The 72,089-nt window shown below is 37.2% G+C and overlaps 1 protein-coding gene and 2 pseudogenes across 1 annotated transcript; all 3 read right to left on the reverse strand.

Moving 5' to 3' along the window:
• Positions 1-1,877: 1,877 nt before the first annotated feature.
• On the reverse strand, positions 1,878-2,794 carry LOC109678303 (olfactory receptor 5I1-like; annotated as a pseudogene).
• Positions 2,795-27,182: 24,388 nt separating this feature from the next.
• Positions 27,183-28,340, reverse strand: LOC141417208 (early estrogen-induced gene 1 protein pseudogene; annotated as a pseudogene).
• A 16,689-nt stretch (positions 28,341-45,029) lies between these two features.
• Positions 45,030-45,956, reverse strand: LOC109680500 (olfactory receptor 2T8-like). The gene has a single exon (XM_020155319.2). It carries the CDS (start codon positions 45,954-45,956, stop codon positions 45,030-45,032), a length of 927 nt encoding a protein of 308 aa, XP_020010908.1.
• Positions 45,957-72,089: the final 26,133 nt, after the last annotated feature.

The following is a 72,089-nucleotide window of genomic DNA, read 5'->3' on the forward strand; positions in this document are numbered from 1 at the left end:
TCATGCTTGCCAGGCAAGATGCTCTACTGCCTTGTGAAACTGTATTTCATGATTGCCTGGAAAGTCTTATTGGCAGGCGTCAATAGATATTTAATGAATGCAGACAAAAGGAAGATATTTGAGATAGAAAGAGCAAAAATAAAAACATGTTAGTGAGGTAGCTTAGCTTGATTGTCAATATAGTTTTCAAAATAAAAAATGGCTTCTGAAAGCAGAATAAAATAATATGGCTGCAATTTGACTAAGTTATGGAAAACCTAGAAATATAGGCAAAGGTGTTAAGTATTTAGACAACAGAAAATACAGAACCACTTAAATATTAGCAGTGGTGTAGCAGGTATTTGCAGCCAACTGATTTTTGACACAGGCCTTAGACATACATTGGGAATAAGACAGTCATTTCAACAAATGGTTTTGGGAAAACTAGATCCCACATGTAAATGAATTAAACTAGGCCCCTATCCTTAATTATGGTTAAAAACTTATCAAAATAGATGAAATACTTAAATATAAGACATGAAATTATGAATAAGGATTCTGATCTTCCAATGTTTTGCAGTCTTTTGAAGCACAGATATGTATTCAACATGAAATATAAAAGAATATTTCAGGACGTGGAGAAAAAATAAGTAAATCAGAGAAGGGATCTGCCAATTGTTGTAGATTTGAATTTGTTAAGCACAGAAGTGAAATTTGAACTCTGTGGACAGTAATGATGAGTGTTCCCAGTGATACTTGTTACAGAACTTAAAAATGAAGAAATAGTCTGGGATACTTTAAGTGTAGAATGTGTTCAGAGAATATGTGCAGGTGAGAATAAATTTGTTTCATCTGACTAATGGTAAAGGCATAATTCAGAAAACTTGATTCTTATTATAGAAGTGGCAGAAGTCATAAAGGGATCTTTTTATTCAAAGAGAATGTAATCATCCATTCATTAAAAATATGAAACTGCTAATTTCTTGGCAATGGTTGGAAGAGGGACATAGCAGGAAGAGGCACTATAAATTTTCAAAATGTGCACCAGGTATTCTGAAGACTTTTATCAAGGACTGCCATGCAATATTTGTAGTAAGGAAGAAAAAGAGAATTGTGATTCAGCACTGAGACACCCCTCCCCAACCTTGCATCAACCTACACTTGGACTGTATCTGGAGGGCCATCTTTACTAAATGTATGAACGAATACCTTTTTCTTCAAAACAAACTTGGAAAACAATAGAATAATTATAGATTTCAGAAAGAAGATAATGAAATCTCGGATTAAAAAGAGATGGCAAGTAAGGGATTAGTGAAATATTTCTGAAAAATATGAAAACTTCAGATTAATGACACTTACATAAATTTCACAGGTGAAATGACAATTTTTTTCAAAAAAAGGGGTACTAAGTGAAAATAATCAAATTAACCAAAATAGGGATAATAAAACAGTTTGACATTGAAAGGAAGGAACAGTTAGATATTAGAAATATTTTAAAATGCAGTGCTTATGGTATATTCAGGAAGGTGAGGGCAAGAGAAAGTTGGAAATTCAAACCAGGAGCCCTTATATGAGAATCATGGTAAAGATTTGAGAGTACTTCAATCACTAAAGCTAGTAAAAAGAACATGAATTCTAAAAGATATACTGGGGAAAACAGAATTTTTAAAAGAAAACTTTTTTGATATTTCTGAAGGAGTAGAAAAAATTGTGTTCTTCTGTTAGAGGAGTGTAGCAAATGGCTGATATAAAAGATTAATGAGAAGGGGAGCAGCACTGTAGGAACAATAGTTTTAAGTGTCAGAGAAAGAAAAAGGAGGAAGAGGAATGAAGTGATATTTGGCTCCAGCAAGAGTCACTGTACTTCAAAAGTATCCACAAATTGTATTTTCTAGAACTTAGTGCTTTTGTTGACAATAAAGGTTCCATACAGCAACCTTCATATCTTTGTTCCTCAAAGAGTATATTACAGGATTCAAAGCAGGTATGAGAATAGAGTAGAAAATAGATGCCAGGCAACCATGGGCTGGGGAGTATTGAGAGGCAGGCCTAAAGTACATGAAGATTCCTGTTCCATAAAACAAAATGACTATGGTCAGATGAGAGAAGAAGGTAAAAAAGGCTTTCCACCTACCACCACAGAGAGGATCTGAACAATCATAGAAATTATGCAGATCTAAGTGAAGACTGTGAGAGCAAAGGACCTATGACAATGCAACTGCTGACAACAGAGCCAGTCTTCTCATTGCAGTGGTAATCAGTGAAAGAAAGTCTCATGACAGGAGGGATGTCACAGAAGAAATGCCCAATAACATTGGGTCCACAGAAAGGAAGGGATAGGTGTTGAGGGTGTGGAGGGCTGAGAAGATGACCCTGCTTACCCAGGCCATGACAACTAGTTCAGAGCAGGGTTTCTGGCTCATTGTGGTCCCACAGAGTAGGGGTTTTAGAGTGGACAAGCACTGGTCATAAGCTATGACTGTGAGCAGAAACCTGTGAGTGGAAGAAATTGTAATAAATATGTAAAGCTGAGCTGCACACTCGAGATAGGAGATGACACCAGAGTCTTTGAAGGAGGTAATCACTCCTTTGGGGATGGTGATTGAGGTATAGCACATAACTACAAGAGATAAATTCTTCAGGAAGAAGGGCATGGAGGAGTGATTTCTCTAATCACAGCTATGATAATGGAGATGTTTCCCAGGAGGCAAAACATATAAAGAAACAAGAAAAATAAAATGATGACAAATCTCAATTCTGAGGCATCTGAAAAGCCTATGAGGATGAATTGAGTTACTCGAGCTTGACTGGACATTTTTCCTCTTTGGAGCATTTTCAGATGCATTGCCCATATGCAGATAAGCAAAGAAACAGAAACAGCAGACCAAATTGAAACATCCACTTTGTCCGCAGGGGTATATTTCCATCAATGTAAAAATCAGTCTCATAAAGTAGTTTATATAAACGATCCCTTTTCAATGAATAGTGTATTCTGATACATTAATTTACAGCATTTGCTCCAAGTCGACTGGTCGAATTACCTTCCTACACTTGTGTAACAGTGCTTTAGAGAGGAAGTTCTTTATCAGAGAGAGAAATCTCGGGCAGATGGGAGGAAGAGGGGAGGAGGAAACATGTGCCAAAATTTTCTTCCTGTATCTTAGATAATTTCACTTAAGCAACAGTCTTGTGTATTTGCTCTTCTATGTATTGAAGCAGCTCAATTCATGTAGACATTTCAACATTAATTCAATTGAATGTGTTTTAAAGAATAGGATTTGTTTTGTTTTGTTTTTACCAAATACCTTCCTAATTTCTTATAGTTTGCATGAAACCGCTGATTTTATTTCTACTGCTGATTACTTTCTTTCTCATTTCCCTTCACTGGTGTTAATTTCTCTGTCCTTACCTAATGTATTTATTTTCTTCAAGGCTCTTTCTTTTTTTTTTAACTAACTTAAAAATGACTCTACTAATACCCATAGAAAAATTTCTTTTGTAAATTAATACATTTAGTGTAGAATTCATCAGTCCTAGATTTGCATATCAAATTAATTTTAATGTCTTTTCCTACATATGTTTTCCTATGCAGATTTATTCTTTATGAATGGTGCTTTGCACCTTCTTTATCTGGGTATGTACCTTAGACAATGAATGAACAAAACCTAAAGCACACCATCATGAAAATGTTTCCTCAACCATAAAACATTAGGAATGTAGACATAATTATGTGAGAGAGAGAGGGAGAGAGATACAGCTTCTGGAATGCTCAAACACCTGCATATGCACAGACACAAATACTTCAAATACTAATTAATATTATGATATGTAATAGACTGTTGATGTTTATTACAATATTATTATAGCCACAGAAGTTCATATGTTGCTCTGAGTCCTTCTTCTCCACTTTATCCATAGCTCCAGGAAAGACATTTCCTACATATGCCAGAACTGGATAGCCAAAGCTCACATTCTTTTTTTTTTTCATTTTTCTTTTATTATTCATATGTGCATACAAGGCTTGGTTCATTTCTCCCCCCTGCCCCCACCCCTCCCTTACCACCCACTCCGCCCCTCCCTCTCCCCCCCTCAATACCCAGCAGAAACTATTTTGCCCTTATTTCTAATTTTGTTGTAGAGAGAGTATAAGCAATAATAGGAAGGAACAAGGGTTTTTGCTGGTTGAGATAAGGATAGCTATACAGGGCATTGACTCACATTGATTTCCTGTGCGTGGGTGTTACCTTCTAGGTTAATTCTTTTTGATCTAACCTTTTCTCTAGTACCTGTTCCCCTTTTCCTATTGGCCTCAGTTGCATTTTGTATTCCCAAATCCTTTGACTGCATTAACTGTTAGTAAAAAAAAGTAGAAATAATGTATTTTAACTGAGACGCTCCTCCTACAGACACCATGTCAGTCACTTGAAAGGTAGAAGTGCAAGTTGAGAGATAATAAGAACACTGAGTGTCAGGGCACATAATTTCATAAAACAAAAACTACTTGACATGAAAGAACTGATAGACTCCAGAACAATAATAGTGGGTTACTTCAACACTCCACTCTAATAAATCGGTCATCCAGATTAAAAAAAAAAGTCAACAAAGAAACTTCAGAATTAAATGGCACTATAGATCAAATGAAGTTAAGAGATGTCTGCAAAATATTCTATGCAGCAGATGCAGAACACACATTCTTCTCAGCAGCAAAAAAAAATTCTCCAAAATAGATAATATTTAAGACATAAAAGCAAATCAAAAGACATAAAAAATTGAAGTAACCATCTATATTTTATGAGACCACAATGGACTAAAACTAGAAATCAATAGAAAAATATGAAGAATATATGGAATACTTTCATCACATGAATACTGATCATGCCAAATGATCAGTGGGTCATTGAAGAAATAAAAGGGAAAATTAAAAATTCCTAGAATCAAAGGAAAATGAAAAATTTTGCAGAACCTTTGGGACACACCAAAGGCAGTGCTAAGAGGAAAATTTACAGCTGTGAGTGCCAACATTAAGATAAGTGTGATCTTAAATCAATAACCCTATGATATACCTCAAGCTCTAAGAAAAACAAGAACAAGCCAAACCCAAAATTTATAGGTGCAAAGAAATAATAAACATAATAGAAACTAATGAAGACAAAAAACTCAAGAATCAATGAAATAAAGTTCTTTCTTGAAAAGATGAACATGATCGATACCTTTATCCAAACTAACAAAGAAAAAATAAACCCTGTCCAAACTAACAAAATTAGTGATGAAAAGGATGATACAACAATAACAATTGCCAGTGAGATTCATAAGATCATTACAGAATACTTTCTAAACCTATATTCTAACAAACTGGAAAATTGAGAAGTGAATAAATTTTGAGATGCATAATGCTTATGAAATTGACTTAAAAGAATACCAACCACTTAAACAGATCTATAATGGACAATTATTTTGAGGCAGTAGTAAACAGTCTCTCAACAAGAGTCTATGACTGGATAGATTCACTGCTGACTTCTACCAGATCTTTAAAGAACTGACACAATTATCCTCAAACTATTCCATAGGTATTCTTCATAAGGGAAGGAATACCTCCAAACACATTCCATGAAGCCAATGTTACCCTGAATCCAAGAGCAGATAAGGACACAACAAAAAAGAAATTTATAGACCAATTTCTTTGATAAGCAGAGATGCAAAAATCCTCAATAAAATACTCACAAATTAAGTCCAACTACACATTTAAAATGTCATATGCCATGATTGTGTTAGTTTCATTTCAGGGATACAAAGATGGCTCATCATATGCAAATCAATAAGTATAATAAAGCACATAAACAGAATCAAGAACAAAAATCACTTGATCATCTCAATAGATGCAGAACATGTCTTGACAAAAATCAATAGCCCTTCTTGATAAAATCCCTGAAGAATTTAGAAGAACTGTATCTCAATATAATAAATTCTATTTATAACAAGCCTATAGCAAAACTCATACTAAGAAGAGAAAAACCTGACACCATTTTCTCTAAAGTCATGAATGAGACAATGGTTTCTACTCTTTCCATTTTTATTCAACATAGTACTTGAATTTTCATCCAAAGCAATAAACCAAAAGAAAGAAATAAGAGATATGGATAGAAAAGGAAGAAGTCATATTATCCCTATTTGCAGACGATATGATCCTATACTTAAAAGACCCTGAAGATCCCACCAAAAATCTTTTAGATCTGATAAACACTTTCAGCAAGCTAGCAGAAAATGATATCAACATACAAAAATCAGTAGCTTTCTATATACCAAAAACAAACAGGCTAAGAAAGAAATCAGGAAAACATTCCCATTCACAATACCCTCAGAAAAATGTACCCAAGAATAAACTTAATAAATGAGATGAAAGACCTGTGCAATGAAAACTGTAAATCACCTAAGAAAGTAATAGAAAATGGAAAGAACTCCATGTTCATGAATGTAAAATGTGGCACATATACACAATTGAGTATTAATCAGCAATAAAAAATGAAAGTAAGTCATTTGAAGGTAAATGGATAGAAATTGATATCATCATATTGAAAGATAAGCCAAACTCAGACAGACACATACCACATGTTTTTACTCATGCATGGAATCTAGACCTAAAATTCCTATAATGACAATAAAAGGGGGACTGTTTTAGGGGGTGACAATAGAAACCAGTAGGAGGGGAGATGGGGAAAGGAGACAGTCATGATGAGTGAATATGATTGAAGTACATTATATATGTGTATGAAAATAGCATAATGAAACACACTAAAAACTGTTATAAAGGGGAGAAAGGGGACTACAGAAAGCAATAGAGATGGAGAGTTTGATCAAAGTACATTATATGTATTTATTTAAATATCACAGTGAAACCCTTTATACAATTAATTCATGCTAATAAAATAAATTTAAAATTAACAATCTGGGTTGAAGATGTGGCCTGAGTGGTAAACCATCTTCCTAGCAAGCTCGTTCAAACACTAGTACTGCCAAAAAATTACAAACTCTTGAAAGTAATAGAGATGTTCAAATATTTGGTGTTATAATATATAAGAAATAATAGTAAAAGCACAAACATATATTTGAATCATTTGATGAGAAAAGTACATGGAAAATGCACACCTTTACTTGGAAATTTTGTATTATTTCTTAACATGGTATGATGATTACATATGTTAAGATTATAAGATGTCTCCAAATGGAGATGCCTACCATTAGCACCTGAAGTGTAATGTCATTATGGAAAAGAGTTTGTGGACTGGGGACAAGACTCAAGTGGCAGAACACCTGCTTAGAAAGTACAAGGCCCTGAGTTAAAACCCAAAACTTGCACAAAAAATTCCTCCAAAACACAAAACCTAAAAAGTTTTAGGTTTGTTTTCTTTCAGTCAGGGTTTTTAAATATTTTGATCCAGGTTATCTGACTGCATCTCCAGGTTGGTTGAGGACTCTTTTACCCATACTCTGTAATCCCAGCAGTATCACAAAGACAGGAAGGAAAATTCTGTGTCAGAAAACTGGACTAAATTCTTTAGATAGGAGAACTGAGATACTGCTGTCCTCAGGGGTAAATTATATTGTTCACAATAGAAAAAAACCTTCTGCATTATTTTCTGCTTTGGTCTGCATTGTTGGTTCACTTGTGCATAAATTTCCAGAGTAAACTTCATTTACTCTGATCTCTGGTGGATAAGTTTGTTAGTGTTTTTTCAAATTGACTTATTATTTTAATTCCTGGAGGACACATTTTTAAAGACAGATTTTGTTCTTTTGTCCTTTCATTTTATGACTTTTACATTTACTCACATGTGTAAACAGTGTTAGTGCCACCTCCCCACCCCCCAACACCCTGCTTCTGGCAGAATCTATTCTGTCTTCTTTTTCTCTGATTTTGTTGAAGAGAAAAGATAAGAAGCAATAAGAAAGACATGTCATTTTCACTAGTTTGAGATAAAGGTAACTATACAGAGATGTTCCTAGTGTTGCTTCCATGCACTTGTGTATTGCAACCCACATTGGTTCATCTCTACCATACCTCTTAGCTACTTCCTGGTCCCCTTCCCATAGTGGCCTCTGCAAGTTTAATGGTACTTTATTCACTCTTCAACAGGGTGCACATCAACCACATTCAACTTTTATGTTTCTTTTCCTTTCCCTATTTCCCCCAGGTGTGATCTCCCCTTAGTGTGTGACCGATGTCCAATAATATTACTGCATTTGTTTTGGGTCTATAATCCACGTATGAGGAGAACATGCAATTTTTGGCCTTCTGAGCCTGGCTAACTTAGCTTAAGATGATGTTCTCTAGTTTCATCCATTTATTTGTGAATGACAAAATTTCATTCTTCTTCGTGGCTGAAAAAAATTCCATTGTGTATAAATAACACATTTTCTTGATCCATTCGTTACTTGTGGGGCATCTTGGCTGTTTCCATAGCTTGGCTATTGTAGATAATGCTGAAATAAACATGAGTGTGCAGTTGCTTTTGTAATAACTTGAGTCACATTCCTTCGGGTACATCCCTAGGAGTGGTATTGCTGGATCACATGGCAGATCTATGTTTAGTTTTTTCAGGAGCCTCCATAATGTTTTCCAATGTGGTTGTACTAGCTTATATTCCCACCAGCACTGTATGAGGGTTCTTTCCCCCCATATCCTCACCAGCATTTGTTGTTGGTAGTGTTCTTGATGATAGCCATTCTAACAGGGGTGAGGTGGAACCTTATATGGTTTTGATTTGCATTTCCTTTATCCCCAAAGTGCTTACAGCAGATTTATTTGCATTTGTACTTGGGTGTGCACATAATTTCAGGAGAGAATGTCCTGCTTCCATAATAAAAAAAATCAAGAAAAGCACATATCACATAAAACTTAGATTTCAGAATTTAGGGGTCAATCCAAAAGTGTAGAACTCAAGTTCTTGCATCACCTAGTATCTCTGTGCTTCTTCTTTCAGGATATTATTTTTTAATGAAGAGGTCAAGTAGGTCAAGAAGAACTACAGTAGCCTTGTATGGTCTGAGGGGAGATGTATTCTTCTCACAGAGATGCTGTTTGAAGTTGTTTTTGGATTTCTAATTACCACTAACTTGCCTGAACTCTTTCTTATTGTCTATTTCCTTTGAAAAAAAGAAATTCTTGTTTCTTTTTCTTCAAACTACTCAGACTATGTTCCAATCTCTGTTCTCACCTCAGTCTTACAAGAAGAGATACACTCAGTTTTATGTTTTGTTTCTTTTCAAATATTCCCACAAAGATAATATCCTGACCACAGACTTCACAATAAATTAATCTCTGGATGACACACAGCCAGTTATTTATTCACTCCAGTTCTGAGGTGTTTAATGTCTAACATGTCTGTAAAACTTCCTAGTTAAACAGAATTCTGTGAGAGTTGAATGGGAAATTCTCTAAAAGCAGCTTGTGTATTATGTATCCTCAATGAATTTGCACAGATGTTTTCTTTACCTCTATCCTTTTTTTCCCTGAAGACAGGTTCACATCATGATTCCACAGCTACTTCCTTGCCCTACTAAATCTCAATCAGAGATCTACGTGAAGAAAGGTGTGTCCCTACTTCTGAGATACATTTGTCAAGGAAGTATCCATGAACTCATAATTCAGGCAAACTCAGAAAGCTAGAATATCATTTGTGAATACAGCCAAGGAGAACATGACAATGAAAAACTCCTGATTTTCCACTCTCATCCTTACTAGGGAATAGAAAGATGAATCATTTCAGTTGAATGAACCATTTAATGCTGTAAATATTCTGAGTTAGACATTGAAGATATTTAAACAGCTTTACAAGCAGGAATTAGCAGTGATACCTATTCCTCTCTACCAATAAGCCTGCTAAGAAATATGAATTTTGTTCTTGTATATAGTTGATGATACAAGGAAACAATGGTGAAATTAAGCTCAGAGTAGTTGTGATATTCTAGGCATGGTGATGCATGCCTGTAACTGCAGTGCTCAGAGGTTGAAGTGAGAGGATTATGAGCTCAAGGCCAGTCTGGGCTACACTGCAAGACCCTGTTTCAAAACCAACCAAGAGTAACTTTCCACCTGACCACAAAGTCCATAGTTACCAGTGTATCCTCATTTGATATTTGCATTTGGCTTCTTTGACTTACATTTTGCATGTAAGCTTTATCCAGGACATTGCATTTATTTCTTTTCTGTTGGTGTTACTAGAGTTCGAACACCGGACCTCAAGCTTGCTAGGAAGGTCCTCTCCCACTTAATCCACACCCCAGCCCTTTTTTGCTGTAGTTATTTTTCAGGTACAGTCTCCTGTTTTTGGCCAGGGTGGCCTCAGACAGTGATCCTTCTATTTATAGCTTCCCATGAAGCTTGTATCACAGACACATGCCACCATGCTTGGCCTTGTTGGCAGAAATGTGGTCTTGCTAACTTTTTGCCTGTGCTAGTCTGAAAATGTGACTTTCCCAATCTCTTCCTTCCAAGCAGCTTGGAATACAGGAGTGAGATACTGTACTCTGCCTATTTTATATATATCTAATGTGTCTTTATTTCCAATGTAGAGTCTTTGTTATTGTTGCGTATTCCAGTATGACACACGTTCATTCATAACTCTTTTTAAAGTTTTAAATTTATAGCTAAAATTTTATTGAATTTATTGGACACATCTTGATGTTTTGAAGTATGTTATATATTGAAAAATGACAAAGCTAGACAATAAACCAGTAAGTTATATCACATTGTGTTTATTTTGTACTGACACACTACATCTACTCCAGTAGCAGTTTTAAGAATATAAAATACTGTTAATTTTAGGCATCATGTAGTACAATTACATTTCTTCAGTTTATTCCTCCTATCTAAATGAAAGCTTGTATCTTTTGACCAAGAACTAACCAGACCCCCAACAAACTCAGATCATGGTAACCATTGTTCTACTCTTTACTTCTAGAAGATCAACTTAAACATATATATCATAGATGAGTGAGATAATGTGATATTTCCGTGTCTGGTTTAGTTTGCTTATCATAATATCACTCAAAGTTAACTGTTTCTGAAAAGACAGGATTTCCTATTTTTGTGGCTGAATAAAATTTCATTCATTTAGTACATTTACTTATCCTTTCATCCATTCATGTGTACTTAGAATGATTCTGCATCTTGGCTACCATGGCAGAAAACATGGTTGTGAAAACATGTTGATTTCATTTTTGGGGGATACTCAAAATAGGATTACTTGCTCTCTGGTAGTTATTATTTTTAACATTTTGTGGAATCCTCATCATGTGTTCCATAATAACTATACTGATTTATATTCCCATGAACAGTGTGCATCTTCCCCTTTCTTCCAAATCCTCAACACAATTTGTTATCTGTTTTTATGCATATATTTATATCTAACCTTTCATATGGACATATAATCTATGAGATACAGTATTTTTGATTATGGTTTATTTTAACCTAGTAATACAGTTTTGGAGTAATTTCATACATTAAACTATAAAAGCAAAAGTGAAAAATAATAATAAAACACAGAGATCTTTCTTATTTTTATAGATATATATATTATGTTTCTTTGTGGCTATAGTGTAATTTGTATTATCAGTTTTTTTCCATTGGATATAAATTTCAGTTTTTTCCAATTTCCAGTTTCTCACCAAGAATATTGAATTGGGTTCACTGTACATAGGTTATTTTCTAATATTCAAGTGTATCTATAAGATAAACATCCAGATTTGGAGTTGTGAAGTAAAGAAACACATACATTAGTACTTTTGATCTGTATTACAAATTTTCCCTCCTTAGCGGTCATATAATTTTACTTTTGCTATGGCAGTGCATAAACCCAGAACACAGTCAAAAGAGGTAGTGATTGTATACATGTATTCTTGTCATTTTGATTAGTGAGAAATGGTGCGTAAGTTGAGTTTTATTTTAATTTCTACTGTAAATGATGATGGAAAAAAACAGTGGGTAGTGAGGAGAATTCTTTAATGATATTTTGGGGGGAGGACTCAAGTAAGAGGGATATTGTGACACATGATTTGAGTAGAGGAAGTTGGTACATTGAAGCAACAGAATTATCCAATGTGGTTTAAAGAATAAGGTCCAAAAGAACAGAGCAAGAAGCTGGTGTCAGTGATAAAGGAAGTGGATATTATTTGAAGTTCATTACAGAACCCTGAAATGTTTCACAGGAGGAGGGATGAGTATAAGCAGTATATTTTAGAGGTTACAGGGAGGTTTGGAAAATAAGCTCTAGAAAATGATTGTGATAAATTACAAAGATATTATCCTAACTCTTCTATTTCTCTGAGTGTTAGACTATCTATTAAAATATTCACCAGGATTATTTATTTCCAACATTCCAAGTAGTAAACATATGCACACACACACCAGACTTCAGAACTACGCTTTTTACCATGATATTTCATTTTCTACTTCTAGATCTCAGAAGAGTTACATAATTTGTGAAGAAGGCCCAAAATGTTATCAATAAAAATGTCACTTTTCATCCTATTTGTAGTAACTCCAAGTTTATTTTCAAAGTCAGGGGCTGAGGATAGTACTTTTTTAAGACTATTTAATTGACAAATGAAGATGACATATATGGAAGGTACACAAACTGATATTTTGATAAATAATTATAGTGTGTGATGACCACCACAGTCACATTAATTGATGCATTCAACATCATCTGCTGTGATTTGGGTGTGTTTTGTACCCCAAAGGTTCACATGTGGGAAACCTGGCCTCCTGAGCAATGGTGATAGGAAGTGATGTTGAAATTTTTCAAAGATGGGGCATAGAGAAGATTAGTTAAGTCATTGGGGACCATATCTTGAAAGAGAATAAGGTTATTCTCAAGGGATCCTGAGTTAGTTGTCATGAGGATGTTATAAAAGAGTGAGCCTGGCCTTTCCCCACACTCTGACTTCCTGACTCATCAGGTGATCTTACCTTCTCTCATGTCCACCTGCCACTGTAATACTATCTACCTAGAGACCCTTATCAGAAATGATTTAATGTTATCCCCATGCCTTTTAACCTCTATAACTCTTATCTAAATAAATCTTTCTCCATTATAAAACACCATGCCCCAGTTGCTTTGTAAGATAAGAAATACACCAACCATACCAGTAGAAATTTTCCATCTTTCTTAAATGACCCATTTCCCCCATCTTCTCCATATCCCCTGGTAAATACTGTTCTTTTTTCAAATTCTGTGATTTTGACTTCTTTTTTGTTTTTCACACTACTTGAGATTAAACTCAGGATATTGAGCTTGTTAATTTCTCTTCCACTTAAGTCACACCTCCAGAAATTTGTTTTAGTTTTTTATTTTCAGATTGTGTATCTTGGTCTTTGCCTGGTCTGGCCTCAGCTTGTGATCCTTCTAACTATGTGGCATGTTCCACCATGCCCAGTTGTTTTTTGAGATAGGGTTTTATTAACTTGTGCTTGTATTGGCCTTGAGCCATAATCTTCCCATCCCTGTCTCCCAAGTGGCTAGGATTATAGGCATTTATGACTTTTTAAATGATTCTACACAGAACTATTATTAAATGTATTATTACATTTCTGTAATGTAGCAAACACTCTCTCCTGCTATATTTTAAGAATGATTTCTGTTTCCTCCTTAGAATCTATTAACATTAAATATCTATGATTGTTACCAGCCACTCATGATAAGTACAGAAGATCAACAAAAAGAAAAGTACTAGCATTAAGAAAAGAGAAAAAGAAGATAAGAGCAATTATAAGGGTGTGAGACAGTTTGCTATACTGGAAAGTCACCTAGCTGTCCACATTAGACTCCTCATTTTCTCATTTCATTTCCTTAAAATCAACTTCAGCCTGGTGTGGCTAGCTTAAAGATATTTAAGTTATTATGACTAACATTTTAATTACCATTTTTAATATACAAACTCACTTGTCCATAATGAAAATGGAAATATATGGCTTGACTACTCTCTCTGGTAGTAGACTGAAGGACATTCTGTCTGTTTTGTTAAGCATTTTGCATACAACTTATGTGTGATAATTTGGAAATGGATCTTGTGCTTGATGAATTTGTAACTATTTGAGAAGAAAACACAGGCAAACTATTTCAGGAAAGAATTTGTTATTTTGCAATCAGAAGAGAAGGAGAATAGAAATAAGACTAGAAATTTCATCACATCATATGGGAAATTAAATTTTTTTTAAACTCCAAGTCAAAGAAATAAGAAATATTTTTCAGTTAAAATTTAACTTAGTTAATTTTTTAGCTTTTATAAATAAACTCAGAAAACAGATTAGAATAAGGGTATGGACTCCCATTCTATTCTGATTGTTTGAGAGCAACACACATGTGGGAGAACATTTAAGTGAAAAAAAAAGTCAATTTGAGTTTTAGGGCACAGTTTTAGATTTACTGCATTGCACAGTAAATTCTCTTACAGTAAATATATCAGAAGTCTATGAAAGCTCAGCAGAACATGCATTGCCAATGTAGGAGCATTTTGAGTGCTTGAGCTGTGATATAACCCTCAGGTATACAAACTTCCATTAGCAGAATGCAGCATTTTATGGTGGCTCAGTACCCATGGAGGACAGCTTCCCAACACCCAGGATAGATGTGAGTAATAAAGAAGTCCATTCAAGCAAGAAGTGTGATCTAATCAAGGAATATGTCACAACACATAGGATAAGAGACTTCCAAATTATCTACCAGGTGATATAGTATAGCTGCTATGAAATAAGGGATGCTGTGTGTCTTCCATCTTTTGCTGAGTAAAACTGGATTTTTTCTCTAGTAATCTCTCATCATGTGATACCTGAAAGCACATCTTCCCCAATATTTGTCAATCACAGTAGTTCCAGTTTTTCCATTATGGAATGTGTAATGTGGTTGTGTGTGTATTCACAGCAAGTGTCCGTTTCTGTACAGGTACCACCTTGTGTTTTATTTGGCATTTTGTTCTTTTTCTTTCTTAGCATTGGATATATTTTAATGAATCTGGTTTATTTAATACAAAAACACATTTCAAGGACACCAGAAACTTAAAAAACAAGCGAGAAGAAATTTTCTATTTTCCTCAAATCTTTCACATTCTACTTGCATACAAATTATAGAAGTTTATTTCAATTCCACATTGATGATAATGAATCAAAATGATAGTGATCAAATCTATGATAGTTCACCAACAATTATTTAACAATGTTTGTAAAAACATATCATTTCTAAATCTGTCTTAACATTTGAACTCTTCTTACTCTCCATCATTTAACTTCTAGTTTCAGTCACCTTATGTTGAAGTCTAAAATACCCTTTTTTGTTAAGTATGCACAATCATGATGAAGATGGTCAGCAGGACGGGTGTTATCTGGTGGCTACAAAAAGGTTGCAGTTTAGTACTTACACCTGCAGTTAACAGTAACTATCCTGTGCAGGCAGAGTAAACTAAGAGAAGCTATGAAATCTGATAAGAAATCTAGAGGAAAGCAAGACAAAGGCATAATGAGCCCTGCCATTGTAGGCTGGTATCCACAGCCAAAATTATTGATTGCATTCCTTACTGGCATGAACAAACTATGTTTTTCCTTCAAAAGTGTTATCACTGGTTGCACTTCACTGTACGTACACCTAGTAGAAGATAGTCCTTATAACAAAATCATCAGGTTTTTTTCAGAAGATAATCACTGATTACTTTTTCTTCTTCTTTGTCTTTTTCCCCTCAGTGTGTAAGGGTTGGAGTCTCTCATATTTCTTCTTTTATGCTGGATATTGGCTGCTTGAAAACTATTTCACCATTATTATCATTCAGTTCAGCTACTTCAGGATTTTGTCTCTCCAAAAATGTTTGTGTACACACTGGTGTGGGGCCCTGGCTGCCCATAGAATTCTCAGAAGTGTTAGGATTGCTTTCTGAAACCCATTTGTACTTCTTAGGCATGCTTGAAATGCGTTTATTACATAAAAGCAATTAAGTAAAACTACACTCAATTCCACGTGTGGCTATCCTCTTACTAAGTAACTTTTCCTTCCATTTCAATTGCACTTCAATCCTATCTTTTTACAAAATCTGAATTCTGATCAGAGTGTTTTACTGTTGCATATGAGAGGTTATGAAATGGAACATGCCACTCTCTAAAAGTTTCTTCATGGACTTTTTCTGGTGGCATAAACGACACACCAAGCATCTTTCACTAAAAGGTAGTTGTTCATTGTTTTGGCAACCATCTTGGCAACATCTTCAGACTCAAACTCCAGAAACATCTAGCCTCTGTTATTTCCAGTCCTTGTTCTTGACAGTCTGAATCTTGTAAGGCCAACAAACTGGAAAAAATATGCCTGCATCTGGCTTTCCTGAAGTACAGGAGATAGGTGATCCACAAAGATTATTCCAGGAGTAAGTTTTCTTGCCTTGTTTGCTATGCTGGGTTGCTTCAGGCAAATATGTACCACCTGCTTCTGAAACTACTCTTCTTCCTTTGGGTTCAACCACAAGCTCTGAGTGGTGGGTGAAGACTCAATGCTGAGGGTGGTCCCACAACCAGCTGCAGGAGCACACCCGAAACCTAGGGGCATTTCTGATTGTAATATAGAGGGAAGTCTTTCATAGGTTAATTTGACATAGTACTGTCCTCTGATCTGACGTCCTATTCAAGTTTCTTGCCTATTTTTATTTACTAGCTTATTTTTCTTAATTATTTTATTGTTTTGTAATCCAATTGGTCAATACAATATTTTTATGGTTAGTACTTTCTGTATCATATTTATGAAATTTTATCTAACAGAAATCAAGAAATATTATCATATGATATATTAAACAATATCATACATTAATGATATATGTAGTTTATGTATTTATCATAGTTTAATGATATACATAGTATACATATTTTCTGCAATTTTTTCTTTTTTTTTTACAATACTGGAATTTGAACTCAGGTTTTTGTGCTCATTAGGCAGGCACTCTACCACTTAAGCCACATCTCCAGCCCTATATTTTCTACTTTTTAACGGATTTTTGTCTGCTCATATAACCACTTACGATTGGAAGTTTATAAATCTTTTCTCATCTTGATAGAATTTTCTAAATTTTACTATTTTTTTCAAAAAAGTATTGGTGATCCAATCTCAGGTATATTTCATTTTTTTAAATTTCTAATTATTTTCTTTTATATGTCTATCTACTTTCTTTGCATTTATCTTTTTCTTAATTTAAAAGATTGGATTCATAATATACAAACTTAGCTTTGTTCAGGATTTTCAAATGTACATTTTCATCTTAATTCAGTTGTAATTTCTAATGTCCACTAAGATATGTTCTGTGAGCTATGAATTAGCTGGAGTGTTTTATTTGAACTACCAAACATGTTCTTCATAGTTATATTTTAATTGGTTTATAGCTTAATTTATTGTACTCAGAAAACATGATCTTTGTGATAAACCTCTGATATATTTGATGCTTTCTATGATGAAGCCCACAGTTAATTTTTTGATGGTCCATATAATGTAATGCAGTATTTTTCAGATTTGGTAATAACATTATATGTACAAATATATTTATTGTTTAGGTCTATTGTTTTTCTTGTTTCTGTACACTTGCTTTGTAATTTATAGAGATCATTTTATTTGATTTTATTTTTTTTTTTTCAGGTTTGTATTTTTTTTTTATTTTTTTTTTCAGTTTGAAAATTTTATTTTTTTTTATTTTTTTTTTTCATTTTTCTTTTATTATTCATATGTGCATAAAAGGCTTGGTTTATTTCTCCCCCCTGCCCCCACCCCCTCCCTTACCACCCACTCCACCCCCTCCTGCTCCCCCCCTCAATACCCAGCAGAAACTATTTTGCCCTTATCTCTAATTTTGTTGTAGAGAGAGTATAAGCAATAATAGGAAGGAACAAGGGGTTTTGCTGGTTGAGATAAGGATAGCTATATAGGGCATTGACTCACATTGATTTCCTGTGCGTGGGTGTTACCTTCTAGGTTAATTCTTTTTAATCTAACCTTTTCTCTAGTTCCTGGTCCCCTTTTCCTATTGGCCTCAGTTGCTTTAAGGTATCTGCTTTAGTTTCTCTGCATTAAGGGCAACAAATGCTAGCTAGTTTTTTAGGTGTCTTACCTATCCTCACCCCTCCCTTGTGTGCTCTCGCTTTTATCATGTGCTCATAGTCCAATCCCCTTGTTGTGTTTGCCCTTGATCTAATGTCCACATATGAGGGAGAACATACGATTTTTGGTCTTTTGAGTCAGGCTAACCTCACTCAGAATGATGTTCTCCAATTCCATCCATTTACCAGCGAATGATAACATTTCGTTCTTCTTCATGGCTGCATAAAATTCCATTGTGTATAGATACCACATTTTCTTAATCCATTCGTCAGTGCTGGGGCATCTTGGCTGTTTCCATAACTTGGCTATTGTGAATAGTGCCGCAATAAACATGGATGTGCAGGTGCCTCTGGAGTAACAGTCTTTTGGGTATATCCCCAAGAGTGGTATTGCTGGATCAAATGGTAGATCGATGTCCAGCTTTTTAAGTAGCCTCCAAATTTTTTTCCAGAGTGGTTGTACTAGTCTACATTCCCACCAACAGTGTAAGAGGGTTCCTTTTTCCCCGCATCCTCGCCAACACCTGTTGTTGGTGGTGTTGCTGATGATGGCTATTCTAACAGGGGTGAGGTGGAATCTTAGTGTGGTTTTAATTTGCATTTCCTTTATTGCTAGAGATGGTGAGCATTTTTTCATGTGTTTTCTGGCCATTTGAATTTCTTCTTTTGAGAAAGTTCTGTTTAGTTCACCTGCCCATTTCTTTATTGGTTCATTAGTTTTGGGAGAATTTAGTTTTTTAAGTTCCCTGTATATTCTGGTTATCAGTCCTTTGTCTGATGTATAGTTGGCAAATATTTTCTCCCACTCTGTGGGTGTTCTCTTCAGTTTAGAGACCATTTCTTTTGATGAACAGAAGCTTTTTAGTTTTATGAGGTCCCATTTATCTATGCTATCTCTTAGTTGCTGTGCTGCTGGGGTTTCATTGAGAAAGTTCTTACCTATACCTACTAACTCCAGAGTATTTCCTACTCTTTCTTGTATCAACTTAAGAGTTTGGGGTCTGATATTAAGATCCTTGATCCATTTTGAGTTAATCTTGGTATAGGGTGATATACATGGATCTAGTTTCAGTTTTTTGCAGACTGCTAACCAGTTTTCCCAGCAGTTTTTGTTGAAGAGGCTGCTATTTCTCCATCGTATATTTTTAGCTCCTTTGTCAAAGATAAGTTGCTTATAGTTGTGTGGCTTCATATCTGGATCCTCTATTCTGTTCCACTGGTCTTCATGTCTGTTTTTGTGCCAGTACCATGCTGTTTTTATTATTATTGCTTTGTAATATAGTTTGAAGTCAGGTATTGTGATACCTCCTGCATTGTTCTTTTGACTGAGTATTGCCTTGGCTATTCGTGGCCTCTTGTGTTTCCATATAAATTTAACAGTAGATTTTTCAATCTCTTTGATGAATGTCATTGGAATTTTGATGGGAATTGCATTAAACATGTAGATTACTTTTGGGAGTATAGACATTTTTACTATGTTGATTCTACCAATCCATGAGCATGGGAGATCTCTCCACTTTCTATAGTCTTCCTCAATCTCTTTCTTCAGAAGTGTATAGTTTTCCTTGTAGAGGTCTTTCACATCTTTTGTTAGGTTTACACCTAGGTATTTGATTTTTTTTGAGGCTATTGTAAATGGAATTGTTTTCATACATTCTTTTTTCGTTTGCTCATTGTTAGTGTATAGAAATGCTAATGATTTTTCTATGTTGATTTTATATCCTGCTACCTTGCTATAGCTATTGATGATGTCTAGAAGCTTCTGAGTAGAGTTTTTTGGGTCTTTAAGGTATAGGATCATGTCATCTGCAAATAGGGATATTTTGACAGTTTCTTTACCTATTTGTATTCCTTTTATTCCTTCTTCTTGCCTAATTGCTCTGGCTAGGAATTCCAGTACTATGTTGAATAGGAGTGGAGATAGTGGGCATCCTTGTCTGGTTCCTGATTTTAGAGGGAATGGTTTTAATTTTTCTCCGTTAAGTATAATGCTGGCTGTAGGTTTGTCATATATAGCTTTTATAATGTTGAGGAACTTTCCTTCTATTCCTAGTTTTCTTAGAGCTTTTATCATGAAATGATGTTGGATCTTATCAAAGGCTTTTTCTGCATCTATTGAGATGATCAAGTGGTTTTTGTGTTTGCTTCTGTTAATGTGGTTTATTACGTTTATTGATTTTCGTATGTTGAACCACCCCTGTATCCCTGGGATGAAGCCTACTTGGTCGTGGTGAATAATCTTTTTGATGTGTTGCTGAATTCGATTTGCCATTATTTTGTTGAGGATTTTTGCATCAATGTTCATTAAGGAGATTGGCCTATAGTTCTCCTTTTTGGAGGTGTCTTTGCCTGGTTTTGGGATAAGTGTAATAGTGGCTTCATAAAATGTGTTTGGCAGTTTTCCTTCCCTTTCTATTTCATGGAACAGTTTAAGGAGGGTTGGTATCAGTTCTTCTTTAAAGGTCTGATAGAATTCAGCAGAGAATCCATCAGGTCCTGGACTTTTCTTTTTGGGGAGTCTCTTGATTGCTGCTTCAATTTCATTTTGTGTTATAGGTCTATTCAGGTGATTAATTTCCTCTTGGTTCAGTTTTGGATGATCATATGTATCTAGAAATCTGTCCATTTCTTTTAGATTTTCAAATTCATTTGAATATAGGTTCTCAAAGTAGTCTCTGATGATTTCCTGGACTTCCATGGTGTTTGTTGTTATCTCCCCTTTTGCCTTCCTGATTCTACTAATTTGGGTTTTTTCTCTCCTCATTTTAGTCAGGTTTGCCAGGGGTCTATCGATCTTGTTTATTTTTTCAAAGAACCAACTTTTTGTTTCATTAATTCTTTGTATGGTTTTTTTGGTTTCTATTTCATTGATTTCAGCTCTTATTTTTATTATTTCTCTCCTTCTATTTGTTTTGGGATTTGCTTGTTCTTGTTTTTCTAGGAGTTTGAGATGTATCATTAGGTCATTGATTTGGGATCTTTCAATCTTTTTAATATATGCACTCATGGCTATAAACTTTCCTCTCAAGACTGCCTTAGCTGTGTCCCATAGGTTCTGGTAGGTTGTGTTTTCATTTTCATTGACTTCTAGGAACTTTTTAATTTCCTCTTTTATTGCATCGATGATCCATTCTTCATTAAGTAATGAGTTATTTAGTTTCCAGCTGTTTGTATGTTTTTTGTCTTTACTTTTGTTGTTGAGTTCTACTTTTACTGCATTGTGGTCAGATAGTATGCATGGTATTATTTCTATTTTCTTATATCTGCTGAGGCTTGCTTTGTGCCCTAGGATATGATCTATTTTGGAGAAGGTTCCATGGGCTGCTGAGAAGAATGTATATTGTGTAGAGGTTGGATGAAATGTTCTGTAGACATCTACTAGGTCCACTTGATCTATTGCATATTTTAGTTCTTGGATTTCTTTACTGAGTTTTTGTTTGGATGACCTATCTATTGATGATAATGGAGTGTTAAAGTCTCCCACAACCACTGTGTTGGCGTTTATATATGCTTTTAGGTCTTTCAGGGTATGTTTGATGAAATTGGGTGCGTTGACATTGGGTGCGTACAGATTGATGATTATTATTTCCTTTTGGTCTATTTCCCCTTTTATTAGTATGGAATGTCCTTCTTTATCTCGTATGATCAATGTAGGTTTGAAGTCTACTTTGTCAGAGATAAGTATTGCTACTCCTGCTTGTTTTCGGGGGCCATTGGCTTGGTAAATCTTCTTCCAGCCTTTCATCCTAAGCATATGCTTATTTCTGTCAGTGAGATGAGTCTCCTGTAAGCAACAAATTGTTGGATCTTCTTTTTTAATCCATTTTGTCAAACGGTGTCTTTTGATGGGTGAATTAAGTCCATTAACATTAAGTGTTAGTACTGATAGGTATGTGGTGATTCCTGCCATTTAGTTATCTTAGTTGTTTGAAGGTTTGATTGTGTGAACCTAACTTGATGTTACTCTCTACTGTCTTGCTTTTTCTTATCCTGTGGTTTGGTGCTGCCTGCCTTTTCATGGTTAAGTTGGGTGTCACTTTCTGTGTGCAGGATCCCTTGCAGAATCTTTTGTAATGGTGGCTTTGTGGTCACATATTGTTTTAGTTTCTGCTTATCATGGAAGACTTTTATTGCTCCATCTATTTTGAATGATAGCTTTGCTGGGTAGAGCATCCTGGGGTTGAAGTTATTTTCATTCAGTGCCCGGAAGATCTCACCCCACGCTCTTCTTGCTTTTAATGTTTCTGTTGAGAAGTCTGCTGTGATTTTGATGGGTTTACCTTTGTATGTTACTTGTTTTTTCTCTCTTGCAGCCTTCAATATTCTTTCCTTAGTTTCTGAACTTGTTGTTTTAATGATGATATGTCGTGGAGTAGTTCTATTTTGATCTGGTCTGTTTGGTGTCCTGGAGGCCTCTTGCATTTGTATGGGAATATCTTTCTCTAGATTTGGGAAATTTTCCGTTATTATTTTGTTGAATATATTACGCATTCCCTTCGCTTGCACCTCTTCTCCTTCTTCGATGCCCATGATTCTCAAGTTTGGTCTTTTGATGGAGTCAGTGAGTTCTTGCATTTTCTTTTCACAGGTCTTGAGTTGTTTAATTAGTAGTTCTTCAGTTTTTCCTTTAATTACCATTTCATCTTCAAGTTCTGAGATTCTGTCTTCTGTTTGTTCTATTCTGCTGGATTGGCCTTCCGTTTTGTTTTGCAGTTCTGTTTCGTTCTTTTTTCTGAGGTTTTCCATATCCTGGCTGTTTTCTTCTTTATTGTTGTCTATTTTTGTCCTGAGTTCATTTATCCATTTATTCATTGTGTTCTCTCTTTCACTTTGGTGTTTATACAGTGCTTCTATGGTTTCCTTTATTTCTTCTTTTGCTTTTTCAAATTCTCTATTTTTATTGTCTTGGAATTTCTTGAGTGTCTCCTGTACATTTTGGTTGACCCTATCCAGTATCATCTCTATAAAATTCTCATTGAGTACTTGTAGTATGTCTTCTTTTAAATTATTCTTGTGGGCTTCATTGGGTCCTTTGGCATAGTTTATCTTCATTTTGTTGGAGTCTGGCTCTGAGTTTCTGTTCTCTTCATTCCCCTCTGGTTCCTGTACTAATTTTTTGCTGTGGGGAAACTGGTTTCCTTGTTTTTTCTGTCTTCCTGTCATTGTCCTTGGTGTTGTTACTGTCCCTGTACTGTGTGTAATTAAGTATTTTCTAGCTTGTAATAATAACAATGGTAATATTGAGAATGGAAGAGTGAGCTGAGATGGAAAGCAAGAAGTTAAAGAAAAGGGGAAAACAAATATACAGACAAGAGGGAGAAAGCAGAACAAGGTATCAGACAAGAGAGTTTCAAAGGTATAAACAGGGAGTGTTAGTGTACTAATCGACAGTAAGCTGAACAGACAATAGAGTGACAGAGAGAGGATTGAAAATCAAAGATAAAAAAAATAAAAAATAAGTATATGAAAGTAATATCTATTTATAAAAATGAATTAAAATAAAATGGAAAATAGAAAATTAAAAAAAACAAAAAAAACAAAAAAACCAAAAAACTTCCAAGTTTATATGCAATGCAATTTCAGTCTTAATAATTTGGATGTCCGTCTCAATCTCCAGTCCTGGAGTTGGTGCCTCAGATGTTGTTCTGTAGTTGTCTCATCAAAGGGTATGCATAAAGTAGAACAAAACTACACTCACACACACACAGAAGAAAGAAAAAAAAGCCCCACCAAGTGTCCCCAGTTCAAATGCAATACAGTTTCAGTAAGTTTTTCGGCTTGCAGGTGTAATTCGGTTGTTCTCTCATCAAAGGTAGGGAGAAAAAGAAAAAAAAAGCGTCTGGAGGCAGTTCTGAGAGTGGTATCTGCAACTGTGGCTTGCCTGCCTGCTGCTCTCAGCCTGTAGCTGGCGGCGTTATTTATGCAGATCTCTGGGGTGAGCTAGCACTCACCTGGTCCCACAGGCTTTGTTTGCTCAGAGTTCTCCTGTGCGGGGGAGGGGGGCCTCTGCTACAGGCTTTTCCCTTTCCAAGCACTGGGAAAGGCGACACTGCCCCGCGTTGTCAGGCCTGCGTGTTTATTTACAGTTCACGTGGGAAGTGGGTCTTCCCTCCTCTCACAAGCGTCCCTGCTCCTGGTTGCTGGCGCGCCCCGCTCCCGCCAGAGCCTCTCCGGCCCGCCCGGCTCGTTTATTTACAGTCCCGGGAAGGATTCCCTTCCCCCAATCTTCAGCGCTCAGGGCGCCCCACCCTCTTTCCAGCGTGTCTTATTGCTTAGTACTCAGTTTCTTATTGCTTAGTACTCAGTTTCTCTTTTTTTCCCTGGTGGAGGTCAGTCTGTCCAGGGGGCTATGCTGCTCTGGCCCAGGCTTGTCTGTGGGGGAACCGCGGTACCGCGAAGCTCACCTGGTCCGCGTCTTCCCAAGCCATATGGGCGCCGGCCACTGGCGGCCCGGGGGCCTCCTCGGTTCTCCGTTTAACGTGAAGTGGAGATTCTCTGCGCCGGCTGGAGGTGTGGAGGAGTCAAAGTTATGCCTTTTCTCGGTGATTATGCCTGCAAAGTGTGTCTCCAGCGTCTCTCCAAGATTTCACTATAGGAGGGTCGCTTTCTGCTTCCTCCCTCTAGCCGCCATCTTGGAATCCTCTGATTTTATTTTTATTAGCATATATTAAATGTGCAAAGTCAGGGTTTCCATTGTGATATTTCAATATCTATATGTAATGGACTTTCATCATATTCATCCCCTCTATTATGCTTTCTTAGCTCCCGCTTCCAAATCCCCTTTAAAAAACTTTTTTGTATTTTTTATCACATTTTAAATTAATACACATTAATAATACATAGGAGAAATTTTTATTGTTTATGGCATTTACAAAAATTCTTAAAATGTATCAAATATACCACACTTGAATTCATCCTCTCCACCACTCTCCTTTATCTCCCCCTCCTCTCATTCCTGGAATAGTTTCAACAGGTCTCATTTTTCCATTTACATACATGAATACACATTTTTTGCACTGTATTCACCCTCCTTCATTCTTTCCCTACCACCACTCTCCCAATGGTACCAACACCCTGCCTTTCTGCCCCGGCTATGGCTGCAGCTAGTGCTTATTTGATTGTGGCCAAATTCTTAACCCAGTTACCCTGGGCTACAGCTTGGTTGAGAGAATGTGGCAGGGTCTGTCTCCTGGGGTGACTGTTGAACTCAAACCTTAGCTTAGGTGAGGCTGGGGATCCTGGTTTGGGGCAGTCTCCCTGACAATGCCAATGCCAGCTGCTTTGTGTCTAAAACCCCAGAATTTTGAATCAAGCCCAAATTACACCTGACTGCAATGCCCTCTTAGGCTGAGGGAGTTCGTGGGCATGGAAGGGAAGGACTGTGCTCCCTCATCTTCTAGGGGTCACCTACTCTGCAGACAATGGCAAGTTTCCCTTTAAAGCCCCAGGTATCTGTCAGGGAGGAAAGGATTCTCTGAGATGACCTCAACCTTCTCCAGTCAGAGATATGCTGTCTTGCCATGGCAGGCACCTTCCAACATTCATTTTCTAAAAGCATTATTGAGTGATTAAAATAATGCTGATGACAGCAGAATCTGTAGAAATGCTCTAGTCCCAATATGAAGACGTTCTAAGACCAAGATTTCCATCTCTTGCCAGCTTAGGCAGACAAAGACAGGGCAAGAAACCTCCCAGCCTGGGGAGTACACCTATCACCACTCAGAGGAAAGCCAGTGTCCTGCTCCAGCCCATTCTCAGTACTGCTGGAACCCTGCCTTTAGGTTGGGTGGGGAACAGAGGCACCTGGGGAGGGTAAAATATGGAACTGCAAACTCAAAAAGAGAAAAAGATAAAAAGGAAAAAAGTTATAGGGCTAAGTAACACCAGACCACGGGGTTTATATGAAATAAGTGAACCTCAAAGGACAGGAGTTTGTCCTTCAAGACAGTCTCAAGGACACGCCAAAAAAGTGCTAAAAGGAGGCCTTAGCAGGGGTGGAGTTAAGAACAGAGCCAGACTGCATGCTGCCACTTGATGTATCCCCTCCCTTGACCATGAGTGGTCAAGCAGAAAGCCAGCTCTAGCCTGTTCAGTCCCAGTGCATGTGCTTCTCCAGCACAGGTCCAAACCTGACCTGCTGAACTAAGGACAAAAGACAGGGGAGGTTTCTTTGTCCAGCCCAGTTGGGCTCCATTGTTCCTGCAGGAAAGCCAGCTGATCAGGACACAGCCCAGAACATGGGGCATCATGAAACTCAGAACTTCATAGGCTCTGGTCGTAGGCCTGAGCTGGCACTGACTGGAGAGCCGAGGGAGTGTCCCCAAGCAAGCCAGGCTACCAGAACCTGGGCCTGACTATATAGCAGGCAGAAGCCAGGGGTCCTTAGGAAGGAGTCAAGGGGAAGGGAGTAAGATCAGAGGAGTTGTGCTGGGGACAAGCATGTCCAAAGTACAGACTGCCAGGATAACAGGCGAACAAACATTTGTTGGGAGAGGTAGTGTCTCAATCCAGAGTGTGGGTAGGGTCTGAGGTCTTGGCTCCCAGGAGGAAGCTGCCAGCAGATCTCCTAGGACACAGGCAAGGGACAACTGAAGCACTAAGAGAGAGTCACAGGTGGCATAATTCAGGGGATGCATTGGCCCCCAAGGACAAGGGGGCAATGGAGCAAGAACATGTTAGCCTGGCCAAAGCTGGTACTCCTGGAATGAGTGGGTCATGGAGGGAGAGACCCCTCTACCACAAGCAAACCCACATGTGAAGGAGCTTCTGCATGTCCTCATGCGGAATCAGGTCGTTCTCCATGGGGATAGGCTTAGTCAGCTCTGTCTTATTCCCTGTAGCACACTCCCATCTGTCCTGCCTTCTAGTGGTTCTGAGGAAAATACTCACAGTAGGGCCCAGGCCTGGGGGTGCTGCAGGATCACAGGGAGAGGGGGCAGGTGGGAGAACAACGGAACGATGCTTTAGGCAGGTGTGGGCAACAAGACATCATGGAAAAGGCACAGATAAGATGAGGAGGGTATCCAAAGGGAAGACCCTCATGGAATGATGCAGGTCTGGACTCCCAGCTTTCCAGCCTTGACACAGGCTGTCAATGGCTTTCAATCACAACTGGCTTATAGACACCACAGGAGACTGTTGGCCAACTGAATGCCTCTCAGGCTGATGGAAACATCTTGGCTCAGAAACAGCAGAAAGTTGCTGTCCTTGGTGTTGCTGCTGTCTATGAAGTCCTGGTTCTGCATGATCTTTTCCACAATAAGTGTATTGTCCACCCAGGATGGGTAGCTTTCCACTGAGTACTTTTTTCACAGAAAGTTGCTGTCTGACAGACATAGAGGCCCAGGTTGGACCACAGTGGCTTCTACAGGGCAGGGGCTTTTGCTCAGTGCTCTCAGTGCCCTGCACAGCTATGCTGAGGCCTTCAGAGGCCCTGCTGCTAGTGGACATGCTGTGGTGGTGCTTTAAGTCTGACAGGCTGGAGCAGTGCTAGTGTTCTGTGCTGTAACCAGAGTTCTTAAACTGCTGGCTGGCATAGCTGGAATTGCAGGAGTGACCAGAGTGGAACACCTCCTTGGGGCTGGACAGGCTCTGACCAGGCTTCTCTGGCAGGCCTGAGCCTAGGAAAGTGGGCCAGGCCTTGGGTGAGCCTGAATCCTGTCAGGATGTTGGTGCTGCTGATGCCACTGCTGCTTGTCCTGCCCCCTTACATGTCAGCTGTAGGAGGATTCCTGGCCCTGGAAGGAGATAGACTTGGAAGTAGATGGCATCTTTGGCACCTAAATCAGGAGAACCCTGATTTAAGACAAGCAGGAAATCTAGAAAGTACTAGTGGTAACCTTCCAGACACAGTTGTCCTAGTGGGTGCTCTTTGTGTCATATCCCTCCAATGGACAGCAGGCACAGTAGAGTCCCAACCTGCAAACACTACTAGGTTCAAGTTAGTGAAGCCCAGCTGGGAAAAAGCCTTCCTGCCATTCAGGTCCTTGTGCACAGACACATGGAAAATGCAGGGGTCCAGCAGGCAAGTGATTGCATTGACAGTCACCTTATACAGAAAACAACCTCTTCTGTCACTGCACACAGTTCTCTTACACCTCCTCTGCAAAGACAAGCTGACAAAATCCCTACCATCAAGCATCCAGACCTTACAAAAAAGAACCACATTCACAAAAGAGACCTTAGTCAGCTCCCCTAACGCAAAAGTGGTATGGAATTTGAATTTATTTTTCCTCATCCAGAAAGACATGAGCTAGTTCCCAGAGTCTGAAGCCCAGAAATCCAAAAAAGGTAAAAGGTGGGTTATGTAACAGAAAACCTTCAGATTCCTCTCTCTTCACCACATCCCCTCCTCAACACCTGAGCCAGATCTCTCCCAGATGGTGGAAGAGGTAGCAAAGCGGGTAGGAATCTGAGTCTGGAGTCCCAGGTCAGATCAACCAGTCCACTTCCCGGGCTACTTACCTTCACCTTCATGGAACTGGAGCTCAGAAGGGCTCTGAGAGGTCTGGGGCTTCACCGGCAGGTAAATAATGGGGCTTGGCCAGGAGGCAAGGGCAAAGGTAGCAGGCAGCAGACCCAAGAGCTCATGTGGCGTGGCCAGGCAGACACGTGGGACTGAGCTCAGCAGACAGACTGGTGAGACTGAGCCCGGTGGTCAGACAGGAGAGGTCCGGAGCTGCAACTGTCCTTTCCCTGCCACGCTGGCTGCAAGGGTAGGTGTGCTCGCCACTGTCAAGTCCCCGCAACTGATGCCCAGCAGCCTGGGCAGGTGATGTGGAGGGCGCCCCAGGGGCAGCCGAGGATCAGGAACCTCTCAGGAAGGTGAGGCAGGACCACTAAGGGCCGGCGTTGTCCAGGCATGAGCCTCTCCAAGGCACACAGCAGACCAGCCCCAGGCAGCTGGGGTGACTCCACCTTGGTCCTAGGATCCTCATGGGGAACCTGGTGGAGCTGAGGTGCCCTACCTCCAGGCCAGTGGCTTCAGCCTGGTCCTCCGCTTCAGTCCAGCATACCCCCAGCAGCACCTCTATTGCCAGCACCAGTGACTTAAGCCCCACTCTGAATGGCCCCTCTGGGAGAACACAGAGGCACTGTGCCGATGCCCAAGGAGCCCCGACCAATGGCCCCAATTTGTCAATCCTTATTCTTATTTCTTGAGCTTTTAGAATCCTGCTCAGAAAGTCTTTGCCTATACCTGTGTCTAAGTTTGTAGTTGTTGTTTTGCCTTTGTGTGTGTGTGACAAAACTCAAGGCTTTGTGCTTATAAAACTCAAGGCTTTGTGCTTATAAAACAGGCACACTTTTGCTTGAGTCCATTTTGCTCTGGTTATTATGGAGATGAGGCTGGCCTCGAACTGCACTCCTCCCAATCTTACCCTTCCAAGTAGCTAAGATTACAGGCATGAGCCACTGGCAGGTGCTTGTAAACACAGCCCCAAAGTGTTTTCTCTAGGTTTTCCTCAAGTAGTTTCAAAGTTTCAGGTCTCAAATTAAGGTCTTTAGTTGCTTCCTTTTATTTTTGTACATGATGAGATACAGGAATCTACTTTCTGTCTTCTTCATGAGGATATCCACTTTTCCCAGCACCATTTGTTGAACAGGCTATCTTTTCTCCAACATATGTTTTTGGCACTGTTATTGAGAAACAGATGGCTGAGACTGCGTGGAATTATTTCTGAGTCTTCTGTTGTATTCCATTGGTCAAAGTGTCTGTTTTTCTTTATTTTATTTCTTTTTTTGCCAATGTTATAGTGTTTTTGTTGCTATGGCTCTATAGTATTTAATTTAATGTTAGTTATTGTGATTCCTCCAACATTGACAGTTTTTCTGAAGATTGCTTGGGCTATGTGGGGTCTGTTTTGCTTGGATATGAATCTTAGGATTGTTTTTCTATTTCTTTGAAGAAAGATAAGGGAATATTGATGGGGATTGAATTGAATCTGCAGAATGCTTTTGATAGATACAATAGCCATTTTCACAATGTTAATTTTGCCAATCCATGACTATGGGAGGTTGTTCCATTGTCTAGTGTCTTCTTCAATTTCTTTTTTCAATGTTTGATAGTTTCATTGTAGAAGTTTTTTACCTCCTTAAGTTTATTCCTCATTTTCTTTTTTTGTTTTGTTGTTTGGACCTTAGGGTTTACTTGTGCTGGTAAAGCTGGAGCTCTATTGCTTGAGCCACATCTGCAGTCCATTTTGGAGAGGGTTCCTCAAACTGTTTGCCTGGATTGGTCACTATCCTCCCTATTTAAGCTTCCCAAGTACCTAGGATATACAGACATGAGCCACCATGCCTGGTGAAGCTACTTACTTTTGTATGTTGATTTGTATATGATATAAAATATGCTAAATTGTTAAAAGTTTTTATCAGTTTTGGTGGAGAATTTAGGGTTTTTAAAGTATAGGATCATATCTGAATATAGGGACAATTTTACTTCAACCTTTTCAAAACCGTTTTCTTTCTTTTTTTTTCATTTATTGTTCTAGCTAAGAATTCAAGCACTATATTGAAAAACAGTGGAGAGAGTATACAGCCTTCTCTTGTTCCTGATTTTAGAAGAAATGCTTTCAGTTTTTCTCTACTTAGTACAATGTTGGGTAAAGATTTCTCATAAATAGTATTTATTCAGTTGAAATATCTTCCTTTTGTTCCTAGATTCTTCCTAATTTTATCATGAAGTGATGTTAAAATGTGCCAAAGAATTTTCCTACATCCACTGAGATGAACATGTGATTTTTGTTCCTGAATCTATTTACGTGTCAAATTACCTACATTGATTTGCATACCTTGAACCATTCTTATATACCAGGAATGAAACTAACATAATTATGGTGTGTGATTTTTTTCTATATGTTATTGAATTTTTTGCAAGTATTTGATTGGGAGGTTTGGAATTATGTTCATTAAGAAATCCTTATCTCAACTAACAAAAATACTTTGTCTTTCTTATTATTGCTTATGTCTTCTCTTCAACAAAATTGGAGAAAAGGGTAGAACAGGTTCTGCCTGGAAGTGAGAGAGGGTGGGGAAAAGAGGGAAGGGGCAGGGAGCAGGGGGAGAGAAATGTATGCACATATAAATAAATGAATAAAAAATGTAAAAACAATAAAATAAACTTAAAGAAAATTGCTTTAAAGTGTTTTCTTTATCTTCTTTCGATATCAGGGTAATACTGGCTTCATACAGTCGATGTGGTTATATTTCTTCCCTTTCTATTTTATGTAATATTTTAAGGAACACTGTTAATTCTTTAAAGGTCTGGTAGAATTCAGTAGTGAATACACAGTCCTGAGATTTTCTTTTTATTACTACTTTGATTCCATTGCTCACTATTGATCTATTTAGATTGTTTATATCCTCCTGGTTATGTTTAGTAAGTCATATGTATCTAGAAATTTATCCAGTTACTCTGGATTTTTTAGTTTATTGGAATACAGATTTTCAAAATATTCCCTAATGATCCTCTGAATTGTAGCAACGTTCCCTTTCATCTCTAAATTTATTAGTTTGGATCTCCTCTGTGTTTTGGTTTGTTTGCCAATCTTGTTTATCCTTTCAAAAAGCCAATTCATTCTTTTACTGAATTTTTTTTGTTATTTTTTCTTAATTTAATCAATTTCTGCACTAATTTTAATTATTCTTTTCTACCTACTAATTTTGGGCTTGGTGTGTTCTTGTTTTTCTAAGAGCTTAGGTGAATCATTAAGTTATTTATTTAAGATTTCTCTGATTTTAATGCAGGTACTAATAGCTGTAAATTTCTCTTAGGTTCTGATAATGTTATATTTTTATTTTCAATTAATTTTAGAAATTTAAATATCTAGCTTTATTTTTCAATGACCCATTTATCATTGAAAAGTGTACTTGTCACTATCCATGTGAATGTACAGCTTTTATGCTTTCTGTTGCTATTGACATCTTCTTGTATCCATGATAATCTGATAAGAGTCAAGAAACTCTTTGAACTTTCATGTATTTGTTGAGACATGTTCTATGGGTTTGTCCTGGTTGCTTTGAGCACCTTTTGTTCTTTCTCCCTTCTTCCTCTTGGAGTTTGCTGCTTTACTGAATTGAGCATGTTTGTTTGTTTCCTTTTTCTCACTTACTCATATATTCTTCTGAAATGTTTTCTTTCCTGATCTCTCATATTTGTGACTTTCTGTCTTCCTTATCTGCACATGGGATTTAAGTATATTCTTCAGTGATGGCTTAGTGATCACACTTGCCTTAGTTTGTGCTTATCTTGGAAGGTCTTTAATTCCCCATTGAATTTAAGGGATAACTTTGTTGGATATCATAACCTTGGTCGGCAGTTATTTGCTTTCAGAACTTGAAGTATATCATTCTGTATTTTCCTGGATTTTAGGATTTCTGTTGATTTTAGGGTGTCTGATATAATTCTGAAGTGTTTGCCTTTGTATGCAAGTTGACATTTTCTATTGAAACTTTTCATGGTCTTTATTTGTATTGTAGACTTAGCATTTTGATTAGAATGTGATATAATGAAACCTTTTCTGGTCATGTCTATTTGGCATTCTATATGCCTCGTGTAGTTTGATGTCCACATAGTATACTAGATTTAGAAAATTTTCTGCAATAATTTCATTGAATAGGTTTTCTATGTCTTTAGCTTGCATTTCAGATCCTTACTCTAGGCAATGGATTCTTAGATTTGGTCTCTTGATCATGTCCTGTAGTTCTTGAAAAATGTGGTCCTACGTATTTATTTTATTGTTATTGCTGGCTAAATGTAATATTTTTTATTTTGTCTTCAGTCCCTGATATTATTTATTCTACTTGGCCTAATTTATTAGAGTTGCTTTTCACAGTATTTTTTATTTGATTCCTCAAGTTTCTCATTTCCAACATTTCTGGTTTTTTTCCCAAATATCCATATCTTTCTTGAATTTATCATCTATTCTACTGTCTTTCTTATCTAGATTTTACTTCATTCAGCTATTTATGTGAATTACCTTTGAGGTCAATGGCATTTTTTAAAGTAGATTTTTGAATTCTTTGGCATTTCAGCCATTCCATTTCATCATTGGATGAGCTTTTGGAGGAATCATATTGCCTTGTCTTTTCATATTTCTTCATTTTCTAGGATGTGATTTACACATCTGTTGAGATAGATAACTCCTCAAATTGTATTTGATTGACTTCTTAGTGAGTGGTCTTCACTTGAGGGCTCTCTCTCCTTTAACACTCAAAGGGAAGAAAACAAACTGCAGTAACAGCTACAGGTGTGTCAAACTGGTGCTATATGTGTGCAGAGATATAAACTAGTCAAGGATAAGTTGTCCATGTCAGGGCTCCATTCACTTTAGAAGCTTCCCTTCATTGCATGGCCCCAATCTGCTATTGGCCCCAATGCACTTTGCAGACTGTGGACTGTGAAGCTTTCTTCACAGACCCAGTTTGTGTGGCAAGTGTTGAAACTTAGAGAATGCTCCCAAGTACATAGGAGAAAGGACCTGCAGTGGAGGGGTGCTCTGCCTGCTGGTTTCAGACATTTCAGATCATGTTTCTCAGTAAATCACACCCTTTGAGAGTGAGGAAGCTGGAGAAATAGTGTGATTAATTGTTCCTGGGATCACAATTGGTCCCATTCAGCAGCAACCACACCCAACCGTGTGGTGGGTTAGAAGCTGAGCAGTTCTGTGGCCATGGCCAAGGCTTGGATCATTAGGTATTTGCAGTGATACTCAAGAGATGGAGCTCTCTCCTCACCACAGAGGATGAAGCTGCCAACCACGCCCTTCACAGCCAGAGCTTCCCATTGCCAAGACTTCTCAGCAAATTTCAGTCTGACCCTTACCCTTCCCATAACTTTCTCTCCTGGCTGAATTTCACCTAAACATTGTGGAAGAGTGTCTCTCTTCTCCCCGACTCAGCCCAACTTTAGGCCAATTCTTAAGATGGTGCTGACTATAGCTCTCTATATGGGAGAAATGGGGAACACAAAAAAGTGGGCTTTTTCATCAATGCTGGCCTCTTACACAGGAGGAGTCACTCTCTGTTGCAACAAATCCCCCACTGGATTGAAGACTTGTGAGCACTATCAAATTGTTCTGCATCTAGGACTGCCAATTTGTCACCAGCACTTTCTGGATTACCTTAGTTGTGACTTGGAGTCCCACACCTCACTCCCTTTCTGGATAGGGGCAGAGATTGGTGTTGTGGACAGTTTCCAACTTCTATCTGGGTGGACTTTCTGTTTCTCTGAGTATTTTCAGCTACTCTTTTGCCTCTCTCATGATTTTTGATGCCCTTTCCCTCTTTCTTCAGAATAAAGTCTGTCATTCATTAACCTGACTCTTCATTCACACAATTACAAGGACAAAGCTTCTATTCTGCCATTTTGCTCTGGAAGTCCCAGAGGTTATTTTAAAATTGTCACCATGATGGTATATTTGTTTATCTCTCTTTTTTCAATCAGCATTAATCTTTATTATTACATTTTCTCAAAATCCTTTAGTCTTTTATTAATGAACTAGCTAATATTACATCATTAGCCAAGAAAAGATTTTAATTATCAGTGGTAAAACTGTTTTTTGCGACATAAACTGAAGCTAAAATTATTCAATAAATCACTCATGATCATTTAAAGACTGGATTAAAATGTTTGCATGATGTTTAACTTGTCACAGTTACCTATAGCTAAATAAATGCTCTGTGAAGCTTGTTTAACATTAGATATATATTGAACATTACAAATGACTTTCCCACCAAATTGTTACTGTTAAATAACTATATAATGTTATAGTTATAACATTATATAAGCAACCTGTGTGTGGTGTTGAAGTCATTAGAGCTGAGCTTAGAGGAAATATATTCAGTGTATTTTTCCACTGATCGTTTTGCTTGGTCTCTTTGTTTTCTCAGTATCTTAACCAATCACCATTAAAACCTGCTTTGGAATGTCACGTTTAACTAGGCCAAGCATACTTCAAGCTTGCTGTTACATGGCTCAGTTAAGTAAGGTCTTAATTGCTAGATTGCCTTGCTCTCTCCCCACTTTGCACCCAAGATAGAAACAACATGCATGTGACTGAGCCAAGTGGCCCATTCCTGTAATCCAAGCTACTGGGGAGGTGGAGAACAGGAGACTTGCATTTTGAAGCCAGCCTGAACAAAATATTAGGAAACTCCTATCTCAAACAATAAGCTGACATAACATGATGGCATGAGCCTAAAATCCCATCTAGCATGGGAGGAATAGGTAGGAGCATTGCAGTTCTAGACTGGCCTGTGCAAAGAGTAAAAGGGGCTGGAGGCATGGCTCAAGTAGCAGAATGCTTATCCAGTAAGCACAAGGCCTTAAGCTCAAACCCTAGTACTGACCCCCAAAACCCATATGTACTCCCTCCATGGTCTCTTCAATAAACTGAAAGGGACAGCAAAGGATTTAGTTCCTGAATAAGTTAGCTCCAGTTAGGAGTGCATGTGTCACAAGTCAAGTGTAATTGGACATTTTTACTGACACAGTCAATGCTTTTACTGTGCTAGGCAGACACTACTGGCTTGCAATAATGTTCCTCCATGAAGTAGAAGTGAAATCCTACAGCATCAGCGTGAACAAGGGCTTGAATCCCTTCCTCCAACTCACTATTATGGTCAAAAATCTGCTATCAGTGAATTAGAAATGCTAGCAGCAGCTGAGCATGACTGAGTGTGTAATCCCAGCACTTGTAAGGCTGAGGCAGGAGGGTCTCAAATTTCAGGCCAGTCTGCAGAGTGAGATCCTTTCTTAAAAACATAAAATAAAACATTGGCAATTTACTTTCTTCAAGATTGAATTTTTATTGGAAATCCTCTCTGTTAAGAATAGAATAGGAACATCCCAGGGGAGGCTGTGTGGGTGCGGCTGGGACTTGTCTCACACACAAAGCAAGTGCTGTCTCCCAAAAGGGACAAGGCACTTTGGGTGGAATATAAGAAACTTTCAATATGGGGGTTGAGTATTCTCCTGGGGATACAGGTAAAATGCAAGAAACCCCCAATAGGAGGGGTTTGAGCCTTTTCCTGGGGAAACACACATCTAAGCCTACAAGATGGATAACAAAAATTCAGTTCCAAAGAGGGAGACTCCCAAGAGAATTCACCATTCCACCCAATAGCACTCTGGGCCTAATGTCAGGATCCTGGCCACAGAATCCCAGAACTAAGGTCCAAAAGGAACAAAAATTAAATATTATTGTTTTATCTAAATACAAGAGCCAGTCTTGAGGGCTTCTCTATTCTGGCTTAAATTTGGCTCCAATGAGGATTGAGTATCCCAGCTGCTTGTAATATTTATAAATGATAAGACCAATCAGTCAAAATAATGGTACACTATGCCCTTTGCTAGTGGAAGAGACCTATGATCTTGTTCTCACTTAAAGTTTCAAAAAAAAAAAATATATATATATATCATATATTCATATATATATATGATAGATAGATATAAAGAGACTCAAAGACAAGAGACAGACAGAGAAAAAAAGACAAGGAAATGGAAATGGAGAATGTGGACACATGGCTGACTATAGAAGCCTCTGTATTTCCTTCTTCCTTATACTCCCCCCAATCTAAAAAAGAGGGGCCATTCCACCTGTTTGTAACTGTTGATAAGGAAACAGCCTTAAGGTAATAATGCAGGACCATGGAGGACAGAGATTGCTGGCAACTTAACTCTCCAAGATTCTAGACCTTATTTTAACAGGGTGGCCAAAATATATTCAGTCAATGATAGCCATGGCTCTCTTAGCAGAGGAAAACAGAAAATTAACATTTCTAGGAGCCCTGGTTGTGAGTATGCCCCACCAACTATGGATGATTTTTAAACAAAAAGTAGGGAGATGGTTAACTAACTCTAAAATTTCAAAATACAAAGCTATCCTTTTTGAGAGGGATGATCTGATGCTCACTTTAGATGATTGCCTAAATCTAGCTGAATTCCTTAAGTCCTATTAAACATTGCTGTCTAGACCTGATAGAATACCAGACCAAGGTGAGACCAGGATTACAAGACACACCCTTTGACACTGGTGATAAGTTCTTTGTGGATGGTTCTTCCCAGGTAATTGAAGGAAAGAGACATAATGGATACTCAGTGATAAACGGAACTCATTTAACTGTAATTGAATCAGGCCGACTACATAATAATTGATCAGCTCAAACTTGCAAATCATTTGTACTTAATCAGGCCCTAAAACTTTTATAGGAAAGGGAAAGAACTATCTAAATGGACTACAAGTATGCATTTGGAGCAGTATACATGTCCAAAAATTTGAACCAAATGAAGTTTAATTAACAATAAAAAATATTGTTCACAAAGAACTTATCACTCAAATCCTACAAAAACTAATAAAACCAAAAAAAGTAATAACAGTAATTTATATGTGGAACATCAAAAAGAGCATAATATGGAGGTCCAAGGAAATAGGATGACAGATGAGGCTGCTAAAAAGGCTGCTTTACAATCTGAGGCACCTTTTTTTTCCATCTTACCCTGGTCATTCCTCCTCCTTCCATTACCCTGATGTATTGTATTCAAGAAGAAAAGTGATTATCAGAACTGGGAGCTTCCAAAATTCCTGATGGAATATGGATTTTACCCACTGGCAAAAAAAAATGCTCACCAAATCAATAATGACAAAAAAAGTCTCATATACATAAAGAAAGTCACTGGGGGCCTCAGGCTATATATGATGTATGATTATATACCATAGCTGAACAAGTAACTGAAGGTTGCCTGATCTGTAGAAAGGTCAGTAAACAAGTTTTGAAAAAAACAGCTCCAAGATTAAGACCATTTCAAAGTGTTCAGGTTGATTATACCAAAATGCTCAAGGTACAGCAACTATGATAACTCCTGGTAATAGTTGATCATTTAATTAATTGGGTGGAGGTGATTCCACTGTCCATTGCCACTACCCATAATGTGGCCAATGTATTATTAAAATCCATGATTCCAAAATTTGGATTAACAAAAAAATATAGACTCAAACAATGGGAGTCATTTCATAGCCACCGTCATCAAAGAGCTTACTATAACTCTAGATATGTCTTGGGAATATCACACTCCCTGGCACCCTCCATCCTCTAGAAAGGTAAAAACAACAACAACAACAACAAACCAAACCCTAACAAGGCAAATAATCAAACTAATACTGGAAACCAAACTTCTATGGACCAAATAACTTCTTATAACATTCATCAAAATTTGAACAGCCCCTAGGAAAGACATTGGCCTGTCTCCCTATGAGATATTATGTGGATTTCCCTATTTATTAAGGTCCTCAGATCTCCCCACTATGGAGACAATTTCTCAAAAAATACTGAGTTTCTTCTCAACTTCACTTTCTCTCAGTCTACAAGGCCTTTTGGTCCAGATTCCTCCCCTGAGTTCCCAGCTCACTCTTACAGACTGATAAAAACATGGAAAGAGAACAAACTCAAGCCCACCCAAAAAGGATCCTATTGAATCTTACTTATGACTGAGATAGCTCTCCAAATGGTAGAATGGGGTTGGACCCATTATACCAGGGCCAAGAACACTCCTATTCCTTACCAAGAAGAATGATGGATGGCCAGCCCACATGTGGACCCCAAAAAGCTAACTATAAAAAGGCTATGAGAATCTCCTGTCTCCTGTGCTCAGGCTACACTACCTTTGTCCCATGAAGATCATAAATGGCTCCTTGCTATCCAAGACAGGATGCACCCAATAAACTTAGTTATAAATATTACTAAAGCTCCTAACCTTCAGGTTATCCACTTTGATACCTGTTTAGCCCTACCATGTGGGGATTAAATATTCAAAGGGAATCACCTCAAAAGGACAAATGTTTGTGTCCTGAAGGGGAGACCTTTACTAATGGGAGAGACCCTTGTTTTGACTGGGACCACCCAACCTCAAGGATTGACCTTTGACCCCAACACACCTAACCCTTTGAGGACCCTTCAAAAACCACAGGTAAGTCTAACTAAAGGTATCCCACCCAAAACTTGCCCATGTCTCCAATGTAATCTTCTGATGCTGAACATCCTTATCCCAAAGGCTACCTGGGAGAATCCACAAGTTGTGCTCCACATTTATGAAACAGGAATCTCAATCTCTGGGTTTGACCTTGTAGGGAGACTCAAAATCCAAACTAGATAACCTTCCCAATCCTTCGCTGCACCTCAACCTCCAGAGGAGAATAAGAGGAAAAAGCCACTAAACAATCCTGAAAATGTTCACATAGCAGTAGTAACTGATTTAAAACAAACCCTAGAGATTGAGATTGAGTTTGGGAAAACAAATGCCTGGCTGAAGTGGATTAAATATTTTGTCCATGTATTAAGCAAAAAAGTAATTTTGTTTTGCATGGCAGGGTGACCAGAAGCTCAGGTGGTCTCCTTCCTGCCAGGATGAACCTCAGACCCTAATGGTATGGCATGCATGATATCTCTTTATCAGAAGATTCAGGCTGGAGAAATGACTCTTACAAGACCTTATCATTATTGTTCCCAGTGGTCAAATGTCCAAGACAGAAGACCCCTTGAGACATCAGGCTCCTGTCTGCTGACATCAACTATACCTTGTGAATCTCTAAGTATGAGGAGTCATTGACATTCATGGGTAACCTGACCAGCTGTAATGGAGGTAGATCCTTCAATGAGATAAACAACCAAAATGTATTGGCAAAGCCCAAGCATATGTCTGGTGGTACTACAGAGGGCCTTTGAGATCCTCCCAGAAATTGGAGTGGAACCTGTGCTTTGGTTCAATTGGCTATCCCTTTCTCCTTGGAATTTTAACAACACAGCCAGTCTAAAAGGGGACAAAATTTAAAAAGTACAGATGGTATGACTCCAGGTGGGTCATTTGACCCACATGTTTATATAGATGCCATTGGAGTCCCCCAGGGGGTTCTTAATGAATTCAAGGCCAAATATCAAGTAACAGCAGGCTTCAAGTCTGGTGGTCCACAGTTAATAAAAATGTACATTGATCAATTATATCTAATATAACCAACAGAGATGTGTCAACTATATTAGAGATGTCAATTAACAAAGCAATTAGATGACATGAGCAGAATGGCATGGGAAAACAGATTAGCCCTAGACACAATGTTAGCAGAAAAGGAAGGAGTTTTTGTAATGATAGGAGGCCAATGTTGTACTTTCATCACCAATAACAGTCCTTGTGATGCCACCACTCTTGACAATGAACTTGCAAAAAATTCCAGAGTAGATGACACATTTAGTAGCTTGATAAAACAATGATTTGGAAAATGGAAAGCTATGAAGATATCCATTTTCACTTCTCTAATAATTGTGTTAGTAATAATGATCACAATAGGTTGCTGTATCATTCTGTGCATGGGAGGGCTCAATAAAAGATTAATGGAGACTGCTATCACTAAACAGATTCCTGTCTCTTAAATGGACAATCTCTTTTTAGACATAGCTAAACAAAAAGGTAAATTAATGTTAGCTAAATTTTTTAAAAGAACTAAATAAAAGAAAAGGAAGAAATTGTAAGAAACAGATTAGGTTGGGTCATTCTGTCAAAGGATTTAATCTGTAATAACCACTGCTTATTACAAATGTTAGCCTCACTAACTGGCTTCCCATATACTTGCTTCATGGTCTCTGCTTAACCTGATAAAAGTTTCTATTAAAAACAAAGGATTGTTATCCTCAGTTAGGCAAATTCCTGTTTCCACTAGATGCCCCGGTTATGGAGTTGATAACCTAAAACAGTTATTGTTTCCCTGAAATTGTAAACAATTTTTCTCCAAAGCCCATCTCCTCACTGTTCCCTTTTTAATTAGCCAATTGCTTAGACTGTAAACCCAAAACCTGCCCAATCCAGGGGAAAGGCAGAATTGTGGTTGAGATAAAATCCAAGTGAACTTCCTACCTGTGTGTTTGCTTCCCAGACTTTTTGTCAGGTGCATACACTTCTGCAGATGTAAATTTTCCCTTGCCTATTGACTTTGGAGTTGTGTTATCTCTCTTCTGACATCCCAATATCTTAAATATATTTCTAACAAACCCTAAATGATGAGTATAAGTTTCATATATTAGTGACTTTTTCTCAGCTACCATCAACTTAGATCCTTAGTAGGCCATTCTGAGAACCAAGAGGACATTGTGTTTGTGCCAGTGCAGAAGCCAACCCTGGCATCCAATATACACTAGAGACCAGGGTCAGCTCAGCTTTCCAAGTAGCAAAGATCGTGACAGGGATCAGCCTGTTACCTTGTTCTTGCTTAGAAACTGGACAGCAATGAAGATATCAGTAAAATGAAGAAAGAAGCTGAACAAGTCTGAGAAGATTGTCAAATACTGGAGAAAAATGGCATAAAACTGTAAGAGAAGTTTAAGGAAATGCCAGGGAGCCAAGGTCTCATATGTCAGGGGACAATCGGAGAAGTTTGGTTTGATGATGTACAAGCTGGTTTTCATGGAGGAATGCTTGAAGCAAGGGAGTAGGGCAGAATGGCCTGGATTAATAGAAATGCTTTGGTTCAGTGGAATGCTAAGCACATCATTGATTGGACATGAGAATAATTCAAACCCAGTAAATTTTCCCTCCTGCATAAAAATCTGAAGAATTATGATTAAAATCCTTACCCTTCTGGCCAAATGCATTGCAATCATTGTATAGTAATATGCCATTAGTATTTTCAGAAATTTTCCTACTTACTGAATATTATAAACTTGAAATACAAAATGAGCATTGTACCTTTAAGCTTGAAAATATGGAAAGTTCATTTCTAAATATTGAAATATATTCATTATTATGGCCTTTTTGGCTCATTTGCATAAGAAATTGTTATCAATCTCTTTTTTCAGAGTTAAAAGAAATGCATGTAATAAGAAGAAAACACAAGCCATTTTTTAGAAGTGTGAGGTATATTCTGTCTTTAGATCTTGATTTTTGTTTTAATTTTCTGTCTTGAGAATAAAGGCCGTAAACCCACCAAGGTTTGGCTAAAGGTAGAAATCCTAGGGCAATTTCTAGCAGTTTCATCCCCTTTTTCATCAAAGAAGCTCTGAAACAGAAATTCAAAGTAGGTTGGTAGTAAGTACAAAGTATTCATAATTTAGACATTCTTGGTTCTTTTACTTAAAGTACAAAAATACCACTGTGAATTGCTTCTATGTGTTTGAAATTACTTTTGCATTAGCAAAGTATAGTGGATACTATATAGCCACTTTACTTATTTTCTATACCCTTGTATTTAATTTTCTTTGGTGGGAAGAGGAAATGGGGGATTGAACCCAGGGTCTCATGCAGGCTAAACATGTGCTTTATCTATCACTGAATTATGCCTCTGACAACTTGTGCACTAAAAAGAGCTTTTTACCTGGTGTTGTCATAGTTACCATTGTCCAGAGAAACACTGGGGTTAATTTGAACCTGTCATCCCAGGGATGGAGGGAAGATTAATCCAGGAGTATTGTGTTCAGGTTGGCCTGGGTAAAAAACAGAGACCCTATCTCCAAAATAACCAGAGAAAATAAGGCTGAAGGCATGGTTTAAGCAGTAGAGCACCTGCCTAGTAAGTAAGCTAAAGCCCTAAGTTTAAACCCCAGTACCACAAAATAGGAATGCTTAAGTGAATATAGCAAAAACATTCACCTATTTAAATTGTTTTATTCCTAATAGTTATAAGAGTGAAAACTTTTTCAGTATTGTCAGATATCATGTGAGATTTTAAACACTTTCTATTTAGTAGCATGTTACAGTTACTATTTTGTTTCTTTATAAACTATGACAGGGCCCCACAGAGATTAGATGACATTCACAAGGTCATTCACCTTAAACCTAGCATGTTCCAGAGGTCCTGGTGTCAGCTGTTACATTCTAAACCAGTGTACAATTTCTCCAAAGATTTCTCTGTCTTTTATTCAACAAAGGAATAACATGTGGCAACACATTCTTTAGAGATGAAGAGTAAATCTATTTTGCACAAGATTTTGTGCCCATATGATGCATTCAAACTTATTATTACAACTATCCTTTTCCTAAAGCACACTGTTTAAATCAGAAATTTGGTTCATATTTGCCCCAATAAGCTTTTCTCCATTTTTCAAGAAGGACAAATAATCCTACCTTACAAGAATATGGTAATAATTAAGAAGGGAAAGTTAAAGTTCAATAATAAGGAAAATGCCATAAAAAAGGAAGTACCCTATGAATATTCAGTGATGATATTTTTTGCAGTTTGTGTTATGACAAACTTACTCTATCTAGTGAGATTACAGCAACCCACTACATGTGTTGTAGAGAATATGGAAATGAAATATTTATAGAAATCAAAGTATGCCTGTGGTTATGTGACCAAACCAGATTAACATATACTAATGGGCTGAGTTCCATCAGAGACTCAGAAGCATGGTATTCAATTTGGCACAAATTCTTCAACCAGCCTCTCTTCCATCACTCCAGTTGCAGTTCCAGAATCAATTCAGGAACTGCAGAATGGAATTTGATTTCTGTTTCCTAATTTTGTCTTCTGTAGACTATTCTGCATCTATACCATAGCATATGGGGAAAACAATGCTGACTAAAAGCTAGTTGAGAAAAGATAATTGTGAAAGAATGGATTCAGATGAAGACAAAAGTAGAAGAAATAAAGAAATAAATAGCCTAATGTCTAAATATGTTGTTTCATTTTACAATCTTGTCTTCAAATTGATTTTGTATTTAATTGTTTAATATTTGTAGAGCATGAAAATATAAACCTATGTATATTTAGAAAGCATTAATATTTTTATTTACAATTACTTCATCTGTAGAATTGCTATTCTTTACTTGTACTAGATTTCTTACCTGAAATCTATTGCAGATTTGTAATAATTTACCAGAAGAATATAAGAAATAGCCTATTACCTAAAATCTTGTAGTGCTGTGTCTTGGTAAGAGCTTTACTGGAAAGGGTGAGTACCTTGTTGCAATTTGGATATTCTATCTTTTCATACTAGATATAAATTACATGTGTAGGTATTTGTGGAAATTGGATGAAAGAAAAGCCATGGTACACATTTTCCTATTGAAAACTATACTTCAATTTGAAACAAAAGATAAACACGTACTCTTCAAAATTGCTTGAGTAGTTAGTTCTCTGTGAGTAAAAACTCATTGTGGGATACAATATTTTACAAGAGGTCAGGAATTATGGCTGAAACCTGTAATCCTAGCTACTTGGGAGGTGGAAATGGAGATTATCATTTTGAGGCCAGTCTGGGCAAAAGTTCCTGAGACCTCCACTTTAAACAAAAGTTGTCTGGGTGGTGTTTGCCTGTCATACCATCTATGTGGGAAACCTAAATAAAGAGAATTTTGTGCAGACTGAAAAAAAAATTGAAAATTTCAGGAATAAACAAACCAACAGTTTAAAATGCACACTTTTGAGAAGCTCAGTGAAATAGCAAAATCTGGGTCTCAACCAGGACTGGAATCCAACCCTCCCGGTCCAGCATATCCATGCTGAACACACTACTCATTTGTTCATCACTTACCAATCATGTCAGCTATCAGCCTGGTAATACTTAATAATAGCCTCAAAGAGCTAAATCAGCAGTGCTGGCAATTCGGTTATTTCAGGAATAGGCTCTAAAGTTCGCCTTTTAAGTGAAAACATAAAATTTTATCTCTTAAGAGGAAAGGAACAAACTTGTATTCTACAATAAAAACAAATGTACTGTGAAATGGGGAAGAAGAGGAAAGAAATGTGTGCTGATTTTGCTGTGGCACCTCGAGCTGCAGAAGTCCTGGCCATTGGGCAGAACTAAGTGAAGAGAGAAAAGGCATTAAATTCAGGTTGTGGTACTCTATACTGGGCATCTTAGAATATATCTCATGTGTATAATGGGGGACAATTGTATACTTTCCTCAAGAAATCCCACAAAATCACTTGGAGTCAGTGAGTATACTGTTAATAATGAGTTAAAGAGCACAGCGGGCCATACACTTTCTCAGGGCGCCCTTGACCTCACTGTTCCTGAGACTATAGATGAGGGGGTTCAGCACAGGGGTGAAGATGGTATAGAATGCTGACACAACCTTGTCGTGGTTAGCTGACCTGTAGGATTTAGGTCTCATGTAGATGAAAATGGCAGCTCCATAAAAGATCCCCACCACAGACAAATGTGAAGAGCAGGTGGCAAACGCTTTCTTGCGGGCTTCTGTGGAATGCATGCAGAGGACAGCAGTGAGGATGAGACTGTAGGATGTCAGGATGAGGGAAAATGGAATCAGGAGCATCAGCACACAGCAAATATACATGAGATACTCAAAGACAGACGTATCACCACAAACCAATTGTAATAGTGCAGGGGCCTCACAGAAGAAATGATCAATCTCACGTCCACTACAAAATGGGAAGGTCAAGGTAGCAACTGCCAGCATAAGCCCATCAACTGCTCCCAGAACCCAAGACCCCAAAGTCATTCTCAGACATAACTGCCAGCTCATTAGAATGGGATAGCGTAGTGGATGGCACACAGCCACATAGCGGTCATAGGACATAGCAGCTAAGAGGAAGCACTCCCCACCACCCAGAGTAGGGAAAACGAAGATCTGCAGGCCACAGCCAGCAGTGGAGATGGACTTCTGTCCAGTCAGGTAGTCAGTGGACATTTTGGGCATTGTTGTAGAAACCAGCATCATGTCCATGAGAGAGAGTTGGCTCAGGAGGAAGTACATGGGTGTGTGGAGCCTGTGGTCTTGGCTAATCAGGAGAATCATGAGGGCATTGCCCACTAGGGAGGTGAAGACAATAGTTAGAATCATCACAAAGAGAACTTGGTGGGCTCTGGTGTGGTTAAGGAGTCCTAGGAGAATGAAACCAGATGTGATGTTTCCATTTTCCATGATTTCAAACAGAAATGACACTGTGAGTGGAGAAACACATTAGTGTCATCATTTGCAAATGATGCAAAAGATAAATATATAACTCTATGTGAGTTATGTATTTATAGGAAATTACTCATGTGAAAATGTTGAAACATTTCAAATCCTTCATATGACATTTGCAAAATGTTTTAACATGGACATGAAATTAACTTCAACTTTTTCTGCTTTTTGAGACTTGCATGATAAATACCCCCACAGGTTTGGTATTGCTTAATCAGCATGATGAATCCAAATTCTCAAAAAGTTACCACTACCACGTAAATGTGATTCTCTATTAACTGATATTAACTACAGTTTCTTCTGCTTCCATAGCTCTTTCTTAGAATGGTGTGAAAAATAGGGTATCTTTACAAGTCACTCAAGTCTTTTGCATTAAATCAGAGGCACAGGTAGATACCCTCCTTTTCCCCAATAAAAACCTTTGAGCAGTTAACATATAATTCAGAATGTTGAAACTTTCCTTCCCATATTCTTTCCAAATTCATTGCCAAAATGAAATTTTAAAGCTTTACATTATCATCCAAGAAACGGAGATCAAAATCACTAAGTTCTGCATGAAAAATCATAGTAACAGATAAGTTACTTATTTAACAGAATTATCCTGATGATAGCATGGGCTATCTTTTCCTTCTAATTCTCCAGATGCTAATATGTATAATAGAGAGGACATCTTCTAAATTGTACAGAGTAAGTGTTTTATTGGTTTTCCTGCATTTCAAACATAATAGTAAATGATCCAATACTAAAAGTTTGACATGACATACCTACAGAAAATAAAAACGGTGTCCCACTAGGCTGGTCCACATCCCGTGTGAAAAGTACTATTGTGATGCCCTCTTTGTGGAGGGAATAGCTTATCTAGCTTTGTTTACCACATTTATATCAGTGCCTGGAGTTAACTGTTATGGGGACTGGCATTCTGCCAGCCTTAACTAAAAACACCATCATGTTAACACAACACGGTTGCTAGGTATCAGGTGTCACAGATGTCTAATTTTCAGGGCACTGTAGAGATTCCCAGGTTATCAGTATACATCTTACATGCTTCAGAAATCTGTGTCACTTATGAGAAAGAGTAAAATGTAAATAAATGACCTTGAAAATAATATATATCAAAAGCAGCCAATGAGTAAAATAATATAATCATGGTTTCAATTTTGTATATTTCCACAGAAAGTAAGCTATCATATCAAGCAGTAAGCTATTCATATCAGCTCTTGTCAAAATGGTGATTTAAATAAAATGCAGCCCATGGTAGACTTTGTGTATTTTTCCTTCTTGAAATTAATTTGAGAAAACCAATGCTGCATCTTATCTATCAGTTTGCAAGCATAAAGAAAGACAAGTATACCCTATTTTCATAATTGTATGTTTGCGTTTAGGTAGTAAAATCAATGTTAATAACAACAGCACTATCAGCAGGCTGCATTTCTATTACCAGTCCTTTCAGTGATTGCTTTTAACTGAGGATTCACTTCATGATTTGTCATTAAGAATGAATATTCTTTCATTTATTTTGTGGGGGGCAGTACTGGGAAGTGAACTCAGGGCCTTCACCTTGAGCCCTCTGCCATCTGCCAGCCCTTTTTGTGATGGGTACTTTTGAGATAGGGTCTCACAAACTATTTGCCGAGACTGACTTCAAACTACAATCCTCCTGATCGCTGCCTCCTGACTAGCTAGGATTATAGACATGAGCCATCGGTGCCAGCAAGACAAATATTCTTAAGATTTTCTGCTGCCAGGTACTCTGAAAACCTGGATCAACACCATACAACTTCTGAATCATGGGCTTATTTGCTAACATTTATAAATCCCAGACCCTCTTCCCCGCTACACTTCTGGGCAGAACCTGTTCTGCCTTCTTGTTCTCCAATTTTGTTGAAGAAAATACTTAAAATATAATGAGATAAACATGGCATTTTTGCTAGTTTGAGAGAAGGATAGCTATACAGAGAGATTCTTTATGTTGTTTCCAGGAATGTGTGTATTACAATCCAGATTGGTTATCTCTACCAGACCTCTTCACTATTTCCTAGTCCTCTTCCCATAGTGGCCTCTGACAATTTAAGCTTACTTTATTCATTCCTATACAGGGAGAACATCAACCATATTCAAATTTTTGGTTTTCTTCCCTTTCCCTATCCCTCCCACGTGTGGTCTCCCCTTATCCAAGATTAACATGGGTTCAAGTTATATGCCATCTCCATTTAGTATATAACGTTCCAAAGAAAGCTTTCTATGATAGTGTAACAATTATTAAAATAAATTTTTTGTCATTTCCTCTTCTCTACACTATTGTCTTTGTGGTCTCTAGGCCCATTAATAGGATGCTGTAGTAACACAGAGTCATCACTGTCCTATGGAAAAACAGCATTCAATGTGGTTAAAACAAACCCAGTGAGACCCTGTGAGGGAGGGGGGTGAGAATGGTGATCAAAGAAAGTCTGATTCTGATAAGACAAAGAACAAAGACACAGAACTCCATCAGGAAGCTGGAAACACAGTAAAGCCAGGCTTCTGAGTTGTGTAAGTAACAAGATCATGATCTTTTGTGCACTATCCTCTTGAAAGAAGCCTCTAACTTCACACAGATTGGCTGTCATCTCTCATTCTGCTGTTGCCCTCCTTAGCCCCCAGGGGGCACACATGGGAGTCCTGTAAAATACACAGAGTCATTCGGAAAGTTTACTGAGGAATGGGCTTGGGGTCAACATCTATGGAATGAATGAAGCAGAGTTGGACACAGGGTTACATGGTCACAGATAAAGCCCCAGCCACCCCAGGAAAGAACTCTAGAATGACCCTGTGAGATGTCCTGTAAGAGTTAAAGTTTACCTGCCATTGTGTCACCATGGCAACAGTGATTGAATATGGTTCTCCCCCCAGGAAGAGAGCATGACCATGGTCTTAGCATGTTTCCTTAAACAAGGAAAATTCCTGGAGAAGGACTTAGCTATGAGCAGTCAGATGGTAGTATCCATGGAAGCTGAAGTTATGTATTTCAATCTTGAAGGAAAGAAGGGATAAAGACTAATGGTAATGTACACTGTACTCTAGATGACAAAATCTATCATACAGGGTCCTGTGACACTATGCTCACAGGTTCTGTTACCCTAGGATAGGGCAGGTGGATAATTTTTTAGGGTGCATAGATGACCACTAACAACAATCAACACTCCACCAAAATAGATGGTTTTCTGAAGTTCAAGGTAGAAAATGATTTGGAACTTGCACATGAAGAGCATACTGTCATGAGAAGCTCAAAACAAATGGTAGCAGCCCTAGGTTTTGTATTTGAAAGATGAAAAATATCTACTGACAGAAAACACAGGTCTTCTAGTTTCATAGGGTAGGAGTGATTTTAAAGGCAGGCCTTTATAACAGTTTAGCCTCAGCATTAACTCACAACTTGAGAGCAATGTTTCTCATGAGGTCCAAGTATTTTGCTTTCAGCCTGTGCCTTTGGTTTGATAAATGGTTGCCAGCTGCTTGGTAGGAGATTTGTAACACAAGAAGCAAACACATATACTTCTTGTGTTATATACCCATCTTCCAGGGATCTTGTCTACCTTCCATTCCACAAGTTCTGAGACTGAAAATTGACTCAAATAGCAGGCATTCTGATGAATTGTGATGTTTGTTTCTATGATGACAACATTATTAGTTGTTTAGCCTTTTACTCTATTACCTTTGTTCATCCTATTAATCAAGCAATACACTGTGTCTCCCTCCATTGCATGCTGCTATAACAGAATACCACACACTGGGTAATATGTAAAGAAGAGAAATTTGGGCACCTGACACATTTAATCATCATCAGTTAGGCTCAGAAATATGAAAGCTCATTTGTTTATTATATTTGGGTCAGTATAACACAGATATCTGAGAATCTGTTTAAATAAAGATTAATTTCTGCCAGATACTACTTTCAAGACAGGTGTCCTATCTCAAGATAATTTTTTCACTGAAAACTTTCATGATCAAAGGAGTCATTTTATTCCTGAGATAATTGTGTTTCTTTAAAATTTCCTTGCTTAGATCCCAGAGTGCAATAATTATTTGTTCAAGTGAGCAAAATGAGAAAGAGAAGGCTTCCTTTTTTTGCTGCCTATCACAGCTTAGTGGGGAGAATATGAAGGTTACAGAAAGTTGTGTCTGTGTGTTTTTAACCAAGATATTCATTAATGAGTAATTAACTGTGAATTTACGCCTGCCTCAAATTCTTTACTGCTAGGATTATAGGCATGCACCATCAAGTCCCGCTCACTTACACTATAATGGCACTAACTCACCATTCCCCCATGTGGAGTCCTTGTGGCCTAATCACTTCTTAAACTTCTTTAATATTTTTACAATGAAGAGATTCCACCATGAGTTTTGGAGTGGACCAACATAAAATTCATAGCATGGGGCAATCTCAGGAGTTTGTGGCGAGCTTGACAACATAGTGAGGCCTTTTTCAATAACAACAACAACAAAAAAAAAACCCAAGAAAAAAAGTCATAAAACCTTGGATACTGCACACATATCAAATATCTTTTTCTATAGGACCATGCATTGAAGTATAAATAAATACTTTATCTCAGTGACTATGACTATTAGTTGTGCTGAATAAAAATGGACTGGTTTGCTGGGATTCATCATCATGCATTGAATACAAGAATTAAAGTATCATACTTTATTACATAAATATGGATGTTTATTACATTAATATGGACTATTTTAAAATAAGAAGTTGGATAAATTGAAAAGAAACAAGATAGCATACAAATATATAAGACTGCGACAAAAGAAAAAATGTTGAAATTACAGTAATTTTTGAGAGTGGAAAAAAGATAAAAGTTTGTTTAATAAAATAGTAGTTGAATACTTCCAAAATATGAGCAAATTTATAAATATTCAAGTACCAAGAGATCAAAGCCACCAAAAGAGATTCAACCTAAAAAAATAATGCTAAGATGTATCATAGTTAAAGTGTCCAACTGAAAGACAGTGACAAAGGAATGAAAGGGAAAGAAAGCATATCACACAAAATGGGACTCCACACAGCTTCCAGCAAATTTCTCAACAGAAACATCGCAGGCCAGGAAAAAATGGGATGATATACACAATGTGATGAAGGAAAGAAAATGAAGTACCTCTCAAACAAGAATACTTTATTTAGAAAAGTTAGTTGTCTTTAAGAAATTTGAGTAAAAAATGTTAGATGTGGTGGCCCTCACATGTAGTCCCACCAGTTAGGAGGCAGAGGAGGAACTTGGCTATAGAGAGAAACCCTGTTTGAAAAAATATATTAATGAGTTGGAATGGGTATATATACTTTCAACAGAAGTAGCAACATCACTTTAATTAATCTTGAATTTGTTTAAAAAATTATTGCAAAACACAATTCAATTCAAACATGTGTAATGATTGCAGATTAACATTTGGTTTTCCATAGGTATTATATCATTTAATTTACATAACTGATAATATAATTAATTCTATTTTCACATATTTCTCTTATACAGTAATGTTTTCTTATTAAAGGTAGGTCCTATGCTATAAAAATATAAACACATTCCCTACAATTCATACTGATTATAAGATTCTACTCAGAAAACTGTCTGTATGATGTTAAAAAACTACTTATCACAAATAAACAACTGATCACGTTGGAAAATGTGTTGCTAAATGTGTATTTACCAAAATCATTTTTTGAGGCAAGATATTTATTTTCTGTTTTTTAATTAATGAAGATATTTTACATCAACACATTTTTCTGGTAACTAGGGAGGCTGATGGAGGAGGATTGTGAATCCAGAGCAGCCTGGGTTACATAGCAAAAGCCTATCTGAACAAAATAAAACCATAAATTAAAATGAAACAGCATAAAATAAAAAGTAAAGTTATCCCTTACTTCTTTTTTGCAATAGAACATTTGTGATAGCAAAACACAACTTGGTCCTGCATCCCCTCAGAATGACTATGACAAACATTGTGCCTTATTTGAATTAACTTACTTGTTACATGAAAGCTCATCATTTCATTTAAGCTAGGCATTTGAGAGTCCTACATTTCTTTTACTTTTCTTCCTTTACTCAGTATGTCTCTCTTGACAGTATCATAAAAATAATTGCAGCAAAATCTGAGAAGCAAAAAATAAATATGGGATCAAGGAATGGTGGTACATGCCTGTAATCCCAGTTACTTGGGTAACATACACAGAAGGATCTCCAGTTCAAGACCAGTCCAGTCAAAAGTCAATAAGAACCTATCTCAAGAAAAAAATAAAAACACAAGTCCTGGGGCCATAGCACAAGTGGTAGAGCACTTGCCTAACAAGTACAAGACCATGGGTCATATCACAGTGCTTAAGAAAAATAAAGAATGTGGAATGGAAGTTCACTCTCAGCACCTTGGTTCTGGTTTCTAGTGGTTTAATTTGAGAAATGACTTCTTTCCTTGATTTTCATGGAAAAAATTAATTACTTGAAATATCGTTTTCAACATCTGAAATTCTAAACTACAAACAAAATCTGTCTCATTTGCTTGTGATGTTAATGAGATGATGCATAAGAAATTAGTGGACACCAGTACTCAGGGCAACATTTGCCATGATTATTATCATCCACGTTACAACTCACTTGTACCTCTGCAGCATGGACAGGTGGAATCAGGTGAGATTCCAGACGTGGCATTCTAAGATCAAAGTGAACAAAACTACCATTCTCAGTCCAGAGCAAATATTGGTTTGCAAGACAGGTAACGTGCATAGTTGCAAAGATTCTGTGGAAACCAAATTGAAATAGAGATGCAAATGCTACAGTGTACCTAAAGTACTCTGCAATCACATATTTTATATAACAAAATATAAATGTAGTCTGCCATGATGGTGTAATCCTGTAATCCTAGCACTCACTCCAGTGGCTGAGGCAGGAGAATTAAGAGTTTGAGGCCAACCTGGGCTACATAGTAAGACCCTATAGAAAGGGAAGGAAAGAGGGAAGGGAAGAAAGAGGGAAGGGAAGGGAAGGCAATGGATGGCTAAATTTATTCTGGATTCCAATGTGTACAGTAATAACAGGGAAGAAAACTGGCAATTCTTTTGGCCTCCAAATCTGTTTTGAAATTCGATTGTATGGAATCACACATAAATTATGAGTCTGACTCACTGCCTACAGCACTAAGGGGGCAGATGAATCACACGTAGTTATATATACTTGGGTACAACAATATTTTTGTCATGATACCAAATTATAGGTAAAACTCTTGTTGCTTCCAATTTTGAAAAAACTTGCAAATTTATTGGACATAATGAATACTTCCACGATATAGTAACACTTTGATAGCTTTTAATGTGTATTAATGTTAAAGATATAAGAAAATATTTTAACAACAATAATAAAAATCCTAATCTCTTAGATGACTAAGCTAACAGTGATTTTGTAGGATTTCTCTATATTCAAAAGAAATTCATGAGATATTATGAGGTGTAGTACAAAAAGATATTGAAAAACATTGAGCCTTTTATTAAAATTATATTGAATGCTATTTCTGAAATTAACATCTTATTTTTTTCTTCAAAAAATTTGAGAAATAATAGGCAGGGCATGGTAGTTCAGACCTGCAATCCTAGCTACTGGAGAGGCAAAGGCAAAGTATTGGGAGTGGAAAATAAAAACAAAATATGTGGAGGTGTGGCTTAAGTGTACAAAGCCCTGGGTTCAATCTCTGGAACCAAAAAACTTGAGTAGGAGAATGTATTTCTGGATAAGCATAATAATTTTTATAGGATTGTGATTGTACCCAAGGCTCCGTACATGTTAGGTAAGTGATCCAAGACTGCACTGCACAACTAGCCTAACTAGTATTTTAAAATAAAAATATGAGTAATTTTTGTAGAACTGTACATGCATTTAATGTGTGTCCTCTCTTGTAGGCCTTAAGTAGTCGTTAAAGAGGCAGATACTATTATCATAAATACTATTTTCTCCCATTTTCCACCTAAAAATTAGTTTTAAAGTGTTTTGAATTTATTAATTTTGTTTAATCACCAGGAGAAAGAGATTTCCAGGCCTAAGTACCTACAATCTGTATTTCTATACTAATGCAGTTAAATAAATAATTCTATTGAGTTGAGGACAGGCAGACAATGATGGCACCCATTCTCCAGTCTTTACATATGTGCATTGTCCAATGAGACACAATCATTTCTGGATTTTAGAGTTCCTGCTGATTAATGTCAAACATACAGGTATTTCACATGACCCTTCACTTGGAAAGGAAGGATCTGTTTGCTCAGTGAATGAAGTGTTCCATATTATCACAGTGATTGTTTTTAAATGCCATTTATGTAAAATGGTTTTGTTCTTCTTTTGTTCCGAGAGACTTTAAAAATAGATTTAAGATATTTTATAATTTGAAAATTAAAAGGGAAGTAGGCCTTAGTCAGCCATTACCTGTTTTGATTTAAGTATGGAACAGAAAGTGAATTCCAAGGGAGGCCCTTGAGCCTGCATTGCTGGAAGATACCTTAGCATGTGCACGAATTTCTCAAGTCTAGAAACAGGGAAGGTAAGTTAATAAGATTGTGGTGACCCAGTACAAATCACAAGAATATGTGCCAATAATTGCATACAGGTCTTTAATGTTTTATTTCCACATCTTCATGTTTTTAAAGCAAACTGTACTTTTTATCCATGTCCCCACTGCTCCCTTGCTCTGCCTAGCTTAACTGGAAGAGGTTTTTATTACTCTGTCTGTAACTGAGCATACCTATAAACATGCAAACTTGTCAGTCCTCACCATCACACACAGGCCTGTGAATGAATGTATTCTTAAATACCCAGAGCTGTCTATCCTCACCTTCCCTTCACTGTCTGTGACTGAGCATGCATTTAAACACCCAGACCTCTCAGTCTTCTTTGCTTCATTGTCTGTGATTGACCATGTACATAAACAAGACAGTGTAAACTCACTGTCACTTATCTGTGACTGAGCATGTCCAAAAACACACAGACACGTCTTTCCGTTTCTTCATTTCAGTGTATCTTACTTAGTCCAAAAACACCAGGACCCATCTATCACCACCATCATTTCACTGTCTGTAACTGGGCATGTTCATAAACAGGACTCACTTTCCTCACCATCATTTAGTAACTTGTGACCAAACATGTCCATAAACACCCATACCTGTCTATCATAGTTTTAATTCACTATCTGTGACTGAACATGTCCATAAAGATGCAAAACTATTTATCGTCACCTTCATTTCACTGCCTGTGACCAAGTAGGCTACTCAACATTCAGAACTGTCTATCAAACCCTCATTTTATTGTGTGTGAGTGAGCATATTCATGAACACTCAGACTTTTCTGTCTTCATCCTTATTTCACCGTCTATGATTGACCATGCACAAAACAAGACTGTGTACACTAGCCTTCACTTCACTCTCTGAGATTGAGCCTGTCCATAAATGCCCAGATATGTCTAACCTTACCTTTATTTCATTGTCCTTTACTATGTCTACAAACAACCAGTCTTGTCTATTCTTATCTTCATTTCATGCCTGTATCTGACCATGTCCATTTTCACCCAGACTTTTCTATCCTCATCTTCATTTTACCTGTGTTTTGTATCTTTAATTCACTGTCTTTCCTGAACAAGTCCATTAATACACAGAGCTGTCTAATATCATAATCATAATGCTTCCTGTGATGTAGCATATCCATAACCACCACACTTTTCTAGCCTCATCTTCATTTCACTGCCTGTGATTAAGCAGGTCTGTAAAAAACCACACCTGACTATCAAACTTTGATTTCATTTCATGTGAATGAACCTGTCCAAACACACCCAAACCTGTCTGTTTTCTTCTTCATTCTGCAGTCTATGATTACCAAGTACATCAGCAACAAAACTGTGTATGTTCACCCTCACTTAATTTTTGTGATTTAGCATGTCCATAAACAACCTTATCTTCATTTCCTTTTTTCACTATGTCCACAAACACCAAGACCTGTCTCTCCTCATCATCATTTCATGATCTGTAATTGATGATTTTCACTGTCTATGACTGACCATGTACATAAACACCAAGGCTCTGTATGTTTATGGTCATTTAATTGACTGTGACTGAGAAAGTGCATAACACCCAGACCTATCTACGTTTACCTTCGTTTCATTGTTTCTTACAATGTCCCTAATCACCCTGACCTATCTTCATCTTCATTTCTTTGCAAGTGAGTGAGCACATTCATTAAATACCAGATCTGTCTGTCCTAATTTTCATTTCATGGTTTGTGACTGAGCACACCTATTTTCATCCAGACCTGTCTCTTTTCTTCATTTTAATGCCTGTAACAGAGCACATCAATAAATGTCCAGACATGTCTATCACATCTTCAGTTCACTGTGTGTGACTAAGTCTATCCATAGACACCCACACCTGACTGTTTAATCTTCGCTTCACTGTCTATGAGTGAGCATGTACATAAATTCCAGGCTGTATATGCTCACCCTCACATAATTGTAACTGAGCTTGAGCATAAAAACCTAGATCTGTCTATCACATCTTCATTTCACTCTTTGTATCTAAGCAGCTCATAAATACCAAAACCTGTCTGACCTCATCTTCATTTCACTGTCTATGTTAAATAAACCATGTACAAAAGCACCAAAACTGTCTATGCTTACCTCATTTAATGTTCTGTGACTGAGCACTTCCATAATTACCTGAACCATCATTTCACTGAGTGTGACTGAACATGTCACAGTCACCCAAACCTGTCTATCTTCACCTTCACTTTTCTAAGCACAGACCTATATATTACACAGTCTTTCACTGTGTGTGCCTAAGCATGTCCATAAACCCCTCAACATGTGTATTCACATGCTTATTTCGAGGCTTATAATTGATCATGTCCATTAACACAAGGACCGGTCCAACTTCACTTGCATTTCATGCCTGTGACAGAGTACATCCATAAATGTGGCAGAAAGGGAGATAATAGTGCTACTGTGAAACAAAGAAAAACTGGAGTTGGGGAAGGTTACCTGGAAACCAGAAAAGGGTTACCTCATCTCAGAGGTTAAAGCAGCCAATGAAATAACATGTGATAATCTATGGGACAAGCTGTGCCCTACATTTCTGTAACCTTCTCTAAATGGTATGTAAGGAAGGCCCCCTTTGTTCTCGGGACTCAGCCTTTGGAAACAAGTCCACTGAGTTGCTGTCGGCTTGCTAAATAAACTTGCTCCCTGAAAGCTTTGGCGCCCTATCTCTGTCTGTTCTCTCCTACAACATAAATATGAAGAACTGTCTATCATATCTTCATTTCTCCATCTGGGACTGAATATGTACATATACACCAAGACTGCGTATCCTCACCTTCAAAGAAAGTGAAGTGAGCGAGCATGTCCATAAATACCCAGATGTGTCAATCTTCACCTTCCCTTCACTGCCTGGGACTGAGCACCACCATAAAAACCCAGACCTGTCTATCTTCATCTTAAATTCACTGCCTGTGACTGAGCATGCCCAGAAGCATCCAATTTGTCTATGCTCATATTCACTTCACAGTCTATTATTGTCCAGATACATAAGCACCAACATTCTGTATGCTAATCCTCACTTAATTATCTGTGACTGAGCACATTCATAAACACCTAGATGTGTCTCTCCTTACCTTCACTTCATTGTGTCATTGTCTCTCAGTATGTCTGTAAACATCTAGACCTGTCTATCCTCATTTTCATTTCACCTGCTGTGACTGAGCATACCCATAAATACCCAGACCTGTCTATTCTCATCTCTACTTCATTGTGTGTGAGTGAACCTGTCCCAAAACACCCACACCTGCCCATTCGCATCTTCATTTCACTATTGTTGACCATCTACATAAACATCAAACCTGTGTATGATCATCCTTACTTAATTGTCTATGACTGAGAATTTCCACAACACCCAGACATGCCTATCCTTACATTCGCTATGACCATGAGCACATCCATAAACACCCAGACCTGTCTATTCTCATCTCCATTTTGCTGTATGACTGAACCTGTCCATACACACCCAAATCTATCTACATTCATCTTCCTTTGATTGTCTATGATTTACCATGCACATAAACACCAAGGCTGTGTATGCTAACCCTCATTTAACTTTCTGTGACTAACCTTGTCTATAAATACCTAGAGGTGTCTACCGTAACCTTCATTTCACTATCTTTTACTATGTCCATAAACATCCAGACCTGTCTATCCTCACCTCCATTTCATTGTGTTTGGGAAAATCCATAACCATTCAGACCTTTCTATCACACATTCATTTCACTGTTGTGACTGAGCACGTCTGTAAACAACCAGAGCCATCTACCCTGACCTTCATTTGACTGTTACTGTGTTCATGAACATACAGATCGTTCTCTCTGCCACTTCCCTTCATTGTCTGTGATTGAACAAGTTCCTAAACACTCAAAACTATCTACAACCATTTTCACTCTCTGTGATTGAGCATAGTTATAAATACCCAGACCTGCTTTTCCTCATTATTGAATGAAATGATGAACTCTAACTATGATTTCTAAGGCAAGATATTCTTAAGAATACTGTTTAATGATAATCACAATAATACCAAATTTATGATGATCATAGTTATCATTTATTTATTGACAATTATTAGCATTATCACAACACTGTGCATATAATTTCAATGAGAAAATCTATTAATTAAATTCAGTCTAGTACCATTATATAAATAGTATCATATAGTTTTCCCATGTATATGTAGTATTTGTTTCATAATAATGCAATAGAATTTTGAAATGCATAAAGTAGGTTGGAAAAGGTATTTGCAATGTATATAAATAACAATACAAAGCATTTTATAGAAATAACAAGTTATATAAGAAATATTTTAATAGAAACATGGGGACAAGACCTCATGCATAGTTTCCAGACAAATCCAGAGGTCAAGTGATAAAAAAAGTTTCTGTTTTAGTATCAGCAAGAATCATTGATTTAAAACAAAAATCACTTTGCTATTACATGATTGATAATTATTATTACACCAGAAAATACCTAACATATCACACAATGAAAGAATTGGAATACAGAATTGATAGTTGATGGTAGTGACAAAATAAGGAGCTCATTAATTCTAAAAAAAAGACAATAAGCTGGGCACAAGTGGTTCATGCCTATAAACTTTGCTACTTAGGAAACAGATCAGGGGAATCTCAACTCATGACCAGCCTGGGCAAATAGTTTATGAGACCACATCTCTAAAGTAACTAGTGCAAAGTGACTGGAAGTGTGGCTCAACTAGTAAGCACCTGCTTTGCAAGTACAAAGTCCGGAGTTCAAACCCCATTCCCACCAAAAGAATAACAAGAAAAAAAGGAAAAGACAACAAGCTTATTTGGGATTTTGTACTAGAGAAAGTCTTGTCACATGTACAGGGCATACTGTTCAGATGATATAAACAATATATAAAAAGAACATAAATATAATATTATATGTATTCCATGCAATAAAATGCATCAGTAATTAAAAATCACTGAATGTATACAACTAAATAAATACATCTATATGCATATAAACATATATATTTAATTTAAAGAGTACTACAAAGTAATATATTCAGTATTATATCATAATAATAACTATTTTTATAAACAGAACAAGAACACTGGTAGTATACACTAGCCAATGAAAACTGCTGGTATTTATTAAGATATGGTGCCCACTTAAAATTTAGCCTTGTTTTAGCATTAAGTGAAAGAGAAATTTAAAAATGATTCTAACAAACATTACAATTGAAGTCCAAACATAACTCCTTTGGTAATTACTAATATGTTTCTCTTTCAACAATTTGAAATTTTAATGCAAAAATGAATCTTATGCAGATAAAGAAGAAATTCTTTTGCACACATGTCAGCATCTACTAATGTGATATTTAAAGGAAATAGAAACAAAAATCTAGAAGTAACAGTGAGTAAAGAAACTCTCCCTGGGATTAGGTGAAATGCTCTAAGTGTTTGTTCAGAAGTGATGCTAGATATTCACACTAACTTTGTGTGAAGAAATTTATTTGGGCAAGTCTAAATCAATTGATTGGTTTTGTCTCTCTCTTTAAGAATGTAATATCACCGTAAGTGTAAAAGCCTACAAGTAACAAGGAATTTATGTTCTTCTAGGTTATGTCCCTTTATGAAATTATTACATTTTGATAGGATTATTCAGTTAAACTTTCCATCATCTTTAGTATGTACTAGATATAAATGTTAATTGTTAAGAGGGATCTACATAGACAGGTGGCCCCTCCAATCAGGAAAAGGAGTCTTGATAATTTGAGTCCCATGGTAGTGGGTATTGTGATAACTAGACCTAGGCATAGGGCATTAGCTCCCTGCTTGTAAGAAATAGAAGAATTTATTATTTGTGTTTTCCTTGATGGAGAAATATTGCTTTAGTAGTTATATACTTTGCTTTTCTTGTTTTAATTTCAAATTCTAATTCATCTTGGCATTGAAAGAATATGAAACTACCTTAAAGGGAGGAGAAAAGTACAATGGTCATAATCATGACCACCCACTACTACACATGAATCTATAGTTCTTTCAACTGAGAAATACCAAAATTGTTAAAAACTTAAGCTGCATAATACCTGCTTATTAAGTTATGTGTACCACATGGGCAAAAATATTCTAAGGTAGTGGACATTTTATTTGGGCTCCAATATATAATTTTATTTACTTTAGCTGTAATTAAAAGTATAGCATAGTAATAGCAGAAATGGAAATAGAATGCTATGGCAAACATTATGTTGGGAAGTGGAAAATGAAAACATTATTCCTCCAAGATGAGACTTCCCTATGTAATTTACCCAAGTTATTTTGTTTACCCAAATTGTTTACACTAAGTTTTTTGGTGGCACTGGGATTTGAACTCAGGGCCTCACAATTGCTAGGCAGGTGCTCTTGCCACTTGACTCACTCTACCACCTCTTTATTCAGATGAGTTCTTTTTGAGGTAGAGTCTCAGAATTATTTGCCCAGGGCTGATCTCAAAGTGTAATCCTCCTGATCTCTGCTCCCTGAGTAGCTATAATTATAGGTGTGAACCTCTGGCATCCAGCTTACCCAAGTATTTTAAAGGAAATTGAAAACCCCTTTTTTAAGCAGACATAATTTCTTTACCATTTTCATGTTTTCCAGTTTGACTAAAGTCATGGAAAATTCAAATGACACCACACAGATAAATGTCATTCTAAGAGGGCTCTTTGACCACACACAGACCCATGTATTCCTGTTTTTTGTGGTGTTAATTATCTTCATAACTTCCCTGATGGGCAATATGATCCTTCTTATCTGTATGGACCCAAACTCCACACACCCATGTACTTTCTGCTTAACTAGTTGTCCCTCATGGGTGTGATGCTGGTCTCCACCATCATTCCTAAAATGGCAACCTGATGAACACTAAGTCTATCTCCCTTGTTGGCAGTGGCTCCCAGATCTTCTTGTTTCTCCCTCTCGCAGAGGGTGAGTGTCCTATGTCCACACTGTGGCCATATGTCACCCATTACGCTACCACATTCTCATGTATCAGAAGCTATGCTTTCACACGACAGCATGTTCCTGGCTTCTGGGAGGAGCTGATGGACTGATACAGGCTGGTGCCACTTTGAGCTTCCCTTACAGCCACTCTTGGGAAGTCAACTACTTCTTTTGTGAAGCACTTTCACTGGTATGCCTTCCCTATGCTAACACAACAGTTTTTGAGATTTTCATGTATGTTTGCTGCATCCTGATGTCCTTGATCTCACTGTCTCTCATTTTAGCTCATACAGTTTCATCCTGTCTGATATGCTCTGAATGTAGCGCACTGCAGCCTGAAAGAAAGCCTTTTCCTCCTTCTCTTCTCACTTTGCAGTCATGGGTCTGTTCTACAGCACCCTCATATTCATCTACATGTGACCCAATTCCTCCCATGCAGGGAACCATGATAAAGTGGTCCAGGAACGGGGGAATTGGGGATAAAGAAGAGTGATGTTAGGGGTCAATTTGAGTATGATGTATTTGATACATTGTAAAAACTTTTGTAAATCCCACAATGTACCCATCCAGCACAACAATAAAAAGGAAAGAATTAGCAACTTAAAGTGAGTACTGAAAAGCTAAAATGTACATCTTCCAGAAAGTAGAACATGAATATCAGAAGTACAACATAGGGGATACTTTTAAACAAAAAAAAAAAAACAGCAAAAAAAAATATGAAGTTCAGCCAAGAAAGAATTCCGTGTCAGCCCAAGAATAAAAGAAAAGTAAAATAAAATGGAGGAATGGAAAGCACATTAAAGTTTTTGAAAAGCCCAGAGTTGAAGTCCACAAGTTCTATGTGAAGGGGTACATTGCTGTCCAGCACAGTAGATGAATATAGATTTAAACAAGAGAATATCATCACGGAACATTTGAATCCTGGTCACAAAAATGAGATTCTATAAGTTTCTAGAAAAGGCATTAAGTTTCTCAACAGCTACATACATAATTGTCATCTCTGAAAAGTGAGAACTGGATAGAGATAGATTTACTACAGTCTAAATTCTAAGACATGTAGAGCTATTTGAGGCTTTGAAGTACATACACTCCTGGACTTATGATGGTTTTATGTCCTAATAAACCCATCACAACTTGACAATATCAGTTTGAAATTGCATTTGGTACACCTGATCTATCAGGTGAAACATCATAGCTTAGAATAGTTCTTCTTTGCACATGTTTTGAACTCATTATTCAATAGTTGGGTAAAAATCTAACACAAAGTTATTTATAATAAAATGTTGAATAGCTCATTTAATTTATTACAAACATACAGAAATTGAAACTGAATGATGGTGTGGATTCTCACCATCAAAGTGCAATTTCTACTGAATGTGTCTTGCTTTCTGTTTACTGTAAAGTTAAAAAAAAAATTGTATGTTGAACCATCTTAAGTTAGGGACAGCCTGTAAGTGGAATTGAAATGTTGATTAAAATTAAAGCAAAAAAAGAGATTTTATTTTCTGATTTGTAAAATTACTAGGATATAGTATGTGAAAAAAATTGTTTAGGAAAAGGTGAGTTAAAGTAGGATTATGGTGAGAAAGTATAAAAGCTAAAATACTTCTTTTGAAAAATATATAACTCACTAACAGAATTAGTTGCCTATAAGAAAGGGAACTTGGACTCCCAGGAATATGCAATAAAAGTTCATTTTCCACCTTATAAAGTTTTGTATTATGTAAACATACTATTATTTGAAATAAATAGCTTACTTAGAAATAAACAAATTGAAAAATAAATGAGTTTTTCCAGCTGTCATACATTTTGGTAGTGTATTTGGACTGAAATAACAGCCTTAGCAATAAAAGTGAGTTTTTGGAGGCTTGGCTAGCCATATGTTATACTGCAGACACATGACTTGGTTTTTGTTATGTGATGTAAAATATCAGGAGAAATAGAAGGAGTTTATCCAGTAAGTGTATAAAAATACTGAAACAAATGAAATGCTTACCTTAATGGCATTATAATGAAATAAATTTCACATGAAATAAATACATGAGTGTTAAACACAAAATATATAAGATAGTTGCAAAATATGTCTTAAACATTTTTGGTAGGATTTTCAGTAGCTATTTGCAATTTAAAATAAATTCTTATTAAAGAGATAAGCATATTTGACTATATATGTACTACAAAAATTACGGACATATATAATACATATCAGTGGAAGAAGTCAACATTTTTATCATAGAAACAAATAGCACTAATCCAAAATAATTCAAACATGAAGAAGTTTACCAGATTTGAAATACATAACATGATTATTCACAATAGTAATTTAGAGAAAACACAAGCATCCAGGTAGCATTTTAGCATGTGAAAATGAGTATCTACTTGTCATTAACTTTTATACAGATGAAAATAAACCGTCAATCATCTCCACAAAATAAAGGCAGTGGTTTCAGCTTCCTTGTGATAAATGAAGAGTGTTACTAAATTTCCTTTGAAAACAAAACACAATCTCTGAAAAATAGCTGAGAGTAAGACAACATCCACTCCATGGCTTCATTTATTATGGGGATTTTCTCCTTGTAGGAAGTCAAATGCTTGAAGAGACAATGCTGAGATAAAATTTTACATCAGATCATCTTCCTCTCTAATACACTGATTCAATCCAATTGGAGTAAAATGGACATAATACTGTGCTAACACTATATCAATACGTATTCAAACAGCAGTTAATTCTAACATATACAAACTAAGAATCAAAAATATATACCAGATCATAAGAAAGTATATGATTTAGGATTCTATCACTTGAGGCATATTTATAGAAACTATTCCAGGAATAGGAGGGAAGGGTAATAAAACAGAATAATGGAGGGGGTGAATTCAACTATGATATATTGTAAGAACTTTGGTAAATGTCACAATGTAATCCCAGTACAACAATAATAAAAAAGATTAAGAAAAGAAAACTATTCATAAAATATGTTTGTGATATACAGATGAGAATTTAAGATTTCATTACAGAATTGCTCCTTATAAGTAGTTATATCTTTCTATACAGTTTAGATGACTAATATATGTTATACACACATGATTATAACATACAATCCATGTTTTAGCTATTTCACATACTGTCTACATAAAATACAGAGTGCAGTTCCTATGAATAGAATATATAATATACTAAGAGATCCAAGATGGCAATGGAGACAGAGCCGCAGACCTCATGAGCAACTGAACCAGAAACCCTGATGAGAACCTGGAGACATGCCTGGCTGAGGTAAAGAACAAAGGAGTGCCCAAAATATGGCACTCTAAACCCTTACATCATGGAAGGATTCTCCACATCACGATCTAATAAAAGAGAACATCCGGCCTGCCAAATCCCCACCCCATAAGCCTCCAGAGCTAATGCTCCCTTTGCCTGGCTATCTGTCCCTCCAGCAGCACCAGGCCACAGCCCATGGTGGACCCATGCACCACCAGGATATCCACCTCTTGGGCCAGGCGGGACCACAGCCCCAAGCTGAACTCACACCGCAGTGGGATACCTGCCCCTTGGCCGTGCTGTGCCACAGCCCTGCACTGGATCCATGATGACTGGAATCCATGCCCCTCAGCTGCACTGGACCCCAGGCCAAAGCTGGACCCACACACTGTGGGATCCTTGCCTCTTGGGCCACACCACATCCATGCACCACCAGGACACCTGCTCTTCAGCCATGCCAGACCCCAGCCCCAAGCTGGACCCACACTCTACTGTGATACCTACCACTTAGGCTCCCTGCACCTCAGGCCCTGCTGGACTCCAGCTCTGTGTGGAACGAATGGAGCCCCACCCCACCGGGACAAGCACCAGTTTGGAGTGAGACATCCGCATCCACCAGTCACCAGGATCCCCATTCTTCAGACAGAGCCAGGCCCTAGCTCTACAGGTTTTCCAGACAACCCCTCCACCAGGCTCCTGCTCAGGCCACCACTAGAGGGCTCTAAGCATACCTAAGAGACACAAACAGGCAGAAGTGGACACTAAAGGAGTAACAGAACGACTAAGTCTACAATTCTACTGTTCGAGAACTCATGATTTTTTTTTCTTTTTCTCCCTTCTTTAAGGGTTTGGCTGCTGGGTTTGCTGTTTGATCACCCACCAAATCTCCCTTTTTTTTTTCTTTTTTCCTCTCTTCACTCTTCTTTTAGCTTTCCTTTTCTTTCTCTTTTTTATCCTTCTCTCACAATTTTGTTAGTATTAATATTGTAACCCAGCTAATACGAAATTACACATAGTCCAGGGACAGAAATGATACCTTGTGGAAATATGGGAAAGAGAAAAAGGGATGGAAGCCATTCTCCCCCCAAAATTAAGTAGTACAGGATTTAGAGTGAAATGAAGAAAATGGATAGCCAGATCCAGACTCCAACAAAACAAAGATAAACTATACCAAGAAACCCAATGAAGACTACAAGAACACCTTGAAAGAAGAAATTCTACAAGTAATTAATGAGAATTTCATAGAGATGCTAACAGACATGGTCAACCAAAACATACTAGAGGCACTCAAGAAATTCCAAGAAAACAAAACTCAAGAATATCAGAAAACACAGAAACAAATAAGTGAAATCATAGGAGCCCTAAATAAACACCAAACTGACACAGAGATCACCATAAACAGAAACATAAATGAACTAAGGGCAAAAATTGACAATATTAAAGAGTAAGTAATGCATGATATGGAAAACCTCAGGAAAAAGAATGAAACAGAAATACAAAACAAAATGAAAGGCCATTCCAGCAGAATAGAACAAACAGAAGATGGAATCTCAGAACTTGAAGATGAAATGGCAATTAAAGGAAAAACTGAAGAACTATTAGTTAAACCACTCAAGACCTGTGAAAAGAAAATGCAAGAACTCACTGACTCCATCAAAAGACCAAACCTGAGAATCATGAGCATTGAAGAAGGAGAAGAGGGGCAAGCAAAAGGAGTGTGTAATATATTCAACAAAATAATAACAAAAAAATTCCCAAATCTAGAGAAAACTATGCCCATTCAGGTATAGGAAGCCTCCAGAACACTGAACAGACCTGATCAAAGTAGAACTACCCCACCACATATTATCATTAAAACAACAAAGACAGAGACTAGAGACAGAATATTGAAGGCTGTAAGAGAGAAAAAACAAATAACATACACAGGTAAACCAATTAAAATCACAGCAGACTTCTCAACAGAAACATTAAAAGCAAGAAGGGCATGGAGTGAGGTCTTCCAAACAAGGAATGAAAATAACTTCAGTCCTAGGATACTTTACCCAGCAAAAGTATCATTCAAAATAGACAGAACAATAAAAGTATTCCATGATAAGCAGAAACTAAACGAATATATAACCACCTAACCACCACTACAAAAGATTCTCCAAGGAATTCTGCACACAGAATATGAAAGCAAACAAATCCATGAAAGGGCAGGCAATACCAAACCACAGGAGAAGAAGAGGCAAGAAAGAAAAGAGTAACATTGATTCAGCTACACATAATCAAACCCTTAATCCACAAAGACAACTACACGACAGGGATAACCATGTACTTATCAATACTAACACTGAATTTTAATGGACAAAATTCCCCCATCAAAAGACACCGATTTGCAAACTGGATTAAAAAGGAAGATCCAACAATATGCTGCCTACAGGAGACCCACCTCATTGACAGAAATAAACACTGACTGAAAGTGAAAGGCTGGAAGAAGATTTACCATGCCAATAGTCCCCCAAAACAGGCAGGGGTAGCAATACTTACATCAGGCAAAGTAGACTTCAAACCTACATTGATTAAACAAGATAAAGAAGGACACTCCATACTAATAAAAGGGGAAATACACCAAAAGGAAATAACAATTATCCACCTATATGCACCCAACATCAATGCACACACTTTCATCAAACATACTCTGAAGGACCTAAAAACATATATAAACTCCAACATAATGATAGTGGGAGACCTTAATACTCCCCTATCACCTATAGATAGGTCATTCAAACAAAAAATCAGTAAAGAAATCCTAGAACTAAATCACACCATCGATCAAATGGACCTGGCTGATGTACGCAGAATATTACATCAAACTTCTGCACAATACACATTCTTCTCAGCAGCCCATGGAACCTTCTCCAAAACTGATCATATCTTAGGGCACAAAGAAAGCCTCAGCAAATATAAGAAAATAGAAATACTCCCATGCATTCTATCTGACCACAAGACATTAAAACTAGAAATCAACAACAAAAACAGCAGTAAAAAACATGCAAACAATTGGAAGCTAAGCAACACATTGATCAATGAAAAATAGGTTATCGATGAAATAAAAGAGGAAATTAAAAGTTTCCTGGAAGTTTATGAAAATGAAAATATGGCCTACCAGAACCTATGGGACACAGCAAAGGCAGTCCTAAGAGGAAAGTTTATAACCAGGAGTGCATATATTGAAAGGACAGAAAGATCTAAAATCAATGATCTAATGCTACAGCTCAAACTCTTAGAAAAACAAGAACAAGCCAATCCCAAAACAAGCAGAAGGAAAGAAATAATTAAAATAAGGGCTGTAATCAATGAAAGAGAAACAACAACAATAACAAAAACATACAAAGAATCAATGAAACAAAAAGCTGGTTCTTTGAAAAAATAAATAAGTTTGACAGATCCTGGGCAAACCTGACTAAAATGAGGAGAGAAAAAACCCAAATCAATAAAATCAGAAATGTGAAAGGGGAAATAACAACAAACACCAAGGAAATCTGGGAAATCATCAGAGACTACTTTGAGAGCCTATACTCTAATAAATTTGAAACTCTTGAAGAAATTGACAGATTTCTAGAAACTTACAACCACCCAAAACTGAACCAAGAAGATATTAATTACATGAATAGATCTATAACACAAAAAGAAATTGAAGCAGCAATCAAGTGCATCCCATCAAAGAAAAGTCCAGGACCTGATGGATTCACTGCTGAATTCTATCAGACATTTAAAGAGAAACTAATACCAACTCTCCTTACACTACTCCACGAAATAGAAAGGGAAGGAACACTGCCAAACTCATTTTATGAAGCCAATATTCTCATCCCAAAACCAAACAAAGACACCTCCAAAAAGGAGCACTACCGGCCAATTTACTTAATGAATATTGATGCAAAAATCTTTAATAAAATAATGGCAAATGAAATCCAACAACACATCAGAAAGAACATACACCATGACAAAGTCGGATTCATCCCAGGGATGCTGGGGTGGTTCAACATACTCAAATCTAAAAATGTAATACTTCACATCAATAGAAGCAAAGACAAAAACCACTTGATCATCTCAATAGATGCAGAAAAAGCCTTCAACAAGATCCAACACCACTTCATGATAAAAGCTCTAAGAAAATGAGGAATAGAAGAAATGTACCCCAACACTGTAAAGGCTATTTATGACAAACCTACAGCCAACATCATACTTAACAGAGAAAAACTGAAACCAGTCCCCCTAATATCAGGAATGAGACAAGGGTGCCCACTATCCCCACTCCTATTCAACATAGTACTGGAATTCCTAGCCAGAGCAATTAGGCACAAAGAAGAAATAAAAGGAATACAAATAGGTAAAGAAACTGTCAAATATCTTTATTTGCTGACTATATGATCCTATACCTTAAAGACCCAAAAAACTCTACCCAAAAACACTTATACAATATAAACAGATACAGTAAAGTAGCAGGATACAAAATCAACCTACAGAAATCATTAGCTTTTCTATACACCAACAACGAACAAACTGAGAAGGAATATATGCAAACAATTCCACTCACAATAGCCTCAAAAACAACCAAATACCTAGGAATAAATTTAACAAAGGATGTGAATGAACTCTAGAAAGAGAATTACAAACTCCTGAAGAAAGAGTTAGAGGAAGACCATAGAAGTTGGAAAGCTATTCCATGCTCATGGATCGGTAGAATCAACATAGTAAAAATGGCTATACTACCAAAAACAATCTACATGTTTAATGCAATTCCCATCAAAATTCCAATGACTTTCATCACAGAGTTTGAAAAATCTACCCTAAAGTTCATTTAGAAACCCAGGAGACCATGAATAGCCAAGGCAATACTCAGCAAAAAGAGCAATGCTGGAGGTATTACAGTACCCCTCTTCAAAGTATATTGCAAAGCAATAGCAATAAAAACAGCATGGTATGGGCAAAAAACAGACATGAAAACCAGGAGAACAGAATAGAAGATCCAGATATGAATCCACACAACTATACCTATGTCATTTTTGACAAAGGTGCCAAAAACATACAATGAAAAGACACCCTGCTCAACAAATGTTGCTGGGAAACATGGTTACCTGTCTGCAAGAAATTGAACTAGATCCAAATCTATCGCCCTGTACTAGTATCAACTCAAAATGGATCAAGGACCTAACTATCTGACCTGAACCTCTGAAGTTACTACAGGAAGGAGCAGGAAACACTGTAGAAGTAATAGGTATAGGGAAGGACTTCCTCAATACAACCCCAGCAGTGCAGCAACTAAGAGAAAGGATGGACAAATGAGACTTCATAAAATTAAAAACTGCACAACAAAAGAAATGGTCTCTAAACTGAAGAAACCACCCACAGAGTGGGAGAAAATATTTGCCAGCTATACATCAGACAAGGGACTGATAACACAAATATACAGGAAACTTAAGAAACTAAACTCTCTTAAAGTCAATGAACCAATGAAAAAATGGACAACTGAACTTAACAGAACTTTCTCAAAAGAAGAAATTCAAATGGCAAAAACGCACATGAAAACATGCTCACCACCTCTAGCCATAAAGGAAATGCAAATCAAAACCATACTAAGATTCCACTTCACCCCATTAAAATCATTAAATCATCAAAAACACCACCAACAACATGTGTTGGTGAGGATGTGGGGAAAAGGAAACCCTCATACACTGCTGGTGGGAATGCAAGCTGGTGCAACTACTCTGGAAAAAAATTTGAAGACTTCTTAAAAATCTAAACGTAGACCTGCCATATGATCCAGAAATCCCACCCAAAGAAATGCACACAAGTTACTCCAGAGGCACCTGCACACCATGTTTATTGCAGCACTATTCACAATAGCCAAGTTATGGAAACAATTATTGATGAATGGATCAAGAAAATGTGGTACATGTACACAATAGAATTTTTTCAGCCATGAAGAAGAATGAAATCTTATCATTTGCAGGTAAATGGATGGAACTAGAGATCATTCTGAATGAGGTCAGCCAAGCTCAGAAGATCAAAATCAAATGTTCTCTCTCACATGTGGACTTTAGATCTAGGGCAAATGCAGCAATGTTTTTAGACTGGGATCACTTAACAAGGGGAGAGCACATACAGGTGATGAAGAAATAGGTAGAAAACCCAAGACATGAAAGTGTTTGATGTCCCCACTCCAAAGGAGCCTACATAGAAACTTTAAAGTGGCAGAGGTTATTATGACAAGGGGATCAGTAACCAGTGTAAAAATCAGTTAGAGATGAATCAACATGGGTCATAACATATGTACACGAAAGCAATGCTAAGAATATCTCCATATAGCTATCCTTAACTCAACTAGCAAAAGCACTTTGTTTTCCTTATTATGCTTGTGTCTTTTCTTCAACAAAATTAGTGATAAAGGCAGAACAGGATCTGCCTGTAACTGAGGGGGGTGGTGGGAGGAGAGGGGAAGGGGAGGCCGGGAAGGGGGAGAAATGACCCAAACAATGTATACACATGTGAATAAATGAATAGTAATAATAAAAGAATATATAATATACGAATAACATAAATATATAATATATATAAATAACATACCATTTCAAATATTTAAAATGTTAAACATATAAAATATATATGTAGTTTTATATATACATATTCAGTATTTGTTTATGCATGCATGTATATACATAAAATACTTATGAGTATAAATTATTTCATGAAACCACAAATTTCAAACTTCATTATACCAGGAAAATATATTATGCTATGGAAAAGCTTCTTCCCTTAATTCTCATGAAACAATCTTTTTTAGCATCCACCTTTACTTCTGCAGCTTCTTCACCTCTTTCAGTCTTCATAAAATTGAAGAGCATAAGGACCATCCTCCAGATTTGGCTTGAATTTAAGGGAGTGTTGTGGCCAGTCTGATCTTCTATGCTGGTCATAAACCCTTTCTCCGTGACAGCATAATGCTGTTTAAGTCTTATCATTCATGTGTTCACTGGAGTAGGACTTTTATTTTCTTTTAAGAACTTTTCATTTTCATTCACAACTTGGTATCTTGGACCTCAACATGCCTTCCTCTCCAAGCTTAATCATTTCTAGCACCTGATTTAATGTGAGAGACTTGTGATTCTTTCTTTCATTTGACACTTACAGGGTGCTGAATTATTAGTCATTGATCCAATTGTTTCAGGCAGGAAGGAACCCTAAGAAGAGTGAAAGATGGAGTAACAGCTGGTCAGCAGAACCTTCAGAAACCAACAC

This window comes from Castor canadensis, chromosome 15 (genome assembly GCF_047511655.1).
Source record: "Castor canadensis chromosome 15, mCasCan1.hap1v2, whole genome shotgun sequence".
NCBI classification, from domain to species: Eukaryota; Metazoa; Chordata; class Mammalia; order Rodentia; family Castoridae; genus Castor; species Castor canadensis.

Excerpts from the sequence above, each read along its gene's own strand:
- LOC109680500 (XM_020155319.2), bottom strand. The coding sequence starts at position 45,956 with ATGGAAAATGGAAACATCACATCTGGTTTCATTCTCCTAGGACTCCTT.